The sequence below is a fragment of the Gopherus evgoodei genome, chromosome 3 (genome assembly GCF_007399415.2).
Source record: "Gopherus evgoodei ecotype Sinaloan lineage chromosome 3, rGopEvg1_v1.p, whole genome shotgun sequence".
NCBI lineage: Eukaryota > Metazoa > Chordata > Testudines > Testudinidae > Gopherus > Gopherus evgoodei.
In genome coordinates this window covers 183204641-183276729 of record NC_044324.1, presented here as the reverse complement: position 1 = coordinate 183276729, position 72089 = coordinate 183204641, and the positions used below count along the sequence as shown (strand labels likewise).

Here is a 72089-nt window from a genome sequence, read left to right as displayed (position 1 = left end):
ACACCTCCCAGCTGCTGAGTAGACATACCCCTTGTCACTTGGGCAAGCTACCTGGGCCAACATTTTCAAACCTGAGTGCCCAAAGTTAGGCACCTAAATCCATAATAAGTCATCTCAATGAGTGGTATGATTTAGGTTTGCAAATCAGATAAGGGATTTAGCCACACTACTCTCATCAATTTCACTCCTCTCTGTCCGCTTTGAAAAGCTCATCTTTTATTTTCAGAGGAGCTGAGCATCTGCAGCCACTACTGAAGTGAAAGAGGAAGTAGTGCTCAGCTCCTCTGAAAATCAGGCCACTTATTTACAGATTTAGGTGCCTAATTTTTAGTACTCATGTTTGAAAATTTTCCCCTAGAGCTCTTTGTACATCTGTAAAGTGTATATGGACTATATTCACCTAAGCACTTCACAGTCCTTGAAGAATGTCACTATGGGTATGTCTACACTACGGGATTATTCCGATTTTACAGAAACCATTTTTTAAAAACAGATTGTATAAAGTCGAGTGCACACGGCCACACTAAGCACATTAATTCGGCGGTGTGAGCCCACGTACTGAGGCTAGCGTTGATTTCCGGAGCTTTGCACTGTGGGTAGCTATTCCATAGTTCCCGCAGACTCCCCCGCCCATTGGAATTCTGGGTTGAGATCCCAATGCATGATGGGGCAAAAACAGTGTCGCGGGTGATTCTGGGTAAATGTCGTCACTCAATCCTTCCTCTGTGAAAGCAATGGCAGACAATCATTTAGTACCCTTTTTCCCTGGATTGCCCTGGCAGATGCCATAGCATGGCAACCATGGAGCCTGTTTAGCCTTTTGTCACTGTCACCGTATGTGTACTGGATGCTGCTGACAGACGCGGTACTGCAGTGCTACACAGCAGCATTCATTTGCCTTTGCAAGGTAGCGGAATGGGTTACCAGCCCTATTGCACCATCTGTGGCTTTGGAAATTGGCGATGATGGTTACCAGTCCTTTTGTACCATCTGCTGCTGTCATGGGTGCTTCTGGCTGGCCTCGCTGAGGTCAGCCGGAGGCACATGGACAGAAATGGGAATGACTCCCCAGGTCATTCCCTTCTTTGTTTTGTCTAAAAATAGTCAGTCCTGCCTAGAATATGGGGTAAGTCTATTAGAAAACCAGAGAACACAGCTGCTCTGGGTCAGAGCCCCAGCTATCCTGCAGAAATGATGAGCTGCGTGCCATTCTAGGGGGTGCCCCTGCAACAACCCCACCCGTTGCTTCCCTCCTCCCCCAGCCTTCCTGGGCTACCATGGCAGTGTCCCCCCATTTGTGTGATGAAGTAATAAAGAATGCAGGAATAAGAAACACTGACTTTTTCATGAGATAAAATGAAGGGGAGGCAGCCTCCAGCTGCTATGATAGTCCAGGCAGTACAGAATCTTCATTAAACATGAAGGTGGGGGGTGACAGGAGCTCAGCCTCCAGCTGCTATGATGAGGATGGTTACCAAGCCTATTACACCATCTGCCTCTCTAGGAGAAGCTTAAAGAAGGGAATGACCGAGAATCATTTCCATTTTTGCCCAGGCGCCCCCGGCTGACCTCACTGCTGCCAGCCAGGAGCACTCGCAGGATGATGAGAACAGTTTTCAAGCCTTTTGCACCTGGTCTGCCATCAGGAAAGGAAGGGGAGAGGATGCTGCTGTTCAGCGCCGCAGCACTGTGTCTATCAGCAGCATGCAGTAGACATACGGTGACATTGAAAAAAGGCAAGAAATGACTTTTTTCCCTTTTCTTTCACGGGGGAAGGGGGGTATATTGACGACATATACCCTGACCCACCCGGGACAATGTTTTTGACCCTTCAGGCACTGGGAGCTCAGCCAAGAATGCAAATGCTTTTCGGAGACTGCACGGACTGTGGGATAGCTGGAGTTCTCAGTCCCCCCTCCCTCCCTCCCTCCATGAGCATCCATTTGATTCTTTGGCTTTCTGTTACGCTTGTCACGCAGCACTGTGCTGAGTCCCTGCTGTGGCCTCTGTCTATTATAGCCTGGAGATTTTTTCAAATGCTTTAGCATTTCGTCTTCTGGAACGGAGCTCTGATAGAACAGATTTGTCTCCCCATAAAGCGATCAGATCCAGTATCTCCCATACAGTCCATACTGATCAGCGCTCCACGCTGGGCAAACAGGAAATGAAATTCAAAAGTTTGCGGGGCTTTTCCTGTCTACCTGACCAGTGCATCTGAGTTCAGACTGCTGTCCAGAGCGGTCACAATAGTGCACTGTGGGATAGCGCCCGGAGGCCAATACCATCGAATTGCGGCCACGCTAACCTTAATCAGACATGGCAATACCGATTTCAGCGCTACTCCCCTCGTCAGGGAGGAGTACAGATATCTGTATTAAGAGCCCTTTATATCGAAATAAAGGGCTTCATTGTGTGGATGAGTGCAGGGTTAATTCGGTTTAACGCTGCTAAATTTGGTAAAAATGCGTAGTGTAGACCAGGCCTATGACTCTGATCTAGCAAACCTGATCACATGCTTAAATTTAAGCACATGTGTAGTGCCATTGGCTTCATTTAGACTACTTATGTGTTTAAAGTTAAGCATGTGGATGGATCACTTGATGATTACCTGTTCTGTTCATTCCATCTAGGGCACCTGGCATTGGCCACTGTCAGAAGACAGGATACTGGGCTAGATGGACCTTTGATCTGACCCAATATGGCTGTTCTTATGTGCTTTGCTGAATCAAGGCCTATATAAATGCAAAGTGTTCTAGAATATTTTTAAATGTAGACACCTCACACCACTTCCCTCTGACTTTCCTTGCTATTTTTTTAACTTTAAAAAAAATTGATGACCTTTCTTGTTCAATTATTTTCCACCAGAATTCCTGCACGTAACCAGCTAGAAAAATTAGCCCACCAAACAGGAGTATTGTGAGGATTACAAGCCTGATCCAGCCCCTCCTGAGAGATTATGAAAATCCTTGACACCCGTTGATTTCACTAGGAGTTGACAGTGTTCAGTACCTCTTAGGAGGCACTTTGTACCCTATAGGATTGGGCTCTAATAAATTAATGTTGGTAGAACATCTTGAGATGCTTAGCTTTAAAAGCAATGATTCTCAACCAGAGGTATGTGTACACCTGTGGGTTTGCAGAGGTCTTCCAGGGGATACATCAACTCATCTAGACATTTGCCTAGTTTTACAACAGGGTACATTAAAAAAACCCTAGCGACATCAATACAAAATAAAATTTCATGCAATGATTTGTTTATATTGTTCTATATTCGGTACACTGCAATGTAAGTACAATATTTCTATTCCAATTGATTTATTTTATAATTATATGGTTAAAATGATACAGTCAGCAATTTTTCAGTAATAGTGTGCTGTGACACTTGTATTTTTATGTCTGATTTGTAATCAAGTAGTTTTTAAGTGAGGTGAAACTTGGGGAACACAAGACAAATCAGACTCCTGAAAGGGGTACAGTAGTCTGGAAAAAGTACCTGGATTAAAGGTGTTATATAAATATAACATACTATTTTTCTTGATAATAATAATTGCAGGTAATTGGCTGTATTCTATTAGTCCAAGCAATTAATAGTCAACACCAGAGGTATATGTTATCCACACAAGTTTCCTAGTTCATTCAAAATAAAGTCACTTCTGCCACTGCTTTAACTGAAAATATTTAATTATCCAATATTTTTTACAAAAACCCCAATTAGTACATTTACAGCAACATATTATTTGCAAAGCATTGCCCTGGGAAATTTGTCCAAAAGTGAATTTGCCTATGTGTTTCTTAAGAGCACTACTCCAATGTTTATCCCTGATAAATAGCAGTAGATGCTGCCAAATAATGGAGGAACTGCCTGAAAAATTCATCACGGTGAAACACAATGTAGAAATACTTGAGCATGTTTTGTCCAATTAAAAGGAAACAAGACCATCTTGCAGTGGGAGTAGGGGCATGAAAAGAAGTTAATCGCATGAGCACTAATCTCTTTGGCTGTTCAGTGTGCCACACTTGGGCTTTGTTTGCCTTTACTTATCTGGCTTTCTTATCCCAGTTTGTGTGATCATGTAGGTGGTAGAAGTCCTCCTTGAGTGTGCACAAGTTCAGCTACTGGAAAAGTGCAATGAAACGTGAAGAAGGAGAGGTGGAATCATACAGAAGCAATCTCTGCAGCCACCTCTCTAGACAGAAGTGTTCAGTCAAGCGACACAAACAGAAATTAAGTGAAATGATTTATTAAAATACACAACTGAATGTAAAGGACAAATTTCCTCTTCTGTACTACAGAAATGCTAATTTGAAAAAGAAAAAAGGAAGGTGGTGAATTTTCCCACTACTTTGAATGATCAAACATTGATCCTGATTGATTAGGGGGAAAACATGGTATTAGGGTGACCATCTCAGAATCGAATTTAGATTGTGTTTTCTCAGTTAAATCAAAACTGCTTGTTATTAGTAGCTAAACTTCCAGGCTCTCAGATAGTAATGGGAAATCATTAACATTACAATAACCAATTCCAGGTACATTCATTTTTGAACTCCAAATTTATTGTTTGTGGAATCTTGATTGCAGACAAAACATACCCAGCATGTGTATCTAGTCACTGTTTACAATGAATTGTGACTTGCATAAGAACAGAAAAGTATATTATGGGGTTTCTCAATAGTCCTTACAAAGAACCTTCTGTTTCTAACAAACAGTTTATGCAAATATATTCTCTGACCTGCTTCCGCAGCGTACCTTGAAACAGCATTTCACAATCGGGAAAAAATGAACATTCAGTGCAGTGTTTCACTCCTCTGAGCAAGTGAGTTAATGGACAAAATGTGCCCTGTACCATAGTCATTTTCCACTTTTGAAATTTCAGCGGACAAGCTTCAGCTGCAGATGGCAAAGGCAAACCATCGCCTTTCAGCTCTTCAGCCATTGTTGCCCGGAGTGGAATGTGGGATTTCAAATTGCAGACTAGACATCAATTTTCAGTTTCGGTGAGCTACATTGAATGGCTGTTTTACAGAGGGGCAGTATAGAGGAAAAAACTGAAGTTAGTTATATTGCTAGATGTTGGAAGGGAAAGGAGTTGAATGGTTTCATTCACAAAGCCTCCTAAAGATATTTATTTGTGGCGGTGATAATGCAGAGAACAGGTGGGCAGTTTGGTGTTTTGGGGCCTGATTCTGCGGTCTTCACTCAGACCAGCAGTCACACTGAAGTGAATGGGACTCTTTGTGTGGGTGAGAGAAGGGTGAGTAAGAGATGCAGGATTGAGCTGTCATCTTAAGGTCAAATTCAAAGTGACGGGTAAGGTGGTGTAAGTTTGACCCCTTTCAGTTAACTTCAGTGCCTTTACATTCACCCAGGCGCCTCTAAATCTACCAACATCTGCTCTACTGATGTGTAGGAGAATCTGAGTGTAACTTATACAGCAAGGAATAGAAAGAAGGAGTAAGAAGGGGAAGTTGAAGTAGCCTTTAGGGCTTTCAAAGTCACTTGTTTGGCTGTCATGCACTGAGGACTGATAGCAATAAGACTTATGTGCAGAATCCAATGAGCAGATGTAATAGTTCACAGATATGGCAAGTACTCTCTTTCTCTAGAAGGGACAGCTGGAGATGCACTCTAAAGACTCCAGTTCTGGTTGGTCATAGGTAAGATATATGATGGGTGATGTGCCACCATGGATTGTGATCTCATCACGTCCCACAAATTTAGGAGTCAGATGACAGGCACTAAAACAATTGTGCAGACCTGCAGTACCTTGTGTGGCCTGCAGACGGAGCCATCACAATTGTACTTCCTGCACTGAGGGCAGAATGGTGCCTTCAAGGAGGCAGAGATAGGCATGGAGGTGATGAGGCTATGACACTGTCTTTCCTCTCTCCTCTGACCCGTAGCTCAGGCCAGCTGCACCAGGGGAATTGGGCTGCATGACTTCAAAGAACAGTGCAACCTATGAAGTTGCCTGGCACACCTGGTTGCTCACAGGGAGGTTATGACTCTTTGAGGCACTATTCCTCCCTGAATTCCTAATGGAACCGCATAGCTCGGCACCCATTCCTTATCTCAGCCAGTGGCTAAATGGCCCAATTTGGCCTAAGCAGGGTTGGACCTGGTCTCTACTTGGATCGGAGACCTCCAGAGGAATTCTAGTTGCTAGGTGAAAATTAAACAGTGTGGATAAATGATCCTGTTTTGAACCAATGCCCCCAGCATAATGTGGAAAAGGGAACTGCACTGCTGCAGGTGCCACATTTTGAAAGAGATCTGAGGCCCTGGCCACTCACATTCCTGGTGATCAAATGATTCCCTGGCATTTGTCAGAATGAGAAAAGCGATAACACTTTACACACATGTAGCACCTTTCCTCTGAGGATCAGTAAGTGCTTTAAAATGCTGGAAACTGTGAGAGTGTTTGCCAATATCCTGGCAAATTCCAGCTTGGTTAAGTACATTCTTGCTTATATAAAATTTCCCCTGCAGTCTCTGTTTAGAAAGTTTATAGCAAGTGAAAAATAACCTATTGTGTAGCTTTGCTGGTACAGAAGGACTGCTTAGCCAGACCAAAGAATAGCTGAATTTCTATGGTGGACAAATGATCCTTATATGCTGTGTACAAGCTATAAAGGGCTTTGGGAATCCTTGTAGATGAAAAATCCTGTGTACATGTAAGCTATTTGTATGTATATCTGGGGTACAGGGTTGCCAACTGGCAGAGGGTGAAAGAGGTGCATAGAGTTTTACAGGCATTCCCTGATTTGATGTACACCTAATAGCTTTACCAAGAGCCAGTAGTCCACTAGTCATCATAATCACTTCAAAATGTATGTACTGATAATATTTAAGGAATTATGTATCTATACTGAAAATTATTCTTAATGTCTTGGAGTAAAGGAAGTTTTGAAAGTTTTTTTTTAAAGGAATAACCTTTTTATAACCATAAGGTACGTACTTGTTCCACATAGAGTTGCCAATTTCACGTGACACCTTATATTATAGAACTGGAAAAATACATGAACAAGGATTAATCTTTCCCTCTCCCTCCCATGTATATTTCCACTGGCAAATGGTACAGGTTAGAGTTTAAACATTGTATCACTGATTGTTCTTTACCATGTTCAGCCAACATATACAGTGGTGTCAGCAAGTGACGCTTCATTATACCCTATAGACCAAGAGTTGTAAGACCAATAGAAAAGAGAAACTTTTACTTCTCCACTTGCACTTTGTAGACGACCTTAGATAATGTCTCCAGTGCTTTGTATGGTCCTTCGCAGCTGTTTGATTGTGTACGGCAAATGTGGTCCAAAAAGCACATACTGGTGGTTCCTGGAAAACTCCTCCTTATTTGCATCAGTTAGTTCACATCAAAAGGCAGCTAAACAAACATCAAATACATTCCTACTTTAATTTTTTCATTAAAGCAATTGCTCTAATCACCACAGGAATAGTATGCAATTGTGAATAGGAGAGGGATGGTGGCCTGTGCTGTCATGAATGAGAGGAGAGGTGATTCTCAAGGTCACCCTTATATTATTAACATATGGTAAACTTTCCGAAAAAGTTTGAAACCACTTGATTTGGAGCAAAGTCCCTTCCACCAGTGAGATTAGACACCCACACTAACCCTGTCTTGAAAATCTCTCCCAACTAAACTCCTTTGACTGTGGGGTTTCCTAGTTCAGAGAGAAGTGCATTATGCACCAGCATTTAAAGCACTCAACATTTGAATGGAACTGCCTCCAGCCATTCATATTGTGAATGAAAAGCCCAGCAGCAAGACCACCAGACATGCTGCACCCCTCTAGAAGATCCTTAGTGCTAGAGAGGTGTCTATGATGGATACTCAGGAGTGAGTACGTGACCTTTTCGAAGTCACAGAGAATGGGGAAGGCACTAGTTAATTGAGGGAAGAGAGAAGTAGTTTCATCATTTAATGCATAATAAACATTGTACTCCTGTGTTTTATACAGCAAGTCAGACTAGAGGATCACAGTGGTCCTTCTGGCCTTGAAATCCATGAGTCTAGGAATATGAGAGGACGGCTGATCCAGAGGCTAGGGCCTTAACCTGGGACTTCTTGCTTTGTCTCAGACTTCCTATGTGTCCTTGGGCAAGTGACTTAATATCTCTGAAACTCAGTTCCTCATCTGTAAAGCAGGGATAACAGTACTGCCCTACCTCACACGCTGCTGTGAGGATAAATACATTAAAGATTACTAGGTGCCAAGATACTACAGTAGTGGGGGGACATATAAGTGCCTAAGATTTAGGGCAAGGGGCTGAAGTATGGGCCAAATTGAATTGTGGGGCAGCCTTTACATGACAGAGATGGAGTGAGCCCCATGGAACTTGGAGGTTATTCACAAACCGAGTACAGATGCTTGATCCCATATCTACATAATAATTTATATGGAAACAAATGTACTATTATTGATTTCTTTCTGATTGGTGAGTATTGATTTAAATATTTACTTCAAGAAACTTGTCCAAATACAGATTTTCAAAGGAAGGGTGACAGAAAATACCAGCCTGAATCTATCAGTGCCATCCACTGAAAGAAGTTTGACTTACTCTCCAATGAAAAAGCCCATCTGTCCTGGAGATGCCACTTTATTAAATGCATGTTTTTTACCATCCTGTATTGGGTCCGTGTGCTAATATGAAAGTTCTAAACTGAACACTGTTTCTAACTTCCCTTGGAATAGATTTCTGGCCAGCGAACAAACAAATATTGAAAGTACTTTGCATGGAAAAAAAATACTGGAAACACAAAAAGATGAGTTCCATTTGTAGATTTAATTAGGAGATCATGTCAATAGAGCATTGCACTGTCATAGGATAATGGTCTCCTGCTGCTATATAAATAGCGAGGCAAAGCTAAGGCATTTATTTTCAAAGCAGGGGACGCTGGTCCTGTGACCCCTTTGGAGTGAAGTGACTTTGATTCTCTTATACTTAGTGACTTATGTTGATTTAATAATTTCCCTGGTACAGTAGAGTGACAGGTTCTCTCTGTGGGCATGATTCCGATACCCTTCCTCGTGTTACTCCACAAGTGGCTCCTCTAAAGCCAGGTGCTACCCAGTGGGAGAAGAGGAACCAGACTCTGGCCCTGTATCACTATTGAACAGTTTCATGCTCACTGATTAGTAAAAGAGGCTTATTGTGTGCTGTAGCCAATCAGAGAACGGGCTTATCTATAAACATATGGTGGGGAGGGGGTTCGAAAGTGAAATGAACAGGTAAGCTAGTGTCTGTCTAAAATACATTCTTTCAGATCTTATCAGAGCATAACAATGATTCAGTTTTCTGACTGATTGATGCATTTTTGATCGGACAAAATAAAACCTATATTGGGCCAGATTCTCAACCCCTCTCTACTCCTCTTTGGGTCCTGGACTGGCACCAAAGGACCTGAAGCTCCCTGAATTGCCTTGCTGTGGATGCTCCGAGCATGAAGAAGTGCCCAGGAGGCCCAGAAATGGCAGAGCTGCCTGCCATGCTCTGTGTCATGGCGGGATAGGGGCTGGAAGTCAAGGTGAGGAGAGGTGGCTGGAGCATGATGCATTCTGGCATATGGTCCCTAGGGAATCACAGAAAGCCAACATGCTTCAGCTAATTCCCCCAGGCTGCTCTACCCCAGACCATGGGCCAGAGTCAATGCAAGAATCATGAGCTCCCTTTCCAACTGTGCAGCTGCACACACCCTAAGCTGGACACAGTGGAGAATACGACTGCATAAGTTTATTCTTTAAACAAATAAAGATTAGACCTTGGCTTGACATGCAAGGAGCTGTTTCCTTTTGAAAAAAAGTAATATCAATGTTTATTAAACAGCAAAAGGAAATCACTGGCCTGGCCAAATTATAGCATGTGAATTTACAGTTTAAAGGGAGTATTTTCATTTCCTCACGAACTGCTCTAATTATTTCAAGTAGAGTTAGATACGGCTCAAACCAGAACACAGTCTGTAGCAGTACCATTCACAAAGCATGCAACTTTAGGTGTAAAACTTATAGTAAATCATCTTTCTGACAATGAGCATAATGAGAACCGAAAATGAGTGAAAATTCAACCAGAATCACGGCAAAGTGCATAACAAAAATGAGCACACATTCAAACGCTTATTATTACAACCTCAGAGTTCTGCTCAAGTTCCTCCTTGGATGCTCTGGTTGCCCTACTTAAGCAGACACTTATATAACAGCTTAGGCAAGACATTACATTGGGACTAAACTACTAAATTGCCATTAATTACTTTAATCAAATGTTCTGCAAAATGAGATATTTTACTTCAGCCCTAATATTTAACGTTCCATTTCAAATTTTTGGCTAGCATACTAGAGGCTTTTGAAGTCTACTCTGGAGCATGCCGTGATAGTGTCTGCTGAATCCATCAGTTCTTATTGACAAGTCTGGTTAAATTATCAGGTTGGATGTAATTTTATTTGAGTGTAGGAAAATGCATGTTACAGCCAGGAGCTTGGTGGGGTTTTTCTTTCCTGAGATGATGATTTATTCCTTTTGGCTTCAATCGTTCTGGTGTCAGGCATATTTTATATTTCTCCAACTCTGACACTTCAAACATTTGATTTCCCTTTGCAACTTCCAACCTAAAACATGTTTCCCATTATAGACATTCAAGGGACTGCCATGCACACACTGAGTCATGAGGCTGTTTTTTATTTTCACAAAATATATAACCCTATTTGAATAAAATACAGATGGTGTCCAATATAGAAAAAATAGCAATGTTGCTATTCCCTCCTCCATCCTCCACCGTCATACAGCCCCCAAATTTTCTGCTCCACAGTGATATGAAATCTTATCACTCTGAGTCTGAATAGCTCAGAGATGTAATGGCAACTGAACATTTTATAATATGTTTATATTTTGTCCATTACACTAAATATTAAGCAGAAAAAAAAAGTGTGAGGACCCAGTTAGGTCAGTGCATGGTAGCTGAAGCTTTATGAGGATGAGCATCTATGCTAATGTAGTCAGTCTTAACCATCAGTGATGTTTGAACCAGAGACATACAGCACTCAAAGCATGAGTTTCTACCTGTTGAGCTAAGCACTAAGCTTTTTAACTAGCTACTGTGGCACACTAAGTGACCTCTTATATTGACCAGCCACCAGAGGGGGGACAAAGACTTATACTGCTCAAATAGCTATGATTTATTCAGAAAAAAGTTAGCTTTGCTCAGAAGGCAGGGGACCCATGCTGGAATAGTGCCTGTCAAGGCTCCAGAAGCTAGGTTTAAATAAGAATCTGTCAATGGCATTAGCTGGTGATGCCAGGTAATCTTGCTTTGTGTTAAAGGATATGTAATTTTTACCATAGTTTATGGCTATTTTATTTGGGTTGTTAGTTGTATATGATTTGGAGTTTAGTTCTTTATCTCTCTAGCTGTTTAAAAGTTTATTCTAGCATACTTTGGGCATAAAGTGGGCAACTGAAGGGCATTTTTCTATGCAATTTTGGGATGAAACACAATCTGACCTGAGAAAGAAGACTTGAAAGATGACTGAGCAGTCAGTCAGAATCACTAACTGAGCATTGTCCTGTTTATATGCAAAAGGTATCAAACGGCTAGAGTTTGGGGCTCACTGGTAATCAGGAATTGGAAGACTCTAGCTCTAGGCAGTGAAGAGAACCAAGGAAATTCTTGAGAAGTTGACAGCTGGGAGGGAAGGCTAGAGGCTGTGTTGTGTTCTGATTTGGCTTCAGGGAATTAAGAGTTAATTCTTTCCGGATACTCAGAGTGGATTGGGTATTGTCATTGTACAGCCACAATCAGTTTGGCACATGGTGCAAGTATTTGCTATGCCAGCGCTCTCTCTGTTCAGGTCTGAGTCTGACCCATGTATTTCTTCTTATGCCTCCTTTTCTATGCCCCTGTTCTTTCTATATCTCCTTTTTGGAGCTTTGTCATCTTGTAGCAGTTGGGATTTCAGCACCCACATCCACCTTGTGAGTGAGTTTCATGTGACAAAAGTTAATTCTAGTAGGACAGTGCTCGCACACTGACTACAAGTGTTATATAGCATCAATACACAATACCTTGCAACTGGAGCTGCTGTTGAATTGCATCACTTATGGCTCTTGTAGCCACACTGGTTAGTAATTACGAACACATAGCAGCTTTTTGTTCACACATGACTCCAGGAATTGGGGCTTTAAGAAAAACCCAATATCAAAATCATGGGAGTTGGCAACATTAAGTATAATATCTTTCCACAGCTGACACAATGGTAACACTGTACTCCACAAGTAGTCCCCATGAAAACAATGAGATTACACTCAGAGTAAGGTACTACTCTAGAAATATAGGGTTGGAAAAGACCTAAAATCATTAGGTCCAGCCCCCTCCACTGTGGCAGGACTAAGTAAACCTAGACCCTGCATGACCAGTGTCTGTCTAACCTGCTTTTAAAAACTTCAAATGATGGGGATTCCGCAGCCTCCCTTGGAAGACTATTCCAGATCTTAACCGCCCTTGTGGTTAGACAGTTTTTCCTAATATCTAACCTAAATTTTCCTTTCTGCAATTTAAGCCCATTGCTGTTATCAGGGAGACCCTCACTCATCTTGTCTCAGGACTAAACACACCCAGTCTTTTTAACCTTTCCTCACAGGTCAGGTTATCTAAACCTTTTACCATTTTTGTTGCTGTCCTCTGGACTCTTTCCAGTTTGTCCACATCCTTCATGAAGTGCAGCACCCAGAACTGGACACAGTCCTCCAGCTGAGGCCATATCAGTGTCGCACAGAGCACTTACTCAATCTGAGTAAGGTGGGCAGAATCTGGCCACAAGTATACACCGCCTACTTTAATCTTGGATACCCCACCACAGCAACTGTTAATACATGTGTCATTACATTTTTTCCCAGATCTGGACCTTAGCATCCAAAATATGGGTGTTTTGCATGAAAACCTCCAAGCTTAGTTACCAGCTTGGACCTGGTAAAGCTGCCACCAGCCAGGAATTATACAGTGCCTAGCTCACTGTGGTCTCCCCAAAACCTTCCCTGGGGAACCCCCAGACTCAGATTCCTCGAGTCTCACAACAAAGGGAAATAACCCCCTCCCCTTGTTTCCTTGTTACTTTCTCCCACGCTCCCCTCCCTGGACGACCCTAGGAGATTCCCTGCTTCCAGTCCTGGAAACACAAGTACCGAGAGAGCTAATCTCTCCCCCCTCCCTCACCCAGAGGGTATGCAAAGTCAGGCTTAGTAAATCTAACACAAAGAGATTTTCCCCCTGACTTCTTCCTCCCACCAATTCCCTGGTGAGCTGCAGACTCAATTCCCTGGAGTCCCCACTAAAGAAAAACTCCAACGGGTCTTAAAAAGAAAGTTTTATATAAAAAAAGAAAGAAAAAGACATTAAACATAGTCTCTGTATTCAGGTGATAATATACAGGGTCAACTGCTTAAAAGAAAAATGAATAAACAGCCTTATCCAAAAAGAATACACTCCAGCAACTACACACATGTAAATACAAAAAAACAATATAAACCTATTTTCTTACTATCCTTGTACTTACAACCTGGAAACAGAAGATTAGAAAGCCTGGAGGTAGAAAAATCACTCTCAGAGCCGAGAGGGTCAGACCTAAGACAAAGAACAGAGAACTCACACCTAAAACTTCCCTCCACCCAGATTTGAAAAAGTCTTGTTTCCTGATTGGTCCTCTGGTCAGGTGTTTCAGGTTCCCTGTGTTAACCCTTTACAGGTAAAAGAACATTAACCCTTAGCTATCTGTTTATGACAACATGTTGCCTCTATTTCAGAACTTTCACTCCCAATCCCATCTAGGAATAGAAATCAGAAACACCCAAACAAAATTTGCTGAAATCTGTTTGATTCCCAAACAAGCTTTGGGTTAGATATTATTCACGTTTTGGACAAAGTGTCTGCATAGTAACACTAATGTTCTCAAGAGTGAGAGGAGATCTCCAGTCATTGAGGCGGAGATGAGGGTTTCTAACAGGTCATAACCCCTCAAAGCCAATGTCTTGTACAAAATGTTATGCACATGCACTTCTAAAATTGGCACTGGCCACCCAACTGTCTGATTAGCTGGCACACATTCCATTTGGTATATTTACAGAAAATCTGTATTTCATAAATGCCAATTAGTGCTATTATCTACATGTGTAGCAGGTTCTTTTAAATATTGAGAACTGGCAATTGTCATTAGAATGTACTTGAAATTAGTCAGCAGATGAATAACAGAGGAATTATATTTATTTGTTAAAAAAAAGTGAGGAAAAAAATACCTATCCCTTGCTTTCTTTACACAAAGCAAAGCAAAGTGGGAGACTTCTATTTTTTTCATAAACAGATTTGGCAAAGTCCAACTTAAAACCAAAAAGAAAGCTATCTTCATTAATGTGTTTTGTCAGTCAGTTGTTGAATCCCACAGGATCACCAAGAACTATGATGGAGAGACTCAATGCATTTTTGTCTCATTTACATGGTCAAAACATTTGCAGTCAAGAAAAAGATTTTATTTAGATCTTAAAATATGGCCACTCTGAACTCTAAGAGCATGATTCTGATCTGTTACACAGATGTAAAATCAGGAATCAATGGAGTTACACCAATAAACCCAGATAGATAAAATCAGATTCAGGCGCTAACATCTCAAGTGGTAAATTGAAATTTTCTTCTTCCCTGGTAGCCTCACAGCCAGTTGCTAAACATGCCTATTTGTTTACAGAATATAGCTTCCATTAAATAAGTTATTTCCCCTGTGGCTTTAAATCAAAGGTAATTTCAAAACAAGGGTGATGTCTTTTTAATTTAGTTACTTTCCCCTTTGGTAACAGCGCAGCTACTGACCCAGAGCAACTGCTAATACAATGAAGGGACAATGGGATTGGGGTTTTTTTCCCCCGACACTCTGTCACACGCATCTCCTAAAAGATTGAAAATCAATTAGATGAAAATAAAAATACAGGACTTGAAAGGCTACAAAAGATAGACCTGAAAACAGAGATTTCAAGTTCTATGTCTGTCTAAGGGAGGGCGGAGCACCTAACCACACAGTGAAAGCTATAAGTGGCACTGGACCCTATGCTGCAATTACAAAAATGGAAATTGGCTCATGCCTACCGAATCACTATTGCTGTCGCTTAGAAGATGTGAAAATAAAAACAAACAAACAAACAAAACACATTCTTGATACATTCCAATTACCAAAGAGTCCACTAAGTTTGCATATACATTCATTTTTAACAGTATTTCATAATGTTCTGTTTTTTATTAATCCGGGGTTCTCTGGCTTTTCCAGAGACACTTTGCGATACACTTTGTAAGAGAGAGCCCCTTTCCTGGATTCCCCCTCCCCTTCCCAATCCCCCTCTGCTTGTTTCCACAGATGTTTGACACGGTATAAAGTATTTTATCAAACTTTTATTTAAAAAAAAACACCTCAGTTTTCTCATTAGAATTTCAAATTTTGGCCAAAAAAAATGACCATTTTCCAAGAAAATATTCATGAAGATTTTTCCCCAATTTTTGACCAGTTTTACTTATTTCTTCATTGTACAAGACACAAGGAAGGAGTCTCTGGACTCAAATGTGAGTACCTCTGTATCTACTGCTGGTTCTCATGCTTTGTATTGCAATTTTCATTATATTTGGTGTTTTTTCTTAGCTGACTCAAGGAGCTGTGGATTTATGTAAGAACTTCAATGTTCATTTTTAGAAAAGGTAATTTCTGTTCCTTCTGGTAGTGGAGAAAAGCTTGGTAATATGACCCAAGGGCTCCCTCAGAAGCCAGCCAGCAAAGAAAAATGAGAATTTTTTTTTAAATCTCATAATTTTTGTAGGATTGACTAGTGATTTTTCTCTGTCTCAGGGCTTCCTCTAGTCTTTTTGTCACTGGATTCCCCTAGTGTATCCCCTTTTTTTTTTCCTCCCTGGGTAATAACAGTATTTCACCAACTGCTTATTCAGGTTCATTCAGATAGGCTTCTACTCCATCCCTTTTAATGCCTGTCAATCAGTGTCTGACAGGAGTAAAGCTAGCTGCTAAGTAATCGCTTCTAGCCTGTAGTTTCCTGTGTTAGCTCCTGTAGCAAAGGGACCATGGGCAGATCTTAACAGACCCCTAAACTTTCAAGCCTTTCCAAGAGTCATCAGGCCTTCCTTACGCCTTGTCAGTTTTATACAAATGATCAGATAGAGCCTTTTGTGAGCAATGCTCACTATTTGATAGATCTCACTTCCCCCAGGCCCATTCAGTACATTGTTGGCAGTTCATTTCATATGCAGTCTGTTGGATTTGCACTGAGTAAATCTCTATTCAGATCTCAGGATTTATTTCTTTTTTAATACCGAGGATCAACCACGTAGAGCCTAGTTGGTGTCATCTTTCCTTTTCCTGCGTCTGAGCTGCAGGAAGCAGTTTGACGATGCCAAGGAAATGTAAGAAACAGTCCAACCTTTCAAAGAAAATATAAAAATACCTTTTTCCACAAAGAAATTGTATAAGATGGCTGCTCCAAGTCTAGAAGTGTCTGATTGGATCAAACCTGCCAAATTGCTTTTGTGAGTCTTCTTCTACTGTGGGTTTCCATGCCACAACTATCCACTACATTATAGTCAGCCCTCACATTGCCCACTGTGGGTAAGTTTAACAGGTGAGGGATTTAAGGTAGGGGACGCATGGTGAGCTTCATGGTCCACAGAGAAAGTGATACAAAATTATCTTGTTTCAGACCCTACCCATCGTCTACCTGAGTTTGATTTACGGCAAAGGCAATGCAGTCTTCTGAACCAGTTTCGTACCGGACATAATTTGCGCTGCAGCAGAATTTCAGTGGCATTCTAGGGACAGTTAGTGTCAATGTGGGCAGCCACAAACCATGACACAGGATTGAGGACTGCAAAATGACTCCACTTCCTGGAGGTCTTCATGCCTTGAACATCGTGGCTTGGCTCGACTGAACTGCATACATCAAATAAATAATAAATGCCACAAGAACCAGTCTGAGCATTTGCTGAATCAGATCTTAAACTGCCAAAGACACATTGCCCTAGATAGTAAATATACTTCTGTTACTAGTGGTTATTCCAGCTATTAGAACTATTTACTGTACTAAAGTTCTCCTGTTGTTAAGATTCTATCAGCATTTCCATAGGAAACCCTTATTTTCAAAGAGTTATCAAATGGTCCATATAAAATGATCACTGAAATTTGTCATCCAGTCTTTTGGCTCAAAGCTATGTTTCTTTCTTTTTGCAACTTCCGGTGAGAATTGTTTTGGCAGTTTTTCAGTTTCCACAGGGCAGTATGATTTTTGGTTTTCAGTTTCAGATGTTTTTAGGAAAACTTGAAAGGGTAAAATGAAATTATCCTGGTCATTAGCCTTTGAATATCTTTTTTTCCCCATGAAATTTAAAAAACTGTTCGATATTTTTTTATCTAGTAAAATGGCTAATTAAACAACCATTTATAAAAAGACATTACTTTTTTTAAAATGCCAAGTATTTTATATAATGTTTAATATGAAGGCACACAACCAGGGTTAAAGGCTTTCAAAGTATGTCCTGATACCTCAATGCCAATAAGGTGTATCACTTCAATGATCTGTACACTGAAGTACAGTATGTGTTGGTGTGATGTGTAATGAATTTTAAAGGATTCCTTACTGTGTTTATCACCATTAAATGAATGAGGGACTCCAAATTATACAATCAGTTATTGCAGCAGCTAAAATGCTAATCAGTGAATTATAGCATGTCATTTTAGTGATTTGTGAGACATTATTACAGTATCAGTGATCTCTGAGAAACTGCAGTGAAGTAAGGACTGTTGCTGAATGTGCTGCCCCAAGAACATCCTCTCCTGCATAGTCAGAAAGCTGAGAGAACTGCTTCGCTGATGCAGCTCCCTTCCTCCCTCTCCCACACTGCCCTGAGCAGAGCCCAGTGAGGAAAAACAGAATTTAGTCCTATGATTAATTACTTCAGATTCTATTCTAATCCGTAGTTAATTCAAAATGTTTGAACACCCGTGAGCTATATTTACATGACTGAAGTCACAAAGAAAGAGAAGCTACTGAAACATGGTCTCTCAACCTAAAGGTCACTTATTTCAGCATAGACAAACACAAATACAGGGCCAAACTTTGCTCTTGGATATACACACCAGATTCCCACTGAAGTCAGTAGGGAGTCATGTATATCCTAAGGCATAATTGGGTTCTCTTAGATCCCAGTTCTGCAAAGATTTGTGCACACGACTTACAATATTCTACGTTAAGAACTTACATATATCTTCACAGGGTTCAGGCCTTAGGGTGAAGCACAGAAAAAAATTGACAAATTTTAAATTTTATTTTTTTTACAAAAATAAACAATTTAAGGAACAAAAGTACAAAATTTTCTGAATGTACAAACTACAAAACAGTATGACATTGGTCACTTTTAGCATTTAGTTTATTGCTTTCACTGAAAGCAAATTCTCTAGACACATTATGCCTGTAAAATGCATCTATTTATATAGAATTTAAGGCTAATGTTCATTTTTCATTTCATTTGTTCTAAGAACTAGTAAGAAGCACCTTAGATAACTAAGGATTTGAGGATACTACAAATGAAAAGTTTTCCATAGCAAGATTTTCACCAAAAAGTTATGTTGTTCAGACTGCTGGATTGCTTTGCTGATCTGTCAGTGAAACACCTTAGGGAAAATTTTGGACAGTGATTAAGGCCTTGATTCAGCAAAACACTTAAATATATACTTAAAGCTATCCCTATTCAGCAAAGCACTTAAGCATGGACTTAAATCCTCCTGGCTTCAGTGGGACTACTCATGCTTAAAGTTGGCATATGAGTAAGTGCTTTGCTGGATCAGGGCCTAAACAACTGAAATATGGCTCTCTTAAAATTAAAGATAAATGTTTTCATTTATCTTTATTTTAATTAAATTAAAATGTTTTCAGACAAAATGAAAATTGGCTACATTTTTGAAATTATAAATATGGCTGAGTTCCATTGATGACAGGCCCATAGTATTTCTACAAATGTTTTTAGTCTTGCATATCTGATAACACTGACACAAATGTTGATTGTCTTCTATGACATTTGATATTTAGCTTTGTAACTGATAAGCTTCATTAACTCTGTAGTGATTGTACTTGTCTAAATAAATATTATGGCAGAGGACCCAGACTTCCTATGGAAATTATGAACTTCCAACTCTGTGCAAATATGTACAGACTATTAACCTTGGTTAGAAAGGCTAGAGTTACCTACTGCTTTAAAACCCAATTTATATTCCAACAGTGTATCACATTTTGTATTTTTTGTTTTGTTTTAAAAATCACATTTTGAAAATGTTGTTGTATTGCACATTCATCCTGGTCATGCAGGTCAGTTCTTTAAAGTTTTGCTTAGCACTCTAGATTAGAATGAGTAATAGTGCAATTATCTCTCCCTCCCGCAGACATCTTGTACATAACAGCTGTCTATATTTATACACAAACAGCTCCTGTCATTTACAAGTCAGACTAAGCCACTTAAGCTGTCAGCCTGTCACTTTCACATATGTTATCTTGTCAGGATCAGGCACGATATGATTTGAGCCCATCTTGAAGAAGACAAGCTGCCGACCTAAACAGAACATGAAAGAAGAATCTAATTAGAAGTGATTACCAACATTTTGGTCTATTCCAAACATTGAAATCTCATATCCTGATTCTTTCTCTGCATTCTTTAAACTACACTGGAGGCCAAATTCTTCTCTCTTTCAAGCTGGTATAAATCTGGAGTCTTTCTGTTGAAGTCACAAGGGCCAAACTGCACTCTGTTACACCAACACTACATTAAGAGCAGAATTTGGCCTAGTATAGATACTCCAGGTATATGCTAGGATAAGTGTGATCAAGATTTGGTTCTGTGGGGTTGTCCAGGTGTAACTAAGAGAAGCATTTGAAGATGAAAAATCGTATTAATCTGATTTATTTATATAGAGTTGAAGGAGCTTCTGTAAGTCATCCCATTGATTTTAATGGGCTCTGGATAACAGCTTAAATGAAGGGCATTCACTAGATCATGCAAGAATATCTTCTTGGCCTGCTTGAACCATCACCAAAAATATATGTATATATGCACCAAATTTGGCCTAGTCTGAAACACAGATGCTAAATAAGTCATCTCCTATTGTTCACCAGCTCAGATTTTTAAGTCAACTGTAGCAGATTTTCCACTCTCACCAACAAACTAGTACAACAAAAAACACTGAGTGATGGGCAGCCTGTACAGTTTCCATTACATAATTAATCCTTTAAGCCAGAGTTCATTTAAGGCTCTCCTTCAGTAAGGGGTTGGTTGTTGGTATTTGCTGGTGCCTAGCTAGCCCTTTCTGCTCTCATCATGCTTGTCGAACTAGGATCTTTCTTTCATCCCCTCTAGCTGGATGTGGTCCTAGCATACTGAAATCCCTTGGGCACCCACTGTAATTGATAAAGGAGAGTCACTGGAATATACGCTACTGTGTCTTTAGGCAGTTATTCAACCTTCCCTTACCATCTGCCTCAAGGTAATATAGCCAAATGATATTCCCCTAATTCCTGCCTCTTCAGCTGGATAACATTTCCCTAAAAAAAGTATCACATGCTGATCTGGATGCCAACAAATATGGTTTTAAATAATCAATAACTCCTCAGAATGCCTGAGAATCAAGTGATAATGTAGCAGGAATTAAAGTATTATTTTAAAGAATTATTTTGACGGTGCTATTCAATTAAGGGAGCTGTTCCTTTTTTCCTACAAATCTCAGCAGAGCTCAAGAAGGTGTTTTTAGTGGTATATTTGGTAAATCTGATTGTCATGTGATGGACAGTATGGTATGATCAGCCAGAAAGTGTTGGCTCCTCCGGATAAAGCTTGCATAAGCCTGTGATATATATTCTTTGTTCTAGGTAGGCTCTGTTCATGTGTTCCGGGTGCACAATGGATGTGAAGACCCACAGCTGCATACTACAACTTACAGCTAATACCATCCTATGGACACCTTTTTTTAAAAAGGTGTCTGTTGTGGGTGCCTCCAGGGTTGGGGTACCTGAGTGAGATAAAGAGCCAGATTCTGACCTGGTCTAAATTAACATAGGTCCACTGAAGTCAAAGCTACATTGATTTACACTAGCTGAGAATCAGATTTAGGGTGTCTCTAGCTGGACACCAGAAACTAAGCTACCAAACTAAGGGCTTGTCTACATCAGAAAGTTGCAGCGCTGGTGAGGGAGTTACAGCGCTGCAACTTTGAAGGTGTACACATCTGCAGGGCACCACCAGCGCTGCAACTCCCTGTTTGCAGCGCTGGCCGTACTCCCGTTTTGTCTCGGGTGTAGAGGATCCAGCGCTGGTGATCCAGCGCTGGTAATCCAATGTAGACAGTTACCAGCGCTTTTCTTGACCTCCGTGGAAGGAGGAAGCCTCTGGTAATCAAGCTGGTTTCCTTTCCCGGTTTGCTCTCTCGGTCCCGGAGCCACCCAGCAAACCGCAGGGAAGGAGACCTGCTTGCTCGGGGTTCCGGGACCGAGAGAGCAAACCGGGAAAGGAGACCAGCTTCGCCGCGGTTTGCTCTCGCGTTCCCGGAGCCACCCAGCAAACCGCAGGGAAGGAGACCTGCTTGCTCGGGGTTCCGGGACCGAGAGAGCAAACCGGGAACGCCGCGGTTTGCTCTCTCGGTCCCGGAGCCACCCAGCAAACCGCAGGGAAGGAGACCTGCTTGCTCGGGGTTCCGGGACTGAGAGAGCAAACCGGGAAAGGAGACCAGCTTCGCCGCGGTTTGCTCTCTCGGTCCCGGAACCCCGAGCAAGCAGGTCTCCTTCCCTGCGGTTTGCTGGGTGGCTCCGGGACCGAGAGAGCAAACCGCGGCGTTCCCGGTTTGCTCTCTCGGTCCGGATCCCCGAGCAAGCAGGTCTCCTTCCCTGCGGTTTGCTGGCTGGCTCCGGGACCGAGAGAGCAAACCGCGGCGTTCCCGGTTTGCTCTCTCGGTCCCGGAACCCCGAGCAAGCAGGTCTCCTTCCCTGCGGTTTGCTGGCTGGCTCCGGGACAGAGAGAGCAAACCGCGGCGTTCCCGGTTTGCTCTCTCGGTCCCGGAACCCCGAGCAAGCAGGTCTCCTTCCCTGCGGTTTGCTGGGTGGCTCCGGGACCGAGAGAGCAAACCGCGGCGAAGCTGGTTTCCTTTCCCGGTTTGCTCTCTCGTCCCGGAACCCCCCTTGAAGCCGCCCAACAGCGCTGCAGTGTGGCCACATCTAACACCACTTGCAGCGCTGGTTGCTGTAAGTGTGGCCACTCTGCAGCGCTGGCCCTATACAGCTGTACTAATACAGCTGTAACAACCAGCGCTGCAAAATTTTAGATGTAGACATGGCCTAAGTGGCCACTTCTAAATATGTAGGCCTGCATCTTTGCTATCTACCCACAATGGGGCACAATGCATGAGCAGTTAAAGTAGCACCATGTTTTGTCCAGGTAGCCAGGGCCGGTGCTACCATTTAGGGGACCTAGGCAATGGCCTAGGGTGCCAGAATTTTTTGGGGGGTGCTATTTTGCCCGAGGGGAGGGCGGCAGGCGGGTCCGGTGGACCTACCGCAGTCATGCCGGCGGACAGTCTGCGGCTGGAAAGGCTCCGGTGGAGCTGCCGCAGTCATTTCGGCGGACAGTGCGCTGATCTAAAGGCTCCGGCGGACCTACTGCAGTCATGCCTGCAGCAGGTCCACCGGAGCCTTTCCAGCAGCGGACCGTCCACCAGCATGACTGCGGTAGGTCCACTGGGGCCGCGGGGGGCGGCAAAATGGCTGTTCGCCTAGGGCGTCAGAAACCCTGGCGCCACTCCTGCAGGTAGCGTTCTTATTTTTACATTTCTGCCTTAACTGTTTTACTCCCTTTCTGGTGATTTGTGTCACTGTTGTACCATCATTTACATATAGATCTTAGTACACAATGACTTTGAAGATTAGAGCTGACTTTCCCAGAGCAGTGCACTACTATGCAGAGAAGCTGAAGGAGATTTTTATTATGTAGTCAAATTGCTTCTTTAAACTAGGGGTTTACAATCTCAAGTATTTGTATGGCTCCCATTACCACCGTATCTGAGCCCCTCACAATACTCCTCTGAGGTAAAGAAGGAGTATCACGCCCTCAGATGGGAACTGAGACATAGAGGGTATATCCAGACTGCTTTTTAAACCTGCAGCAGCAAATTTGAGTTACCAGGGCTACCGACAGGCTCACACCAGCTGTGTACGTACTGCAGCTCAGGCACCAAAACTCACCCCCCACCGAGCTTCAGAGCCCAAGCTCAGATATCTCCACAGCTGTTTTTAGCGATGTAACACAAGTCTAAAATTCACTGCCACAGGTCTTCACACAGTGTAGATATTTCTTCAGAAGCGAAGTGACTTACTCAAGCTCAGCCAGGAAGTCTATGGCAGAGCAGAGATTTAACCCCAGCTCTCCCAAATCCTAGGATGGTGCCCTAGCAACTGAACTATCCTTTGTCTAGAAAGTTGTGCCAGCTCTCCTTACCAGCAAACAGCATGTAAACCAGAACACCAGCTGAAAACAGCACAGTATTTCTGTCAGGATCAGGACCCTCTTCTGTCTGCCAGAGGGTCATAGCTGAGTGATGGAAGGAGAGATGAGAGAACTTGTTTGGCCTAATATCAAACCAGATCATATGGACTTGAATGTTTCTTTCTAATTCAAATGTTGGGCCAAATCTTGCCTATCTTACTTATGTGACAACTCCCAGGGAGGTCAAGTCTCTGTGATCTCTGTCCAGCTGCCCCCAATTGATCCCTTCATGCCAGACTATTCTGAATCAGTGCACAGACCCCCTCTGTGGAGCACAAGGAAAGTACAGCCTAACCCACCTCCTCTGCTCAGCCGCAACTGAGGGTTAAGGGACATCATCTCATTTCTAGCAACTATGCTCCTCCCATGAGCCTACTCCAGTGTAACTCAATCACCAGATGGTTTCAAAACCATATATATTTATATGGGCCAGTAGCTTGTTTTGGATTATTAGCACCAGCTGCTGCATTTGTTCAATAGCACCGGTTACCTGTCCACGTTGTCTGGTTGGTCAGGACAAAAGCTTTGCACTGGGAGTGATTCTCACAGACCTCGATGGCTTCGCCGACATCGAACACAGAGAGGAGGCAGCCCTTGTGATGGTAGGAAGGCCAGCACCTGTAGTTCTCATCGGGGATAGCAGCTTCAGGTATCTGCTGGTACTCTGCAAAAATCAGAGCTAAACAATCAGTTGGAAAGCTCTTCCGAAAGGGGTTGTCAAAGTGCCATGAGGGGTGGGAGAGAGAAGGCATATGAAGGGACATCTCTCATAATCTATCACATAAGATCTTCATCACCTCTATTTGCTAAAACCTCTTTGGTGCTCTCATTTATTTTTAGAAAAGGATCTGTCTGTAAAACTGCGTACGGCAAGCACGATATATTTTATGTGGGGTTTCACTAGGAGAATGTCCCATTCAGTAAACAGCATCTACTTGAATGAACTGATTCCCTGTCCTCGTTCTTAACACTGAATGGGCTTGTCAGGGTGAGACCTGATCAGGCACTCCTGCCCCTCCCTCTCAGCCAGGAGAGCATGTTATTTCACTTTAGCTTCTTTAGAACATGAAGAAAAGACAGGCTTTTAATTAAGCAAACTTTTTTCCTTGCTCAGATTAACACAAAAGGGGAGTTGCTTTATGGGTGTCGGGAGGGAGGGAGGGGGAAGGAGAGACAAAAAGAGCCCATGAAGCATGTCAGCTTGGTTCTTGCCCAGCTCCTCTGCATTGCCTTGTGGATTACTTGGCTCCCTTGGCTGCCGTTCAGTCTCTCTTGCCTTTATGAGCTCCCTCTTGTTCTGTGTTCACAGCTCCTCTCAGTCTCTCAGCTGCTCTTGGGCTTCTCTGATGAACGCATCAGCAAAATTAAACTAATCATTCAGAAATATTTCTACTTAGCTTCCAGGACAGAGAAATAAAAAATAATTCGATAGTTATTCTAATTGCATCTATTACAGAAATTGTAGCTGCGTGCCCTCCTTCTTTTGTCACTTTAATTCAAGGATCTTTTGCTTGAAACTGCAAAGTTTCAGCCTGCTAATATCTCAGAGGGAGCTTTGTAAGGATGCTTCCAGTCCAACAGACAGTGTTTACTATAGACTTAACAGCCAACAGTTTGATTCATAAAACAATTACTCACCATGTAGGCTACATTCCATACTATTTATATGGAAAGTGTGTGAAATATTCAATATGCTCTTATGAGCCTGGTCAAAACAAAAATAAGACATACACCAACAGGAAACACAATAAGAATCCAATCATGTCCCATTTAAGTCAGTGGCAAAATTCCCATTAACTACAGTAGATGCAGGATCAGACCCCAGAATGAATTTAAAAAATGGGAAATAATTACCCAAAAAATGTCTGCTTAAAAAGCTGCTGCATGAATAAGAACGGTCACTAGTCAGACGTATGTCATTAGTATTAAATGTAATGGAATTATTTGACCAGAGCTACAGCAGAGAGACTGATTTGAGTTGGTTTGTGTGTTCACTCTAAGGTCAATGAGACTATCCATGTAAGGCAAACAATGGGTCCAGTCTACCATTGCCCTGTTCCTTATGTAGTCAATTATACCAGTGCCAACCGAATGCAAAGTGGATTGAAATGCCCACCTTGCACTGGTGTGACTACAAAAGGTGCTAGGCAAAGGTGAAGCAGTACACCTAAATGGACATCTGCAAGCTGGACATACTTTTTAAGTAACAGAGGAAAATGAACATCTACTCTAGTGCTGGAATGCCGGTAGGGCTCAAGCCTTGGGCCCTTACAGGGAATTCTCCTCAGAGCTTGCCAAGCTCCTGATGACAGCATCTAAGGCCCAGCTCTAGCACGCCTTGGCAGGAAGTCTGCATAGCAATCCCAACATCATGTGATATATCTTCACTATACAAACAGAAATCTGTCTCCGAGTAACCCACCTATTAAACGGCAATTTATTTTTTTTAAAACTCTCCTACAGGCAAATATGTTTTAGAAGTCCACTACATATTACATTGTTTCATTTCTAACGTGTTACTATATATTCAATGTTTCTCTCAACAGTTTTCCCCACTCCCTACCCTACCTACCATTACAATTCTTAACCACAGTGGGCCAGAGCAGCTGAAGCTCTAGTTCCTTTATTCATACCTCTATTAAAAAACAGTTTTCATTCACTTTCAAAAGTGACTGAGGGCTTGCTTTGACTGAGGAGTATGAATTATAGGTTGTGCTAATGTCTTGTGATCTAACTAACCCATGTAGACCCTGCTGGCACAAATTCAAAAAGGTATATAGTTCGTGTTCAGATAAACAGAGTGAAGATAGTCTTTCTACTTGGAGCAGCTCTGAGGTGTGCAACAGTGACCTTGTGGAACCAGTCAACTTGTGGAACTCCCTGCCTGAGGTGGTTGTGAAGGCTAGGACTATAACAGCATTTAAAAGAGAACTGGATAAATTCATGGAGGTTAAGTCCATTAATGGCTATTAGCCAGGATGGGTAAGGAATGGTGTCCCTAGCCTCTGTTTGTCAGAGGGTGGAGATGGATGGCAGGAGAGAGATCACTTGATCATTACCGTGTTAGGTTCACTCCCTCTGGGGCACCTGACATTGGCCACTGTCAGTAGACAGGATAGACAGGATACTGGGCTAGATGGACCTTTGGTTTGACCCAGTACGGCCATTCTTATGTTATGTTCTTATGATCTTATGACGTCTTTGTCCAGTTCCTAGAGCAGGGAAGCCACAATGGTCTGCAAAAGTCTCTGAGCTCTGTATTAATGTAAATAGTGTCACAGTGTATTTAGTAAATGATAATCCAAACCACAAAAATATACACAGAGGAAGACTGATATATTACCTGGCTGAGAAGTTACTAAGCTTCCTTGCACAGTCCTGACAGAGGGGCAGAGGTAGAGACATAGGAGGCCAATGGGAAGTGTGGAGGAACAGGGCCTTCATGTGGATAGCTCTGGCAGAACCCCAAGACTGGCATATTTCTCAAAATACCCACAGATTCTTGGGTTTTCCAGCAGGGGTTCTGGAACAATTTTTATAGTGGGGGGCGGGGGTGTGCTGAGAGCCATTGTAAACCTTATTTATAATGGAAATTACTTCAAGCCAGGGGGTGCAGCAGCATCCCCAGTCCCAGCACCTATGTTTTCCAGTGTGGTGAGAGTGTAGGGGGGGAGGAGAAATGTGAGGGGATTGTCATGGGGTTCCCTTTCCATTGTGTGGGTTTTCCTGTGAAAAGGCTGATGTCCTGAGCATGATGCATTTCAGCAAGCACAATGTGAAGAGATGAGCAGTTTACTTTTTAAAAGCATTAAATTTTACTGACAGAAAGCCTGATCCAATATCTACAACTGGACTTTGCATGAAACTTAGATCATTATGGATCCTCTCCTGCTTCCACTGAAGTCAATAGAAAATCTCTCATTGGCTTCAGGGGCACCATGCTCGGGTTCCTGACATATGAGTACAGAAACTGCCAACCAGCCTTGCTATCAAAGAGAGGACCATATGGCAACCCCGAGAGCCACATCAAGACACTCTTCAGCTTCCTTCTCCATACACCACTTTTCCCCTTACCACTAATGTAATAACCTTCACTACATTTTCCCTTTCATCATTTTTTTCATGTCTATTTTTAAAATAGATGTGAGGGGGCGAGCTGCTCCCTAAAGACCAGCTGTGCCTCTGCCGTAAGTGGCCATGCAGAGGAGGAACAGGAAAGGAGGCTTTGCCGCTACTTGTGTGGCCTACAACAGGAAAGCCTAAATCACAGCCCTGAATGAAGGGGCTGCTGTCAAGAGGCTTTGGTCCCCTGGCAGCATCTCACCTGAAAGAGGGCAGCAAGGATGAAGAGTAGACTGAAATGTAGCTCCCTCCCCTCTCTCTCTCTCCCTCACTCTCGCTAGCCAGCAGAGCTTTCCAGCCTTGCAGGGGAACAAGTTTGCTGTACCCCTTTAAACTAGTGCCACAAATTATTCCTCCTCCTCAATTAAGGAGCTCCAGGAGACATCCTCCCACCCAGGGCAGTCAGGCCCATGTGGTTTTTTGGGTTATAGAAAATATCTTCAAACTGCTTGTACCTAAACCTAGAAAAAACTCTAACCCATGACAACAACCACTGAATACTGGTCTGAGAAGTGAATCCTTTTCCAAAGATTCACCTTGTCTCAGAACATGATGATCTAGTATCTTTGTAATTTGCACAATGAAGAAAGATCTCATGCAAATCTCACATGTATATCACTTCAAATCAAGGGTCCGATCTACAGCCTTTACTTGTGTGAGTAATCCCATTGTGCTGCGAGTATTTGAAACCAAGACACTTTACTCACTTAAGTAGGGATAGCAGGATAAGGAGCCCTTACTTGAAGGCAACTGGAGAGTCACTTAATTAACAGGAGTTCTGACAACACTAATTGGTATGTCCAACTAAAAGGTAAGCTATGTATTTTAGATATGCCCAAATGTAACCACTCAAATACATAATGAATCAAAATACTGATAAACATGGTACTAATTCAATGGTTCAGAGAGCATTCTTCTCCTATTCAAAACTTGCTCAACCTGAGATAAACTATCAAGATGAAAAATAAACCCACTAAGTGGTAACTTTCCAGTCACATACTTTCTATCCATTTGTTTTTATGTTCATGTCACTCACCTAGCTCTTTGTGGTTCACTATGTAGAATATAGCAAGATTAAAATGTTACATAGTTCACATGTACTTTGATACATATAACAAAGAGAAGTTTGAATGAGATTTGTAACCACATCAGGACTGTTTACCTGCTGTGTGAAATGGCTTAAGAAATCTAAGTTGCGTTTCTCAAACAACTACTTGAAATGTTCATCCTGGCCACAATAGTTCAATATACTTGTTCTATTTAGAAACACCCGACTGATTTAAAGACAGCTTTAGCTCAGGTTTTTGCCTTCCCAAACCTGAAACTTACTTAAATGGAGTCCATGGAATTTGAAGGCTCACAGCAGTAAATCACATCATAAAAAGGTCAAAGTTCTGGTCGATTTCCAGACTAATGGTGTTTAAAACCAATAAATACTTGCCTAATACTATAAATGCAGCAATAAATTTACACTTTCACATACATATACACAATTTGACATAACATATTTAAAGTCTATCACTGTAAAGTCAAGGAATAGATCAAAGAATTACTCTGTGTTCATAAATAACTCCTTACCAATGCCCTAACCAAAAATATTCCTTTTCACTTGTACATATTTTTGTAAATGTTGAAGCAAATAAACTTTAACTACACTAGGCCTGATTCTGTTATCACTTATACCATTTTTCATACCAGTTTAACCTCTAGGACCAAATTCTCTATTCACACTGATGTAAGTAACGCCAGACAGGAAACAATTTTCCCATCCTACAAAAATTTGAGATTTCAAAACATTTTCCCAGCCCAAATCATAAGCTGAAATCTAAAAATTGTTCATGAACCAAAAATCCAAGATTTTTTTTTAAATCACTCATATTTCGTTTTGGTTTTTTAATTATCTATAAATTAACCTGAATTTTGAAGTAAAAAGTCATTTCGAATAAAAAACAGAATGTTTCATTTCAGAACTTTTTCTTTCTTAATGGGAAATTAGTTGAAACAGACCCATTCCCATGAAATTTGCTTTGTTTAACTGGCATTTTCCAACAAAAAAATGTTTAGCTGAAAAATTCCCAACCAGCTCTAGATGTACGGTAAGTAACTCCAGCAAAACTGGGGCAGTTACACTGGGAGAAAATAAGTGTAAACCAAGATCAGACTCAAGCCCATTCATTTATGTTACACTGCTGTAAATCGACAAGTAACTTAGATCAGGTCCTAAAGGCTCTGGCCCATCCCACCCAGAAAAGACATCTTGACAATGTACCATTTCACAGGATAAAGTGAGATATTTAAAAACTGAATTCAGTTCATGGCAAACTAACAAATCACTGACCAAATACTATAATTAAAAACAAAATAGCAAAGCTTAAAAGGCACTAACATCCCAAAATTACCTGTGTTGTCCCAGTGCTGACTCTAATATATAAACACGCCCATTTTCACAGTACCAGATTCAATCATATAAATAACTCCAGGACTACATTATAAACAGGCTGTGGTTCCCCCTTTTAAATTGCTTTAATCACCTTAAATCTGACTTTAATCAGTCCTAATGACCATTTATTTCAGCCACAGCAGCTAGAGTGCATTTTTACTACCAGCTACAGCTTCCAGGTGGAAAATTGCCCAGTCGTCTTTTCTAGTTATCACCTACCAATGCACCATGGGTCAATGACACAGCTGCATCCTTGACAAAGTAATCCTGTTACTCCCTATTTCACCCCCACTTCCATTGTAATGATAAAATAATGAAATCTGCTTCTGGATTTCTTTTCCCCCTACCGCCAATTGCCCTTGCTTGTAGTTAAACATAAAAGGCCTGATTCTACCAATCTCAGTAATACTTTGCTATACAAATAGTCCCACTGATTTCCCAAGGAGTACGGACGGCAGAATCAGACTCTAAATAACAGAAAAATATACTTACTGCTTCACACATACGTTCAGATTAAAAAACAAAGTGAGAATTTTGTTATTACAAATGTTTGCCCTCTTGATATTACATTTGTTTGCTTAACTTTCAGTAGGTCTCATTTTACATTTTTCGTTTGTCCATGTTTTCATATGCTATATTAATTCATTCAAAAAGAATGCCCCATAAATACAGCTCTTAGGCCAAGTTAATGTGATTTTGCATTACACAAATGCTTTTGGGGGGGGGGCGGGGGGCACACTATATGCCCATGCCAGCATCAAAACAGTAGTATAGCAGGGGAAATTACTCTCCACTTCCAATCACACCTGCCCTCCTCCACTAAGGCCATGGCCACACTGGCGCTTTATAGCGCTGCAACTTTCGTGCTCAGGGATGTGAAAAAAACACCCCCCTGAGCACTGCAAGATACAGCGCTGTAAAGTTTCAGTGTGAACAGTGCCGCAGCGCTGCAAGCTACACCCGTAGAGGATGTGGAGTACGTACATCACTGAGCGAGCTCTCTCCCAGCACTGGCGCTCCGACCACACTCACACTTCAAAGCGCTGCCGCGGAAGTGCTTTGAAGTGCAAGTGTAGCCATACCAAAGGCATCTGGATAGGACACTAACCTGCTGCATGACCTTGGGTAAGACATTTCCCTTCTGTTTCCGCTCCATCTTTTGTCTGTCCTGTCTATTTAGACTGTCAGCTCTTTGGAGCAGGGACGGTCTCTTACTATGCATCTGTACAGTGCCTAGCACAATGAAGCCCTTGTCTTGATTGGAGCTTGCTGCAGTACAAATATTTGCATTTTGTCCTCCTGTCAACTTTGCACCATGAGAGGAGAAAAAGTTGGATTTTTTTTTTGGCTCATGCATTGACAATAGAACTGTTAACCAAGTTCCAACTACAGGGGCAGATTCCACCTGCAGTTATGTCTCTGCAGTGCAACCGCAGTGAAGGTAGCTGTACCAGAGACTGGAGTTACACAGATGTGACTGAGAGAGAATTTGGCCAGCAAAATCTTTATTGGTGTATGAAAAACTGTATTAAAATTGTAGAGCTATCATTTTAAATGCTCGGGGGATTCCCAGGTCTTGCTTGCAGGCAAGCAGCTTTGTGGGAAAGTGTGTGAGCAATAGCCTCTCAGTAGACAAGCAGACTAAGGTGAAGTGAGGTAACCTGTGCCTCTCTGTCTTAGGGAGCAGCCTGCTTGGTCTCTCTATTTGGGTTCTTGTGTATTATTCTAAATTCTCAAAAAAAATCAAGTATTGTTACAATGCTACCTTCCTGAAAAAGTATTGTATGGTTTTATCTAACTTCTCTGTTCCTATGCTGTGAACATACCAAATGGTTGTGATACTGCACAGGCCAGAAAATGTATAGGGTCAGATTTTTAAACATATTTAAAAGCTGCTAAAGATGCAGCTAGACAGTGTAATTTTCAGAAGTTCCTAGGTACATAGTGCCCAATTGGAGTTAGGCACCTTGTAAGTGAGATTTTCAACAGGGCTTAACTGCCATTGGGAGTTAGGCACCTCAGCACTTTTGGAAATTCCACTAGGTGCCTATCTGCATCTTTAGCAGCCTAAATAAAATCTGGCCCCTAACACATCTGAAGGTCCAGCCCAGCAGTTAGAAAAAACATTTTATTACTAAGCTGGTCAAATCTGATCTAGAGCAACGAAAAGATAATATGAAACTCCATGATGCCATTTTTAGAGTCATTTTTCAGAGCAGAGAGGAAAGGAGTACCTTGACAGCACAAGGGTGGAGATGTATATCCTACTGTCTACACATGAGGGAAAGGAATACTGTAACTCCTTATTTTCTCAGGGCTAGGTCATTATATTTATGCTACAGCCCTGTGAAAGTGAGTCAGAGCTACACCCTATGGAGTCAGCTGCTGCCTCCCTTGGGCTGCTGCACGCTGATGGTAGAGGTGGGCATGCTGTTCCGTAACTACGCACTCCTAGTGGATTGGCCCCACTCCATGGGCCAATAAAGGTGGAGGTCAGACCATGCCTTTCCCCTTCTCATTTTAAGTCTCCTAAAGTGGAGGGAGCACACAGACTGCTAGCAGAGGAGGCCCTTGCATGGCCAATGGGGAGGCTTCCTCCATGCCCTCTATCCCTATGCGACTCAGGGCATGTCTACACTTACCTTCAGAGCGATCGATCCAGCAGAGGTTGATTTCTCACGTCTAGCGAAGATGCGATAAATCGACCGCCAAGCACTCTTCCATAGACTCCTGTACTCCACCGGAGCGAGAAGCGTAGGTGGAGTCAATGGGGGAGTGGTAGCAGTCGACCTACCACAGTGAAGACACCGCCATAAGTAGATCTAAGTACGTTGACTTCAGCTATGTTATTCACATAGCTGAAGTTGCATAACTTAGATTGATCCCCCCCAGTGTAGACCAGGCCTCAGTAAAGGCCTCATACAATCTGGACCTACATGGTCGTGCAAAAGGACACAACAGGGGCACAGTCCTGGCCAAAACTAATTTATTTTAGAATCTGTGAGACTATTTGTAGGGAATTGTTTGTAATGTAATCCCATCTATAGCATGTGCATCTTTAAGTATCTTCAAGAAAGTGCTTATTGTCTTTTGTAGCTCAACCTAATATGGCACATAAAAACTGCCTGAATATAATCTGTTCCCACCCTCCAATGTTTCTCTTTCTCTCTCTCTCTCTCACACACACACACACACCCCCTCATTAAAATTTCTTGAGCAGATTTATAATTTCTCAAGCAGGTTGCTATAGTATTTTAAAAAAAAACATTATTGCACTGTAAATATTTATATACAGCGCAACCCTGCCAAAATGTCAAAGGACAAAGGAACACAGGGAATGTCTTTTACCTTACTCCCTGGCATTCTGTCTCGAGTCCTGTAAATGTACTTGGTTCAACAACTGCTTTTATTTCTGCTAATTATGCCTTTCTTTTGGCTAACCCACTTCTCAAGACTTAATAATGGGTCACCTATTTTCTTTAATGAATAACAAAGCTACAGGATTTACTAGCTGTAGTGCCTCTCATACATTTCTGTGTAACTCCTGAATTCACTGAAAGGTTGGGGAGGTTAGACTAAAACTCCAGAGCCAGATCTTCAGTTGGGTGAAATTCCTTCCTCCCTGAAATCTACAGCAAAATTCCCATTGACTTCAAGAGCGATGCTGATTTACACCATGAAATCCAGGGTTTGTATAGTATAGTATTCTTGCAGTTATGGCAATGCTACTATCATTTTAGAAAAAAAATCTTCACAAGGAAATGTATGCTCCGCATTGTTCAATGTTCTCAGAAGAAGCGACTAATACCCCATTACAGATAAAAGCATTTGAACACAGTGTCATTCCAAACAATGTAGCACTTGTGTAACAATTTTGTGTTATTTACAATTACAAAAAACTTACATGGCTACTGAAGGACTTCTTCCCCGACCCCTTCTCTACTTTGCTTCAATAATTTAGAAGCAAAGTCCAGAGTACAATAGTTTACAACACTGTAAAATGTTTACAGCTGAAACACAGTGAAAGCTTAAGTCCTTCTGTGACATGACCATGGTTTATGTTGTTAAATTTAATTTATGGGCAGGCTCAGATTGACAAGAACTTTCCTAGTGTCACTTTCCTTCTGATGGTCAATATCACCTTTCCTACTGATGATCAGTATCACCGTTCTCACTTAGAAAGGGTGTCCTTGCAAAAACATAGGCTCAGATAGAGAAATCTGTTTCATGAAAGGTCAGATTTCAGCTTTTTCATAAGTCCCTTTTCAGAAATCACCATCGCTTCTTGTAAGGATTTACAACTCTCTATTAAAGACAATGGATAACTCCAAGTTTCTAGATCTAAATCAAATTATGAAGCACCATGAGTTGAACCTTCCAATGTTCCTTTTTCAAAAAAAGAAAGAGATATCGCTTGCAGTTCCTGGATCTGAACCTATTATTGTGGCTTTGGTTTCAGTATAAATTCTGTACCAGAACAGGCTTATTTTCTAGGTCTCTTTCAGATGCAGCAGGAATCTGTTGGTAACAGTTATTTGGTGAGACTGCAGCCCAAAATGGAGGTAACATCATATGAGCAGTTAATTTCTTGAGATTTCCATTATTCAGGATGGTGGAAATCTTGTGAGACCAGGTCACCTGATGAGATTTCCACCATTTAGATTGAAATCTAATGAGAACAACCTTGTAAGCTTTTGCCTCATTTTAACCTGAAACCAAAGCCTAGTTCCAATTCAGCCTCGAACCCAAACCACAATCCCTAGCCCAAACCTAAATCAGCTCAGCATCTGACAAATAGCCTCCCCCCAGCTCACTATATTATAGAGCACGACAGAAAAAGAACAAACAAGCCACAGCTTAAAAAAATATTTTTCCCTTGCCTTGGGAGAGAGTTATACAGTGTCCTATGAAAGTGCTGCTGGTTTCTCTGTCTTTTCATGGACAACATTTTCAGTGGTGTTTTAAGGTGAAATTTGTCTCACTCACATAAAATGCAAGGGATTAGGGAGGTGAAATCCCCCTTCCCTGGCCCAGGCAGGGCCAGAACATGGGAGTGTAACTGCTTTTGTGACTGCTACTGCCTCTATGGCTGCTGAACTGATGGGTTGGAACAGTATCCATGCCCCCCACCACCACCACTTGCAAGAGTTATTACATGGCCCAATGGCCAAAACTACTTAGTCTGTGGCCCCAGCATGGCTTGGCAGTAGTGTTGCCTTGTGTGCTGGACCAGCATTTGGCTGTTCTCCTGAGCACCCAATCCTCCCCTACCATCACACCCTGCCTTGCAGCTCCACTGCGCCATCAGGAGAATTTCACCATTGGTAAATCATCTTTGGATTGAGAGTTTTAAAAAAGTGAGTCGTCATGTGCTAAAAGTGAAATCTTGAGCGAGAGGAGCCTATGTGGAGAAGTAAGGATATAAGTGGAGACATGGGACCTGAAGTATCAGAGGGGTAGCCATGTTAGCCTGGATCTGTAAAAGCAGCAAAGAATCCTGTGGCACCTTATAGACTAACAGACGTTTTGGAGCACGAGCTTTCGTGGGTGAATACCCACTTCGTCGGATGCATCCAACCAAGTGGGTATTCACCCACGAAAGCTCATGCTCCAAAACGTCTGTTAGTCTATAAGGTGCCACAGGACTCTTTGCTGCTTTAACATGGGACCTGATTACACTCATCTGCACTGAGGCCTCTGGGAGGATAAAGTAAGGTTACCCAACGTCCCAATATTAGGGGCTTTTTCTTGTATATGCAACTATACTCCTCCTACCCCCAAAAAAGAGTCCTAATTTTTCATGCTTGCTATCTGGTCACCATAGGATAAAGGGGCCTTAAAATATGAATACATTATATATACACACACCCACTTTAAAGTCCTTGTATATGACTCTAGTGGTGTAAAATGGCCTTAGTGCAAATGAGAAACAGGCCCATGCATTCTGAAGATATGGTATCCAAGAATGAAAGTTTACCCATAAGTCAACAAGGTCTTGCTTCAGTGTAACTTCTGTGAGGATATTTGATTTCTCTTGATTGCCATTGGCTGAATCCTCACATAAAATAATTTAAAGAACCTCAATGTTACATTAAATTAGAATTTTATTAGAATTGCATAAAACTGTACTCACATGTTCTACGTGCAGTTACAAAGGGCAATTTCTATAGCCTTTACTCATGTTGAGTAGCACTTTGCTCCCTGAGCAGTTTTGGAAAAATTAATGGGACTCTTGCAAACAAAGGCACTAGCCAACTTGAGTAAGGGTAGCAGAATCTGACCACAGTTATTCAGGATTATACGTAATTAAACCACACATGAAATACAGAAGCCTAATGTGAGTGCACGTCTGCTCCATATCAATGAAGCCTTGCGCTGTTATATCTAGCATCACTGTCTTGGGTTTTCTCCTGGCAATTCTTTATAGGCAGGATAACCTTTAAAATTCAAAACCTCATATTGTCCTGACACGGCAGCTAAATCTGGAATCAGCCAGCATCACAGAAAAACCTCAACCTTCCTGGCACTTCCTCAACAAAGGATGTGTTTGTACTGTTGATTGTGCTGCTGAGAATGATTTGACTGTGTTGACAGGTATCACTCAGCAAAGACTGAGATGAAAATCTGAACATTAGAAAGTTAAATGAACACCTGTAACAATTTTCTTGCCAATTTTACAACAAAATAAATACTGAATTATTTGTGATTAGTAGGCCAAATTCATCCCTGGGGTCAGAGTCCACTAAAGTCAGCAGAGTTACACCAGGAAAAAATTTGACTCATGAGTCTATCACAAGGGAAATGCTTTACTGAACTTCTCAAATCCTTTACCCTAAACCCATCTTCATTTATCACCCATCTCTTTCTCTCTACTATGCATGTGCCGCAAAACCATCATATTTTCCTATCAACCTCCTGCAGCTCAAAGTCTGACATGGATATTGAACCTACAAAAGGAAAAATTCTGCACAGCATCTTTTCTTGGTGGTGTGGCTAAACAAGAACATTTACCTATTACCTTCTTTCAAATGTTACAATCTGTAATGTCTTCTTCTAGGTAGAATATTTATCCCTCTCTACAGTGTATGTTTGAAAAGCACTATATATATTTATGGTGCTATACAAGAGATTTTTGTTAAGACGTAAACTTTATGCTATTTCTTTGTCAATCTATGCAGTTTTGTTATCCTATCACTGCAGCAAGATGAAGGCTGCAGGGATATTCCCCTGCAGAGCAGGTAGGAAGGTTAATGCTTCTAGCCTGCAGCAGCTGCAATACAGAATCTGCAAGGAAATCCCATGAATCTTAGGATATCCATGCAGAGCTAGGATATTAGCATGGAGATAAATTGGATCCCTCTTCCAGAGCTCCCCCAAACTCCCACCTCAGGGAGGTTCCAAAATGCATATTGGGAGATAAGTGTTTGAGCACAATGCACCTTTCAGCATGAATTTATACTGCAGATTTCCCACAAGTTTGACATGGTTGATGGCTGCTCTCCATGGCACCAACAACCCGCCTCAGTACCTTCTGTGGTACCCATGGAACTCTATCTGGAAGCCCAGCTGTGGACTTCAATTTCCATGACTTCAGAGGCCTTTTTGGTCTCTTCTCCTTATTTCTGCTCCCCTCCACAAGTCACAGTGTAGATTGAGCCAATAGCTTTACATTTGTCAAAGGAATACTTTACCAGCTTTCGGCATCCGTGTAGTGTTCTGTAGGTATGTGCCACTCTTGTATAAATGCAAAACTTTTTCTAGCTGTGCCACTGTTTCATCTATTCCCCAATGGAGTTCTCCTTTAAAAGTACAGAAAAACAATGATTTAGACAAAGAACTTGGGATTAATAGGGATTATACCTGAGTAAGGTCCAAAGGATCAAGATTCAGTTGTGCCAAACTGTGTGATGTTTTTGTGATGTGGACTTAAGGCATTACAAAATGACTGCCAAATTGATGTTCATATATGCGATGAGTCAAGTCCTAACCCTATGTCTCCAAAGCTGAGCAACTAGTGTACTGAGACAGCCAGCTTCCTGTCTGAATATGATAGGATGGGTTACCCACAAGAGATGAAAACTCCTTTCCAGTGAATTCCCTTTGAAATTATTTATAGCCTGGCACATTATACCTCCCCATAAAATGTACTGAAGACCAGGCAGAGGAAAAAACCCTCTGGCGTGAAATCAAAAGTACAGTTAAGACACACTCAAGCTCCTCTTGTCTGAATGTCATTTTATGGTAAAGATAATTTGATGTTCTACTCTGGATTCTGAAGCATAAAATAATCTCTAGTGTCATCTGGGAGATGTATGCAACAAATTGTCTCTGTGGTTCTAATTCCTCTCAGTAGAGATGGCCCATTCAAGGTCCTCCGCACCAATGAATTCCTTAACATGGGACTAACATTTTGCAGAGGGCTGTGCCTGAGCCCTTTGGTCAGGATGAATTTCACTCTATGGATTGGTTTATTCCTCCTGAGATCTGAATGCAGAGGAGACCAAATTCTGAGTCAAATACTGCTTTGGTCAAACTGCCATTGACTTGCAGTGGGAACTGCACCTATGTAAGGGTGGAATTCCTCACTGTGCTGGGGCCCAGGACAAGGCACATACTACTTAAATACTACTTAAAACCTCAAAATAGAGAGTTAAATGGTATATAGGCCTCATCTTAGCTCCTCTGATCAGGAGTGATTTTAATTCTAAGGGCACATCTACACTTCACCTGGAGGTGTCATTCCCAGATCAGGTAGACATGCATGTGCTAGCTCTGCCCAAACTAGTAACTAAAAATAGCAGTGTAGCCAAAGCGGTATGAACAGCGACTCAGGCTAGCCACCCAAGTACAATCCCATCAGAGATACTAGGTAGATGCTTTGGTGGCTAGCCCATAGCAACACTGCAATTTTCAGCATGCTCACTCGATCAAAGCTAGCATGGGTACATCTCCCTAGGCTGGAACTTACACCTCCAGCTGCAGTGTAGACATGCCCTAAGTGAGAGCAGAATCTGGCATTAAAGCAATACATGTAAATGTAGCACCCTTCCCTCTACCCCCCGCCCAAACAAACACTCAAGTTTACAGAGATATGAAAAGGGGAGACATTTGGCAGTATCACATATTTACAGTGGAATTACCTGTAGCATTGACTATCATATCCAATAATGGTCTTAAGGAGGATGGAGCACTGTGTGGCAGAAGATATGTAAAAAAAAACCTGCAATGGAAAAGTAATCCATATTTTAAAATAAAGTTGGCAAGGGTCTAGTAACCACTGAACGACATAAACTATTAGAATTTTATTCCTTAAGTCCCTGGCCTATTCAGGAAATATAATCATATTCTATAATCAAATAAATATATAGCAGAGGCTAGTCACACAGCTGTCTGGCATACCTAGACTAAGCTGCTATACACAAGGCAGCCTTGTAACTACCTGTAAATGTTCCATTAACATAGAAATTTGCTGTGAAGCCCTATGGATTGTGACTATTTGCAAAGCTGTCTGTACTTGGACAAACTTTATTAAAGGGACACTGTCAAACTCTGAAGTCTTGTTTTTTTCCCTCAAAACCTTAAAAATACAGGTCAGACTTATGTTTATTTTATTTAACCAATTATTTCCTTTTCAGTTCTGCATTATTTTTAGGCTTTAAGATGAAGGTGGGGACAGGGGGGAACCATTTTACGTCACCAAAATTCAGGACATCTTCAATATTCCCATGGTGGGGTCATCATTAACATGCATTCGTGATGTTCCTGAATGGACTCCATGTTTGAATGCAAATTCTCTACTGAAAAAAACCTGCTAGGGATTCAGGTAGTTTGCGTTGCTTTTCCTAGGGAGGAAACTGCTGTAAAATTAAGGAAACAAAAAGTAAAGCGGGTTCTACAATTTCCGGCCCAATTTCTCACAAGCTTGAAACAAGCATCTGGTTGTGAAGGCTCTTGCCCGGTTCTCAGTGCCTGATGATACCGAAATGCGAACATTTAACTGGTAATGCAAGTTAAATAGCGATGGCTTCACAAAAACACATCAAGGATTTGGAAAAGCAGACACAGCAATAATTTTTTTGTAATTAAAGGTATGCTGATTTCACTTCTCTATTATTATTTAAAGATAGAAGTAATTTCACAGTGCCCCTTTAAATTTCTATTGCTAAACTGGTATTACTAACCTCTACAAACCCTGTTTCAGAGGGAACATTAGATAAAGATGGACAGTTCAGGATCTGGTAATATAAACAAAAGCATCAGACATAAATATTAGGTAATGAGCAGAATGGTAACACAAATAGGAAATTTTACTGAGAGAGTTGCCTTCTCTATCCTATAAAGTACAACTTCCCCACACGGCCAGAGAAACTGTAGTGAATCATATTCATTGGAGAGAATAAAGCAGGTTTCACATAAGCATAATTTAAAAAAAAAATCAAGTTATTGACTGGCAAATGTCAGCTACAGGAGCCAGTATTGTGGCCTATTCAGCTGACATACTTCTACTTTATACAATTAATAATTCCTGAAGATGTTAGCTTTTTTTAAAAAAGGGTAAAATTCATCTTTTCTAAAAAGGATACTTACAAAATCCCCAAATAAGATTATTATAAAAGATTTCTTAGTGTTTTATATAAAAAGCAGCACTCTAAATACATATAGTGTTTTAACGGTAAGCAAATCATTAGCAATGAAGAATTCATCTGGTAAATTTTCTGCACCTGGAAAATCCATAAGTGGATTGTGACTGATTACTAGCAGCTCTTTGAAAGTATTCGAAGGTCACAGTTTGCTTTTCAGACTGGGTTGGATAGTTACAATTGGACAGAAAAGTCACATAGTATTGTTTCTGATCCTCAACTAAATGAGGTGTGCAAACATTTTGATATGAAAACTCACGCATGTCCATCGGTACTCATACATGTGATTTTGAAAAGCATCAGCATCAGTGCCAGTGAACTCGAAGTGGCACTGATGCATCTGGTGAAGTAGGTTTTAGCCCACGAAAGCTTATACCCAAATACATTTGTTAGTCTCTAGGGTGCCAAAAGGACTCCTTATTGTTTTTTCAAACTGGAACATTCATGCAGAAGCACCTTTGGGCGGGGGGGGGGGGAGGGGATGCAGAGTCACATCCCCCCCCCCCGATTTCTGCCAGGGTTTATATGCCCTGCCCTAAGTCCCACTGTATAACACCAGAAGAACCTTCAAATTGTTCTCTCCCCCCACTACTAATAGTTACACGACATTGCTGCATTCATGATTTGTAGATTATAAAGGGACCACTGTGAGCTTCTAGCAGTCTGACCTCCTGCATTACACAGGCCACAGAACTTCTTTGAATATAATTCTTCTTTGAAATAGACCATCTCAGCTACAGAAAGATCCCATATTGTTTTTAAAATGTTCAGTAAATGAAGAATTCACCAAACCTATTGGTAAATTGTTCCAATGGTTCATTACCCTCACTATTTAAAATGTGCATCTTGAGGGTACACAAAAGGATGCATGTATGACTGAAGAAATCATTTAAACATCCAAGCCAATACTTGCCCAACAATTTTTTTGTAATATTTTCTCAGCTCTAATAATCCACCTTGAGAGGGAACCAGGGGACTGGCATAGGTGATGTTTCTCATGGGTGGCTTTAATAAATTCAGACACTACTGAAGATTTATACCATTGGTTAATGTGCTGCTGGCTGGGACTACCAAGTAGCACCAGATATAGACAAGAATCCCTTTTTCCAAGCTTCAAAAAGTAGTACTGCCAGTCACCTGCCATCACAGTGTCTCTATACATGTTTTCCAGTTCCCAGATCACCCTAGTCATCTATACCAAGTAGACTGTAGTTTTGTCCTTGCTGAGTGAGCATGTAGAGATTGTTGCAGATACATTCATAAGGGCGGCTGCAATCTACCATGGTGTAGGTCTGCTGTCATACAATGACCTATTATGTGAGCATAATAATAAGCAATAGTGGGTGCTAAAAGCACTAGGATTTTCAAAGTGTAAAAACAGATCTTTAGAAACTGATGAGCAGATGGAATAGTTCAGAGATTCTCAAAATTCACTGCACCGTGATCCACTTCTAACAAAAATTGTTACACAACCCCAGGCGAGGGGGGACCAAAGCCTGAGCCTACCCGAGCCCTGCCGCCCTGGGCAGGGGGCCAAAGCCCCCAGCAAGGCAAATGTCAGCCCTTGGCGAACCCATTAAAACGGGGTCGTGACCCACTTTGGGGTCCCAACCCACAGTTGGGGAACTGCTGGAATTGTTCAATAGCACTCTCACAAACATTAACCCCTGTGATAGAAAAAGACAGCTTTCTTCAGTGAGCGTATGACACTGTATGGCTGAAAATCACACTAAAATATTAGATTTTTTTCAGGCCAGACCAGCAAAATGGCCCTAATCAAAAACTAATTCACTAAGAAGGATCTTTAACCCAAGCAAATGGAAAATTTAGAACACACTAAAAATCGCACTGCACAAATGCACATGACAGTTATGTAGTGGAATACATTTCAGTGTGGTCAGATAATGTTACACATATGCTAGTAAGTGCATTGGGACAAAAGCAGAAGACTCTCCCTGGAGAAGACTCTTCTAGTTGTGGCCTGGCAGGGAATGAGTGATGTGATACTTGAAAGAGAAGCCTAAGAAAGGAGCACACCATTATGGCATTGCCTTGAGACTCTCTACTGTCTTATCTGGATCAGTCCACAGCACTCTCTCTCTCCAGCACACTTGAACATCAAGCCACAGCACAATTAGAAGCAGTGCATTAAGGATCAATTCTTGATGCTGTGAAAGCCAATAGTAAAGTTTCCGTGGGATCAGTGTTTGGTCCAAAGAGTGAGTTGAGTGATCAGAGTTAGTGAAGAGCCAAGACCACAAACATAAATCCCTCATGTAAAACACCTCAGTTGTAAATCTGAAGAGACCTTAAGAAACAAAATTCTAAGAAACACATTTCAGCGAGACACTTTCTTCAGTGTTCTGACTGGCCAGACATAATAACCCAATTACCTGTCATGTGCATGGCACGACCACAAATTATGGATGCAGACCTCAACGGGGAGGCACTGAAGGATGGATGGGTGTAGTGCAAGAAGCAGGCAAATCACTGCCTAGTCAAAGAACAGCAATTGGTTTGTTGGTGTGAGGAAGCCTGGGGTAAATTGTAAGGAGAGAACTACAAAGCAGTGATGGCTTTTAAAAAACATTAAGATTCATTATAACTCCTGGGAGATTATTCTCCAGAGATTGTCAGTGGTCTACGTTAAAGAAGTACAATGACATTACAGGTTTTTGACTATCAAACAACTGAACCAGCGAGTTTTATAATCAGCAGAAAAGCGGCCTGATCTAATGAGAGAGATATATGGATTAGTGGTCAGAGCACAGAACTAGAAGACAGAACTGTTTGAATTCTAATCCCAGCTCTGAAGTCATTTCACTTCTCAGCCTCAGTTGACTCATACTTAAAAGGGGATGATAACACTTATTAATCTACATCATAGAGATGTTGTGTGAATCATTTCATTAATAATGTAGTAATTGTGCTCAAATCACCATATGATTACCCCAGTTTTTCACTGCTATAAATCTTTACTGTGTAACTGACTTCAATAGAGTTATACCAATACAGACTTTAGTGGTGAAATCAGACCCAATGTTTGCAAAGTACTTCCAAGATATTAATCTTAGGTATTATTATTAATGAAATATTTACAACATAAATTAGTCATTGTTTTAGTTATTAGTATATAAGGGCCCGATCCAACATTTCCATTGATCTCAATGGCTATAAATGACTATACAGAATTCTTGTCAAATTTTATTCACTTTATCTACTTAGATAACTGGTCATCTACCTGTATGCATTATAAAGATTCCTCTTTTCATTCATATTTTGACATCGGCCCTCCACAGAGCAGGGAAGAGTGAAATTTCTTGCTGGAAACTCTATAAAACAGTCACGGTTACTGGTACAAGAGCTTTCTTCTATGCTGGCATCATCCAAATCTGTCACTTTCAGCTCTCCATCTACAATCACAAACTGTCGAGGGCGAAAATCCAACAGCGTCACAGAGCCAAGCGGAGAGTGAGCCAAATAATGCAAAAGCCGAACTAAGCTGAGACATATCTGAAATATAAAAGCACAGATACCTCGTGTTCCTTGTCTAGTATGGAGCATGTAAAAAAAATGCAGCTGCTTTAAATTAAGTCACACACATAATAATGACCAAAGATTGGCATTAAATTTATCATAAAAATCAAAGTTAATACATTCAAGATATTCTTCATAAAATTTAACATTCTTTCAATGTAAATTAGAATAATCTTTAGAAGCTTGAAACTAAAATGTGCTTCTTTACCAATTTTTCCCCTATGCAATTTTGATTCTGAGCTTCTGAGGCTTTCTTGTTCTGTTTTCATTATTTTAATAGAAATAAAAGTATTTTTTTAATAAAACATCACACATAGGCCCTGATCCTGCAATCTAAGTCTCTTATCTTCTGAAAGCTGACATGTACTTAACTTTTCACACTGAGAGTAGTTTGACTTCAGTGAAACATTTCACAGTGCATAAAGCAAAGTCCTTGTAGGATCAGGACCTATCCATGTAGACAGACCCTTATGTCCATACAGAATCCCATTCGAGTTAATGAAGCTCCGCACATGTGCATCAGACTGGGGTCATAGAGTGAAGAATTATCTGGGCTTTGCTAATAGATAGAAGAGAACAATATTTGGAACCTTCACATTTGGACCCAACCATATAGCGTTTACTACTGTTTGTAGTTCATTTATGTGATGCCTTGACAATATTTCTTTGTATGTATTGTATAACACACTAAAACAAAAATAATATTAATATGCATGCAGTTAAATATCTGCATGCTCATTCACTGTATTCAATTAATGACATGTCTTATACAGGCTAGAAAGCTTTTTATTATTTACATGTAAGCTTTGTTTTTTGTAGGGTGACCAGAAAACAAGTGTGAAAAATTGGGATGGGGTTGGGGGTAATAGGAGCCTATATAAAGAAAAAGCCCCAAATATTGAGACTGTCCCTATAAAATCGGGACATCTGGTCACCCTAGTTAAAACTGTTGTTAAGGTCATATGTATTAAAGTAGTCAAATCACAGTTCAGGCTCAGGACATAAATGATATACTCAGGGAAATACTTAAACGCAGACTTCAGAAGAAAATAGAGGTTGAATATGGCTTACATTATACTTCACAGACTTCACGTCTGTGAGATATTAGGACTATCGAACACTTCTGTAATTATTTCACCTGCCTTACCAGCCTAAAACATTTTTGTTCCACTTAAGCAATATCAAAAGTTTATGTAGAAATACTTGTAGGTATAAATTAATATAAGCATGGTTATGGGATGTCTGCACTGACTGCTTTTTTGTTCTTCTTGAAATTTACAGAAATCTTCTATACAGTGTCCCAGAGGATGCTATATATAAAAGGCATATCGTGTTGCTGAGGAAATAAAAGTAGACCAAATTGAAGCATTTAACATTCAGAATATCAAATCTGATTTTTTCCTTGGGTCAGGAGTACTGCACAAAACCTCAGCATAGGAGCTGAACACCGTGCTAAAATTGTTAACAGAAGCTTGAACAAAGTTATAATTAACACCTTTAACTGCTCAAAAGTAAATATGGGGGCGGGGGAAATCACTTTTCTTAAACTACTACGGAAAACTCTGCATAAAAGTACAAAAATTTTGTAAAAAACTAAAGACAGATTGTTGTTTGCAATCTGAAACCATTCCTCCTTCCTCAAACACTACCAAGGCCCTGATCCTGCAAACGGATCCACTGACACAGACCCTTGTGCCTGTACCGAGCCCTGTTGAAGTCCTTTATCTATGTGCCTGCCCTCAGTGTTGATATGGGCTGTGTGTGTATATCCTCAACAACAAGCTTAAAATACACATTTTAGGGCCCAATTCTGCACCACTGCTTTCCATTAATTTCAATAGGTTTGGGGAGATTTGGTCCTTGTCCTGTAAGCACAAAGACACCACTTAAGTTAAATAACCATGTTAATGTTTTCTTGACTGCGGCAGATACATAAACAATTTTCATGTATTAAGCTGAGAACTTGCATCCTTTTTCCTCTCCTCTATGACAGTTGCACACTAGATAAGGTAATAGTTATGACATTGCCTAAGGCTAGATTACAGCAGTTCCAGGAACATTCTATTTATAATTACATCTCTATGAATCAAACCAGCATTGCCAAGGTATTTCTCCTTCATCTCCTTCTAACTGCTCTGTAAGGGATACCCATTCTAAAGAGAATTTCCACCCACATCCTATGTAATATGGTCAAGCCAATAATCCACTGCCTCTTTTGCAATTTACATCAGAGTGCCATAATTTGCGGTTGCATGGGTGAGGTGTGAGGGAGACGGCAGTACACTTCATTGGCCATTACAAACTAAAAACTCTGACTGAGTCATCGTTAGGAGTTTGTTTCTTTTAGAACAACATAGTGGAAGTTCAATTCATGGGCCAAATGCAGTTCACAGAGCTCTAAATGAAGCCTGTAACTGCCCTAATTTTTAATAGTGAGGTACATCCCACTGAAACTACAGCTCAGCATACCCTATCATGATGAAAGTACCTCTACAATCTGGGTTCCGTTGCATATAAATTAAGTGTTTCTGTTAAATTGCCAATGTGGGCTTCACTGGGCAAACTCTGTTTTAGGATCTGTGTACATTGATAAACCTTGCTTTACCCTTTACTCTCCCCTAGTAAAAGGCAACATAACAGGAAAAAGTAGGAAACAATTATAAAATCAGCTTGTGATAATGATCAAGATAGAGATGTCACATCCTTCTATTGTTTGAATTCCAGTTGTACAAGCCAAAAATGCCAAGCTCTAAGTATGAAACCTTTGAAGATATAATGTGAACAACATAGAACATCCTATAATTAGATACCATCAACACACATAATAGCGCAGTGTCTTAAAAACTGAAAAACAGGAGTGTTATGTCTTGCAGACAAACTAAGACTTAACATTCCCAAGCAAAGCAGTTGTTTATTAAACGTGAACAAAGCTGTAAACTACGTAACTCTTTTTTTTTTTTTCTCTCACATGCTTGGAGCTGTGTGTTCACATCCTACTTAAAAGTCCTTTAGATACCCTGGTTGTTGTACTTACTCGAAATCTGTCCTCCCAAGAGGTCTGTAAAAGCTGAATCATCTCCAGTGGTGAGCCTAGCTCAGTGATGGCAGTCAGCGTGTCTGGGATGTCATTGCTATCCTGATAACAGTAGCCATAGAGCTGAAACAAGTACACGAAGGGAGAGAGATTAGTATAACACTACTTGGCATACTCTTCTTTTCTCCATGGATGTAGGAAACAGTCTCCTGCATCCTCCTTGGACCTTTGGATCCTGTATGTTTTAGGACACTGCCCTTAAGGCCCCATGTCGCAGCTTTGTATCCTTCCATCTGAAGAGAGGCCCTATTAAAGCCCATTATTGAAACTCTTAAGTTGCCCAGTGCAGACTCTGCAGGCCACACATGGGTGGCTGGGTATGCAGTATTTGCTTATCCTCCTGGGTAGGTTTTTATAATCAAGACCCTTATCAAGAAACTTATATGGAAAAATGTGTGTATGTGTAGATATGGAGACTTACCAGAGGGAATTCATTTTAGTATATGCGTTATCTGGCATAATCATAATAATTCTGTGCTTAAAAATAAGCATTAGAAAATCTCATTTAAAGTTCAAGATTTTTTTGCAGTACTATTGCTAGTGCACTGAGTGTCTATTTGTATTTAAATGCCACAGAGGGTTCAACTATCTCTTTATTATGAACTTTAAAAGCCATTGCAAATGTCAAAGCATATCCTCTCCAATGCAGAAAAATGCTTCTAATAGTACTTGTTGAAGTTACATGTGCAATAATGTTAGAGAGGAGTAAATACTGTGAAATATTTTAAAATGAATGCAGTTCAGCCATGTTCCAGGCCCTTTTGTGTTTGCTTCCCAAAAGTCCCTTGAGTGATCAGTTATTACTTGCACAGACACTTTCACAGTAACAACATTTTAAGCCTGTGCTTGAAGTGACTTATTTCAGATGGGATGGGGACTGTTTTACACAGCCAGGAGACAGACTTTTAGAAACTCCTTGCCAAAGCCTTGGCAGAGAGGCAGTTAAATGAGCTGAACAAAGATCTGATTACAGACTCTGCAGCAGGGACAATTTTACACTCTACCCCCAGCCAAATAAGTCTTATGGTAGAAGAGCTGGCATGATGTAAAAGGTTAAAAATCCCCTGATCCTACTCATCTCCTCCCCATCCCTAAAAGGCTCAAAAACACCATGGCTTCTTCAAACCCATTTGTCTCCTGATTATGGACATCATCCAAAACTCACTGAAGTCAATGGGAATCTTTGTATTGACATCAGTGTGCTTTGAATCAGATCCTATAAGAACTATGCTCAGCCATTCTGGGTTCAGAAACAATACCTTGTGTGTTATGTGATCGATCATGACTAAGCAACATTTGAATAGCCAGACCAATTAAATGATCTCAATCAACTAACAATGGAAAAAACATTGCAAACAAATTCACTCACTATGAATAGCAAGCAAATTTGTGCAATATGCTCACAAACATTTAACAAGCAGAAAAGGAGATTAAATTCAGTAAGCAAATTATTTGTGACGAATCATTCCCTTAGCTCTATCATTGTCCATGTTTAAAGGAAGAAAAAATATTCCAAAAATGTAAGTGAAGTAAGCAATTACTCCTTTCAGTGAAAGGATAGCACTGTACTTCAAAACAACTGGTAAAACATGTACATCAAACATAATGGAAACTAGAATAGTTTATTTTAAAAACATACAACAGATATTTTGGCATGAGAGATGTACTTGTGGCAGGTATTTCTGCACTAGAGACACATGGGATTGAAATAGGGATACACCATAATTTTAATAATACACATTAACCTAGGACTTCTTGGACCAGATATAGGGATTGTCCCTTAATATCTGTGACAATTTTTTATGGAAGCACGTTTCTGATATAGGTATAGTTTGTGTCATGCTAAGTTTTTACTACTATCTTAGAAGAACACATCAGCACAATTATTACCATTACAAACCAAAAAGAACACAAATATAAAAAGAATTAAAATATTTTATAGAATATGCATCTTTGATAGAATGCTACTGGACTTGCCTGTGAATTTTATATATGCCTGATCCCACAGTCCTCACATAGTTTAGCCTTTGCATGGATGGGGACTAACAGTGTAAAATTGGACTCATTATATTGAATATGTTAATTTCTGGTGTTAGAGCCTAATAAGAGAGTCTATATCCTTCTGTCATAAACAGATGGTTAAGGGTTAATGTCTCTTCTACGTGTAAAGAGTTAAGAAGCTCAGTGAACCTGGCTGACACCTGACCAGAGGACCAATCGGGGAACAAGATGCTTTCAAATCTCGGTGGAGGGAAGTCTTTGTTTGTGCTGTTTTTGTTGGTTGTTCACTCTTGGAGCTAAGAGGGGCCAAACGTGCAACCAGGTCTCTCTCCAATCTTTCTGAAACAGTCTCATGTTCAAAATAGTAAGTACTAGGTAGAAAAGGCAAATTAGTCTTATGGCTGTTTTCTTAACTTGTGAATGTGTATTTTGCTGGAAGAATTTTCACCTCTGTTTGCTGTAACTTGTATCTTAGGCTAAGGGGGAGGGAGTCCCTCTAGTCTATATAAGCTGAAGACCCTGTAAATATTTTCCATTCTGGTTTTACAGAGATAATTTTTACTTTTTCTTTCTTTAATTAAAAGCTTTCTTTTTTAAGAACCTGATTGATTTTTTCCCTTGTTTAAGACCCACGGGGATTGGGTCTAAACTCACCAGGGGATTGGTGGGCGGAAAGGAGGTGGGAGGAAGGTTAATTCTTCTCTGTTTTAAGATCCAAGGAGTTTGGATCAGCGTAGCCTGTCAGGGTAACCCAGGGAAGGGAAAGTCTGGGAGGGGAAAGAGGGGGAATAGTTTATTTCTCCTTGTTTTAAGACCCAAGAAGTTTGGGTCCTGGGTTTCCCCAGGGAAGGTTTTGGGGGGACAGGGAGTGTACCAGACACTGGAATTTCTGGTTGGTGGCAGCGCTATCAGATCCAAGCTAGGAATTAAGCTTAAAAGGGTACATGCAGATCCCCACTTTTTGGACGCTCAAGTTCAAAGTGGGAAAAATACCTTGACACCTTCTAAAGTCTAGTTCTATAGAATCACAGAGGAGATTTATAAAATTTTATTGTCCAGTGGAAAAAACTAATAAAACAGAAGTGAGATTTAGAAGACAAATTTAATGAAAAATGTCAATTCTACAATAAATGTCAATTTAGAGCAATAATGAATGACAAGGACATCAGTCTTCATTAGCCATTCAAGCCCTCTGAAAGAGTGCAATAAAAACAAAGTAATTCTAATTAAAACAAAGTATCTCTATAGAATATGTATATGCATATTAAAAGATTCTGGATTTATTTTAATCAAAATATATATTTAATAAGAATAAATTCAGAATACTTCTGTAAGTTTTAAATCTCAAAATACAGGTTCCAGTTGTCATAATAATCTAACAGGTTTGTTCTCTGGGGGTTGGGTGGCACTGCATTGAATCATCTCCATTTAGAATCCAATTGCACTCCTGCAAATATCATTGCTGACTGATGTTTATATTTAGTACAGACTCTGCTGTTCTGGTGCCTAATTAGTTGCTTCAAGTTGCTATGAAAGCTTAAAGGGCCAAATCCAATTTTCCTTCCACAAGAAACTCTCTCTTCAAATCACAATGGGAAATTTTCTTCCATAACTACATTTAATTTAATTAAGTCCATAGTTAAATACATTAAAAATTATTTGATATTTTTCTTCATCACACATAATTCTAACTAAAGAAATAGATCATTTGGCTTAAGCTCTTTATCACTATTATTTATGTAAAACATTTCTAGCTATGAATTGCTATTTTGTTATATAGAATCATTGGAGCATGGAAATCATAGATGGAAAGGAGATATTGGGCTACATTTCAATATATTTTAAATGAAGGCCTGAGGTCTAATACAAAAATGCAAATACAATACACGGCCACATTTGTGAGTACAATTGTAGGGACTGAAAATTTAAAAAGTAGCTATGTCCTAATGCAAACAAATAATTAGGTATCCAAAATGGCTATTTATATGTGCATGACCACACAGTATCCAAAATGGCTATTTATATGTGCATGACCACACAGAATATAGATGTATGTGTATTTTCCCTTAAAATGTAGCTCATTAGATCATCGCTTCTTCCTGTCAATGCAAGGTTGTTTCCCAAAGTATACTTTCTTGGTTTTTCTCCGATCTAATTTGTAAGGTCCCAAATAGGACAATGTCATTTTCACTACCAAATAATTAAGTCATTAATTTGCACACATACATATTTGGATCAACCACTTGCATTTGGAAAAATAACCACAGACAATTTGAATGAAACTGGAGACAAAAGATTATCCAAATGGGAAAGATGGAAAAGTAGAGCAAGTAGAGTGAATCAGGAACTTCAGCAAATAAAATTCTCTTCGTAGGGATAGCATTTTTTTCTATCATTTAGTTACATATTAGATTTTCCAAATATATTATTTTTTCATACCCTCATATGGCGTGGTTTCAGTTAAATGTATGGAAAGAAATATTATCCAATGAATATTGTCTGTTATGTCAAGTCATTACATTGAAATACTACAAATACATAAATTTTGTATAGAATCTATAAACAGTTACTAGCTTAGGATGCTTTTCTGTTTCCTTAGGAAAATATAAGCCAGATATGAAATTTTGAACTGTTGTCACACTGTGCACAATAATCCCTGTAGCGCAGGTGTGTTTACTGAGTTCTTCACTAACTGTTTAGATTTTCTCAATCAAAAAAAGACTGTATTCCTTATGCACCTAAATCGCCCACTGACTTCAGCAGGAGTTTTAGATGCCTAAAGAATACAGGGTCAGCCCTTGAGAAAGTTATATTCTTTTGTAAGATTTCATGTCTGTACTGCCAGTCAGTTCACATCCCTTTAGCACTGCCTTTTATTACAAATTATAGAGACAGAGGTGCCCCTTTCAGACAAGAAAGGAGGTGGTGGGAAGCAGAGGTCAGACTGCGCACAAAAGCTGACAAGCTTACTGAATAAAAACACAAAATAAAGGAGCTTATTAAGCTGTCATCAGTGGGTAAGTATATGCAAACAACAGGCCCTCACACATTAGTGTAGTCACCAAAGATGGATTAAAAAAAAAAAAAAAGTCAAGAGAAAGCCTTAGCAAAAGTGTTACTTTTCACGTATACAATTTGCTCAGACAGGAATGGTACAATTGAAAATCTTACAAAATAAAGCCAGATTATGTTCTATCGCTGGTGTAAGCCTAAAGCAAGATTGCTAGCCTGAAACATTGAAAGATCAGAAGTCTGGCCCCCAAAAACAGAATACTGGCCCAAAAATCATGAGATGTTTAAAAAATGATAAAATGTATTTGCATTCTAGTTTTTGAGCCCTGAGGATTCCCTTCATTAGCTTTCCTCTGTAACCAGGAGGGCCATAAATGTACTTGTTTTTTGTAAAGAAAGCTGAGATTGTTCATATAATCACATGACTCCAAGAGCTCAAGCTTTCTGGGAAAAAAGGAATAATCACCTTTGATGAAATTGTGAGAGTTGGTAACTGCTAAAGTAACAGCATTAGTTCTGATTCTCTTCTCACTCACACCTCAGCGATTTCACTGGAGTTACTGCAGATTTATTCCATTGTAAGAGCAGTTTGGCCAAGAACTGACAAAAATGTTCTTGTTCAGGTGCGCACTGGAGCTCGTGGGCACAGTGCGCACTGGAGCTCGTGGACACAGTGCGCACTGGATGGTATTTATTTTCAAAGGTACATATGCACACCTAGCCTGCATCAACGCTCATTGCACTCAATAGAAAGACACTCATTGACATTGCTGAACACTGGATCAAGCGCCTAGTGGAACCGAATGTGGAGTGCTTTGACATTCCAACGGCATCAGAACAAAGGAAGACAAAATTGGGGATAAACTTTTACATGCACCTGACACCTTGGCCATGCCCTCTGTTGCCATGGCAACAGGCCAGTCCCTCTTGGAGGGATATACAAGAACAGTCATGATGCATAGCTGTTACTTAGCAATAAATACTCTAGGATTTCCACTTTGGCCTAAAATCTGTTTTTTCCTCTCACATTTTAAATGTTCTAACTTTATGGAGTATATTATAAATATTTTTGCCACCCCTCCTCAATCCAAAAGCATCTGTAAACATGGTGAGTGCTTTTACATGGCAAATGACGCTTATTTAATTAATTTTAACCTTCCTAGGTAAATGTAATATACAGAGGAATTGCAGGGAGCAGAGGTCACTCAGCATCATTCAGGATGCATTCAGCATCTTGTAGGATTGGGACCAAAGCTGGCTGTCAAAGACAAGAGGCAAAATTTCTTCCTGTTGCCTCAGGCTAGAGATGGAAACTGTAAGCAAGCAGTGGATAATTTAAATATCAAACTAACTACTCACAACTATCTTTAGGAGGGTTTTTTATTAATAACTTTGCTATTAATAGTGCTGCACACTAGAAGAGCTAAAGGTTACACAAATGTCATCATAGCTGCCATCCATATTAATAGCTTCAAAAGAAAGCGGAACAAAAATGAAATTCACATGTCTAAGTATATATTATACTCACAAAACCTGAAAGGCACATAGTTTGGCAGTAAACATAAGGCTTACAAAAGTTCTCTTCCCTTTTCTCTCTCCTCATTTTCATTAAAATTACACTCCAAAATGAAATAGTTGTATTATAAAAAATTCTTTATAGCACTGTAAATTTACACTGCATTGCACAACCCTTAGGTCCAGCCCAGGAAAACACTTACTCAAGCAAGCTCTTGCCAATATCTCACTTAAAGTCAATGAGAGTACTAATCTAACCATGATCGCAATGGGAATGGACAGGTATAACTGAGGGCAGAATTTGAAGCCATACCTTAAATAATAGGGATGAATATCTACCCTGACTTCCACCTGTGAGGACTGCATCCCCTTCGGTAGGGTTGTGTGGAAGTTTGACTCTAAATTATGCAACTATTTAAATTACTAATCTCTGTATGTTTTCTGTTCCGAAGCAGCAAGCAAGACTATGCTGTTGAAATGTTCATGAGACCCGTCCATATTAAAACTGATTCCCTCCGTATAATTCTACTGAGTTAAGTGTCTCAGTCTTCTTCACTGCTGGGCTTACTTCCCTCAAGAGAGCTTTGTTTAACTCAGAGTCGGTCTGCAGCTGCAAAGTCCCAAAATAAGCAGCTCTTCCTCTCATAGATCATTCTGAGTTTAGCCAGAAACAATATGAAGCCTTCCAGGCCTAGCTCCACAAATACTCCATGGGCAGTTCTTTTTGCCTAGCTTGAGTGGCCAGGCTGAGACTGGAGAAAAGACAACAGTTTGCTCCTTTATTATTATTGATTAGTTGTATTGCCATAGTGTGTAGGAATGCCAGTCATGGACCAGGACCCCATTGCGCTACACACTGTACACAGTCCCTATTCCAAAAGCTTACAGTCGAAGTAAGTAAGAGACAACAGATGGATACAGATTGACAGATGGAGGCTGTGGTCTCAGCAGCCTAACCCCTGTCCCATTTTTTTTGTAGGCATCATGGAAGAGGAGAATTCAAATGAGAATTAGCAGGGCCGTCCTTAGGATTTATGGTGCCCTAGGCGGGATTATTAAACTGGTGCCCCTGAGCCTGTCTAGCTCTTAGCAACACAAACATAAGCTTACACTATTGGAAAACTTACCACATGCATATTACTAAAACCAGTTTAACTTAATGAAGCACACTGTAATGCTGATGGACTAGCACTAAAGAAGCAGTACTATAGAAAAAATTCTGATTTGACAAAATGATGCAAATAATATTTTTTTTTAATTTGTCAACATTTTATTGGAAATTTCTATGAAGAGGTATTTAAATAAGGATTGGTTTTTAATTAAAAGCAATCTTTCTGGCTTTTTTGGCTGCAAAATCAGGAATAACGTCATCGTATGACAAAGACAAAGTGATGTCTTGTTTGATTGCAAGAATAGCAAGACCAGTCAAGTGTTCCTGACTCCATGTAGAGCGAAGATAGTTTTTAATGAGTTTTAGTTTTGAGAAACTCCGTTCTCCTGATGCTACTGTTACAGAAATTGTCAGTAGAATACGAGTGACAATGTACACGTTAGGATATATGTCAACAAGTTTGCTGGTATGAATAAACTGTACAATGTCAATTATTGATTTTGCATGTGGCAACATTGAGGATAGTGTACTCAATTCTTCATACAGTTCAAGTCCATTTAAATCAAAACGATCGCCGTGCTTCAGGAGGCTCTCTAGGTCAGGGGTCCCCAACGCGGTGCCCGCAGGTGCCATGGCACCCGCAGGGGCCTCTCAGTGCACCTGTGTACTGGCCGGCGGACAAGCATCAGCTTAAATGCCACCAAAATTTGGTGGCATTTCGGCGGCGACGCCTCTGGATGATGCCGCTTGCCACCGATAAGCAGCGTCATCCAGAGGCGTCACCGCTGAAATGCCGCCAAATTTCGGCGGCATTTTGGTGGATGCTCGTCCACTGTCACGGTCCTTCGTCTGGTGACCGCCAGATGAAAAAGGTTGGGGACCACTGATCTAGGTTCTTGCACTTTGTCATTGGTTGCTTTTGTTTTCCTATTCCATTTAATTTAGTCCTGCTCAGCCCACCTACCAGCTGAGTGAATGGAACTTCAGGCCGACAGTGGGGTGAGTGGCTCAGCCAGGGTATCAGCCGCCAGCCTGCTCAGCCTGCTGCCAGCCTGGGGTTCCTTGGATGTCCCCAGGCCAGCAGTGGATGCTGAGTGGGGCCGGTGGCCGGGACCCCGAGTGGCAATGGGGCAGCAACCAGAACCCCAGAGCAGTGGCGGGCTAAGCAGCTCAGCCCACTGCTGCAGGCCATCAAAAATCAGCTCGCGTGCCACCTTTGGCACATGTGCCATAGGTTGCTGACCCCTGCTCTATACATTAGTAAGGATATGAGCATATTACAATTGTTGGAGGACTCTATTTAGCAGTAACAGGGCTATAGGAAAGTCAGTCAACATTTTTTGTTTCTCTGATGAAAACTGGCCCACTCCCTTCCCCATACAAACTTGTCACAAATAATTGTCAACAACTTAATTTTCTGTTTTTGGCCAAGATATTGATTTTTTAAAAAAAATATTGAAATTGAATTCAGAATTGTTAGCAAACATTTTTGGCAAACAAATTTGTTAAATGACAATCTAAATGGCAACGCAGTACTGCTTTCATGCTTGGCTCCCCCTCAGCCTGCTGGTCCAACAGCTGCAGTAGAGGAGGAGATAGGTGGAAAACTGCAGGACCCCAAAATCCACCTCTTGGAGTGCAGAGTGGCAACAGCAGCAGCAGCAAACCCTCAGGTCTGATCACATGCCAACGGGCACCACCGCCAGCCCAACAGACCCTGGTGAAGTTAGCACAGCATCTGATCTCAGGGACGGGGCACCCATGGAGCCACAGCAGCTCATCCTGCCCTATGCAGCTCCCCCCGGATGAGATGGATCGCTGCCAGCCTGGGGGAAGAGACGCACTCCCTAGCTAGGGTGACCAGATCCAGATATCTTGGTTTTATAGGGCCAGTCCCAATATTTGGGGCTTTGTCTTATATAGGTACCAATTACCCCCACCTAGGGTGACCAGACAGCAAATGTGAAAAATCACGAATGGGGATGGGGGGGGGGGAGAATAGGAGCCTATATAAGAAAAAGATCCAAAAATAGCCTGATTTTATAGGGACAGTCCCTATCTGGTCACCCTGCAGGTGAGTTCCTTCCCCCACCCCTTCCCAGAGACCTCAGCAGCCAATCCCCTTCCTCAAACTGTGCTGCATTCACCTCTCTCTAGGACCCAGCAGCCCTGCTCTTACATGCTCCACTGCTTCCCATCTGTCCGAGCTCCCATCAGAGCGGTGCCCCCAGACCTAGTGGTGCCCTAGGCAGCTGCCTGTTCTGCCTATGGCTAAGGACGGCCCCGAGAATTAGGCACTGAGACACTTCACTAGAGGCCTATTTGCATCTTTAGGTACAAAAGTGCCTTTAACAATCTGGACCTAAGTGAAAATGTATTAAAAACATCACTGGTTGGTACATACAATGTACGAACAACACCTTGTCTCCTCAAATGCTCCTCAAGTGTGTGCCCCACAATAGTCTCTCCCCATTGTGGACAAGGCTGCCACATGGGTGGCAGCAACTGGTTTGGCTAATCCCCACGCCCTCCCTCAAAGTAGTAATGCAGAAATTACTCTAAAGCCACCCCCTCCCCTCAGCAGCAGTGGGTATTATGGGCTAGGCCCTACAAGCATCTTAGAACTACAGCTGTTACAATTACAGTGTGTGTGGTGTGCGTGGATGCACCAAAACAATTTCTGTCAAAATAGCACTTGTGGGTGGGTTAAGCCATTGCAAGGATGGGTGATGCTACAAACCATTTTGTGCAATCAAGTGCCATTGAAGCTAGGGAACTGAATTGTTTGTTTGCAACAGCTGTCAGGAAGTGTTCCTTCTGAACTGGTGCAGAAGAATTTTAATAATTGCTAGTGTAGGAGGGCCAAACCCTTTATAGAACCGTGACAGGAAGTATGAACGAGACAAGTTTTCCTCAACTTAATGTAGACACACCCACTGATCAAGGGCAGGATGCAGATCTAAAGAGACAACATGACTACATGGGACCTTAGAAGCCAGGAAATCCTGTGTCTAGCCCCAGCTGTGGCAGACTCGATGTGTGGCCTTGGACTATCTATGTGACCTCGCTCAGTCTTGCTATCTATCTAATAAAAGAAGTAGGACAATAGTACCTACCTACCTTACAAATTAGCCCAATTGGTAAGTAATAAGGCAGGTTTGCCCTTGGAATCCTCATTATACAAAATGTTATATTTTATTTAAACATAGTGTCCTGGGCAGGATACCCACCAACGTGAACCGCTTTATAAGCACAGTGTGTCTCTGAAAAGTTCAAGTAGCAAAGGTGATTTTTGCAAAAAGGTGAAATGGTGCCATTGGTCTCTGTTCAGTGCTGCACAGAAAGGAGACTGCCAGGATCCTAGGCAGGGAAAGCTGATGAGGTTGCAAATCATCAGCTCCCATAAAGGAACCAGAAATTCAAAACAGAGTCTTTTGGGGTAATTTACATGGCATATAACACAGAGGAACAATTAGAGAAATCATTCGACAAATTAATGGGATTAGTTTTATGAAGGATGTATTTGAAAGTGAGTAATGAGGGTGTAGCTCTTTAACTAATTCTATGGTTTATGCCTCGTGGAAATCCCTTCCTGCCAACAGCTATGTAAGTTGAATCTCCTCTACAGTCTCATGCAATTCAATGGGAGAAAATATTATTTGGACACTTTAGAGTTGAGGCATATGGCTTGTCTAATAATGACATGAATAGTTATGGCTGGTTTGCAATTGTATCAGCTCTGTGCTTCCAGCAGCACTGGAGTTCTTGTTAACAGATCCTTTCTTCACTCTTAGAAGTGCAGGATAACATCTGGGCCTGTTGGGAAGCACTCTTGCAATAAAGAAGTACTTTGTGTAATTCATCTTTCCTCGCCAAGCCGCATCTGTCTGCTCTCCCTGGCCTTCTCCATTCCCACCCTGAGCTCCCCAGGACTGTGGAGGCATACTGGAGCTGCAGCAAGCTGTCTCCATCAACAGGTGGCACTGTTTGTTTTTTTCCTCCTCACCCTACAGAGAGATCCAGTACTGTCACCCCACATTACACATAGGGTAGCATTTTCAAAAGTGCTTATGTCACTACATCTCCCTGTGGATCTAGAGCTAACTCCCACTTCAGGATCTTAAATACAAAATATAGGCACCAATGAGAGCCTGAAAACCCCCACTCAGACGCCACCTCACCCCTAAATTCCCTAATTTCCTCAATTGCTGTTGGTGAGCAGGTGCAAAACCACCTAAGTCTAACACCACCAAGCTGCTTGGTGCCCTAGTTCATGCTCCCCCCTGGTGGGAGTTTCCAACTTGGCATTCCTCCATCTGTTTTGCCTGCAGGGCCAAATCTGGTAGGTATTGTCAGAACATGCCTTACTTGCACAAAAGACAACCAGATTTAGATTTTTCTGACGTGGGCATGAATGTCCCAGAATACCTGACAGCCCAGTGTATAGATCTCTCATGCAGGCTATGGGAGACCTGTTTTCAAATCCACACTCTGCCTGATATGGAGCAGGGACTTAAACCCGGCTTTCCCAGAGAAGTGCCTTAACCATGTGGCTATTGGGTATTCTAGGGTGAGAGTGCTCTCAACCTGTCCTGCTGAAGCTGTTCCCCTGTGTATTAAATAAAATATATATTAACTGGGCTCAAGAGAGACTGACTTCATAGCCTAGTGGTTAGGGCACTTGCCTGGGATGTAGGTCCCGGCTCCAATAAATACTTCATTTATTATACAAAATGGAACAGCTTCACCAGAAGAGATTGAGAGCGCCCCACCTCAGCATGCCCAATAGCCTGATGGTCAGGGCAGAGATAGGAGAGACCTGTTCCAAACCAGGCAGAATAGGGGTTTGGAAACAGGTCTCCCACAGCCCAGGTGAGCACCCCCTAACCACCTGGCTATCATGTGATGGGTCTCTCTCTCTCTTTTTGAGAAGGAGCTGAGGTGGCTTACGAACCTCATTCCAGGAGAGGGTTCACTGCTCTGAATCCTGAGTGGAACTAGACAGGGGGCTCAGACCTCACCCCTCTCCTCAGTATTTCCTACTGGCTAGCATTGACAGAAGCCAGAAAACCAGAAACCAAGTCTCCCCATCTCAGGCATCTAACTTCCCCCACCCTTTGTACAGGGGAGCCTGGGCTCCTAACTTAGGGCTGTGAATTCCACTAGGCAGCTGGGTGCCTAGAAGTTAGGTGTTGCCATGCCTACATCCCTTTGTGGACTAATCCTTAGGAGCCAACCTGACACAGAAGGTCATTGGGACTTAGGCTTCTATGTTCCTGAATCACTTTTTGAGATTTAGGCTCCTAAGTCACTTAGATGCTTTTGAAAATGTTACCCTAAGTACCTGTCTACACTAGGAAAAATTTCTGAGCAGTTTTAAAACTTGCTCAGCTAAACTGATTTTAAAACCATCTAAGTCCTGGTGTGCACTTGGTTTCAGGCAGTTTAAAATGTCTTAAAAATGCTCTAATAAAAACAGGTTAAAAGCAGTTAGAAAATTTCCCAGTGTAGATAGGCCCCTGGAGCTATATTGTGCCCTTTATCTACGGATGCAGATCAAGCACATAATGAGATCCCATGCTCTCATTCCAGCAGGTTAATTCTCTCTAATTAGGGGCTCTGTTTTGAAGGTTCAATTCCAAGGGAAATTTCTACACTCCTTTCCCACTCCAAATTTCATAACGACAATTTCCCCATGTGATCAGCTACCATTTTGCCTTGGCTCTTCGTTGATGACACTACACCACAGTCTACTCAGAAGGTTGCTCAATTTTTCAATAAAAATAAAAAGCCCTTCAGTTCATCTCTGAGTATTCTCCACCACTACCAGCACAAAAGTGTTTCATGATTTGAGCTCAATAACAACAAAGGATTTCCTGAGCATCTGATCCTCCCCCCACAACTAGAGTTCACCCCTAGCCCCATATTGTATGCAAGTTTTATTAATTAAAGATTAGTATGGACTATAAATGAAGCAACATGATATAATGTGACCTGAAGATTCCATAGACGATTCATGTCAACTCATTTAAGCTATAAATGCAGTTTAGTTAATTTACCACTTGGAGAAATTATTTTCTTCCATATAAAAAGTTACCAGATTTTATATTAAGATCTCAACATTTTAATTCTCAAACTAAAAATAAGGGTCCTGCTTTTGACCTCACTAACTGGATTTGTCTATGATGAGGAAAAGCAGCATGTTAGAAAACATGTTAACTAACACATGGTAACATGATTTTACATCCTATTTAAAAGAGGAACAAGTAATGTTTAAAACTGTATTAGCTGGTTGTAATAGCCCATGCCAGGACCACCTAAAATGTTTTCAAACACCACTGGATTTGTCCATCCCAAAGGCAAAATCTTTTAATACCATGTTTTCTAACATGATACATCTTCAGAGTGTAATCAAGGCCACTTACACATATGTAAATCCAAAATAATTCCCCTAAAGACAACTGGATTACTCCAGATTTAAAACGGGATAATATCATAATCTGGACCATGATTTTCAAAGTGTATTTGCTTTAACACTAATCTGACAAACCAAAAAAGGGAGGTGGTCTTACTCAACAAGCCTCTGGTCTGCTATCAGCTGCTATTCAAGACTGTTCCTCCCCACCCCACCGTCACTGTTCTAAATGAACTCAGCATTACTTATTTTTTATTATTTTTTAAATAAAATAAAGATTTGTTTTGGTTGACGTGGTGACTTTTTCAGTAGAACACACTGAATTGCGCTATGAGTGATTATAAAGATACCTAAAAACCTACAAAGATACGTTTTGTGAAACCGCAAGATTACGTCAGTTTCAAACCTTCACTCCTTTCCATTCGTATTCAGCAACGTAAGGGGAGAACCCGTCAAAAGATTGTTTATACCCATGAATGGCAGCACCCTTAATTCAGATCTACAAGGTTGTAATTATATTATTACAGTAAATCAAACATTGCCAGGGTCTTTCCAATCGTATTCATTTTCTGAAATTAACAGCAAATGGTAGTTTGATTTGCTTTTCTGCCCTAGATACAGACAGACTGGAGGGAGGAATTAGAGCAAACCAACCCGGCTGCCTGGAAAAGCTGGATTCAGAAATAAATATTTTAACTTTCTAAGAAAAGAAACCACCGCGGAGAGGGAAAAGGAAGAGGAGACCCGCCACAGCACTTGATAGAGAGCGACTGCAAAGCAATTAGTAGGCTGCTAAATCCTGTGTTACAATAAATCAGTGACCCAAATCCCCCTCCTCCCCAATGCCCCTCATTATTAAATCAACTTTAATGAACTAGCCCCTTCTCTCCCTCTCCAAACCAAATACGGTTCCATTTTCATCTGCACCTGCCTATCACAATGGCTGGTGTGAGGCAGGAATGTGTATAGAAAGCGATCTAGAGCAGTGTGTGTGTGTGTAATTGACAAGTTCCCAGCCTTGCCCTTTGAGTCCGCGCCTCTGCCCAGATCCCGAGGCAATGCCCACTCGGGCAAACCACGCCTGACTCAGAGACGGTCAATACAAACACTTTAAAGCGACAGGCACCTCCTGTTTTCTTTGCATTAACACCAGCTAACCCCTGTATCTAACACTAACCCACACTCCCTTGTCCGGGTTCTCAGCATGTCGTTTGATAGCTGGATGTGGCACATCTGGCGCCTGGCCCGAACAGGCTCCATGCATGACGAACGTGTCAATATGTGGTGCGAGGACAAGGCTGCGAGCTGAGAAGGGGTCTTTTTTTTTTTTTTTTTTTTTTTTTTTTACTTCCACATACGTATATTGTGCCCTAATCAGGTATTCTAAAAGGATGCCTTAAAGGGGACGGGACCAAAGCTGGTTTTGACAAGAGACAGGCTAGACTGGGAACTGCAGAGACAGTCAAGAACAAGTCTGTTATCTTACAAAGGACACTTCAAGCTGTCAGCTGCGAGAGATTTACAGGAAAATCCCCTTTCCTGGGACTGAACCTCCGGGAAAGAAAAGCCGGGTTTCCCCCGAGAAAGACTCAAACATACTCACCCTAGATAGCCCCTCATACAGGCCTGAGTGGGGGCATGTGCTGCCGCGCCAGATCGCAAAGGGTACAGTGCAAGGAAAGCCACTTAACAGCAACAATATTGCCCACAGTCTTATGCATCTCTGTGGGTAGGAGGGCAGGGGGGGGGCTAGTTATCTGTCCGCGTTTGACTCCATGGAAGAGGAGGAGATCTCTCTTCTCCCTCGCCCCTTCTAAAAGCCCCACCTTACCGCCATCACCAGCTGCAGTTAGCGTGAGGGTGGCTTCTGTTTTCATACTAAAGTACCGCTATTTGAGGATGCTGTTTTAGAGGGCTGAGCGAGTCAACTGGATTTGAAGCAGCTCAGCACTGAGCAGCTCCAGCCCCGAGCCGTGCTAATAATTGGTCGCAGCTGGCTTAGGGGTGTTAAGTGTTCACTGTGTGCTGGGGGGATAATTGGAAGGGGAAGTTTGAGAAACAAAAGTGCAATATTTTATGGCTGGTTTACAGTGATGTCAAACTCCGTAGTAAACACATTGATATTGAAAACCCAGCGTGAGCCTATCTGAGCCGTCAGGAGCAGCTAATCCCTGGTCGCTAACCCAACCGCCGGGCTAAGCGTATTAGAATTTTTTTTTCAGCACATTTGATTTTTCCTATGTCTGAGATCGCTAAAAGTTCCTTACCCGAGAGGGACTGTAAACTACTGCTGGCGTGGGTGGCTGGGTAGTCATTTCAGCTGGTCTCCGCATCTCTTTCGACTAAGGGAGACTAATGATGAAGCTGGAAATTCTTTTTAAACTAAGCCCAGCAGCAGGCAGAAGGCTTGTATTTTGCTCAATTAAGAGCTACCGAAGTAGCACTGAGAAGAGGCAACGCAGTAATTAACTGTATGCAGCACTGTTGTTTTAGCCCTGTAGCTCCCGGGCTATTAGAGAGACAAGGTGGGTGTCAAAGCGTCTCTTTCTCACCAACAGAAACTGGTCCAGCAAAAGATATCGCCTCAGCCACCTTGTCTAACGCAGAACCGGACTGTTCATTTTGCTAGGGAAGTAACTCGGTGATTGATGGATACGCTGCATGCAGGCAGAAACTGAAAGGCTTTTGGGGAAAACTGAGGACTCTGAGTTGTGTTTCTACAGTGGATGAAGAACCCCGATGAAAATGAGCTAAGAAAAAGCTTTTCTTATTAGGACATACACAGCTGTGTTATAGTGAATTTGACATCAATTAAATGGTTTGGGTCTTTTACACTCTTTTCCTCCAATTAAAATTGACGCTTATATCAAAAACCAGAATAGATTGGCGAAAGTATGATGACTTTTGAGTTTCTTTCCTCTGTCTCCGGCAGAAATTTATAGGCCTAATCCTGCGTTCATTTTGTCACTGAGGTTAGCAGCTGCAGGATCATGCCCTATCGGGGATTTTAGAATAGACATAACAAAAACCAGCAGGCTGGCTTAGAAAACGCTCACTGTTCCCCGTGTATGTGCCCCGATGACCCCCAGTATGACATTACAGATCCTGGACCAAAGGTCTGCCAGCTGTGACTAGATAAAGTCTGTCGGGTTTTTATAGTAGCCTTGCAAGGTAAGGTCTTATCAAACACTAGTGTTCACTCACGGCAGTGACCTCGCCCCGCACTACACGCAATGAATGGAATAGAGTAAACAAAAAGTCAGCGATGTATGTGGCTTCGCAGCTCTCTTTTCTAGCGCATTTGCAATCTGATCAGAGCAGCCAAGTGAAAAGGAAATTCTGCTAGTGTCTGAGGAGACAGCGGGCAGCCAAAATAATAATAAAGAAAGAATCTGAGCCAAACGGAAAACATGTTTCTGATTTAAATTTAATCTATGTTGTAATTAGATGGCATGTCATTTATGAAAACATAATTAACACAAAGGATTTTTGCTCATTAGAACATTCGCCCAGCGCAGAGGCTGGGCGTGTATTTTCTAATTGGCGTTTTTAGAAGCGTCTATTCATGTGTTTGTTCTCGTTCAGTTTCTACATGACGTGACTGCTCACAAGGAAAATGTGACATGAAGAAGATTGACTTCATTTACCTATTGTAAGGTCCACCAGCCTTCAGCAAACAGGGGAATTAACTGACAGCGCTTCCTATAGTCTTTGGTAGAAAAAGCAATCACTGATCCTGAACAGATTTTTCAATGAAATGTTCCATAATGCCTATCCCAGTTTAAAGGAACTCTAGTGTCTACACATATGTAAACACCGAAGTCTGTTCTTGTTGCTCGTTGCATAGATAATGCAGGACAGAAGTTTGGTTTCCATTTTGTGAAGATGACTAATTATTTCCAAATTATGCTCTGCATACAATGAAAGTATCTATTCGAATAACATGTGAAAGGAATTCAGCACGATCATTAAAACCCACCGAGGAAACCAGAGAAACTGCAATTTTAACATGTTTAATATAAATCATCAGTTTTGCTAACTTGTAGAAACACTGGATTGCGTTCTACGGAATAAGAAAAAAATCTGGAAAACCAATGTTTAAAAATTGAGTTTATTTCCTACTGTCAAGCTATGATCGATATCCTAGTCTGCACTACAGTGATTAGTTTGAATTTCTTCCTATGAGGGTGTATTACATCATATGGAGTAACTGAAAACCTCTAACAGAAGTTGTAGTGTAGCGTTCGAGATGTTGTTTAACTTGTTTTCATTATGCGTTATACAGCAGTTATACCTGGCAGCAGGGACGCAATAATTAGCAAACGCTTTATTTAGTTGGTTGTTGATTTTTTATTCTAGAGCTACAAAAAATGTTTTCTCCAGTTTTATCCCAGGAAAGCAAGAAAGAAATTGACTTCCCAAACCCACTTTTCGCATGTACTCATTATTAAACTGGCATCTGGCCTTTCCTAGACTTCCAGTGTATGAAAATTGACCGTTCTGTTCATTTAGACCTTTAGTTCTTATGGGGAAATTGGTACCTTTTGCTACCGAAGAAATCAAAATCTGCCTATTTGATTTCTTTTTAAAAGTAGTTACGGGGAATGCACGTTCTAATACTGTTTTATTTTTCATCAACGCTCCACACACTGTGCGAAATTCAACAGGAATTTCAATCCAAATGGGCACGTTGAAATTAATGTGGACGTGTAACAGTCGCACGATGCAACATTTCTGGCAAGTGGAGTAATGTCAGTGTACAGTAAGAATAATACTGAGCCCTGTTACAGTTCATACTCCTAATCTTCCATTTGCCAGGATTCCGTGTATTTAAGATTCACACGATAAAATACACAATAACCCTCACAGTGCCAGGTGAGGAACAATCACATTTCCATTCCCATAATATTCGGGGGGAAGGGGAGTTGTCGTTTGTATTGACAGCATTTTAGTGTTCGTATTTTGAGGGAGTTTATATCTTCTTACGCTTCCTTCGCTTTCCAGTATCACAATTTTATTTTTTCTTAGGTGAAAGAACATTCAGAAAAGGCTACTAGGCCAGGCGCAGCTATAGCCTTCTCCCATAATGACATTACTTCTGCATCAATTAGCAGAATGAAAATGTATAATATTCCTAATCTTTCCTTACCTCTTTGGTATACAGGCCACGGTAAATCTGGCAGAACGAATCGCTTCAGAAAGAATGTCAATATCTTTAGTTGTACATGTATGTCTGTTGAGCGTGTTTGTGTATAAAGCTTTCCTGTCTTCTCAGTATTAAAAGTAAAGAGTTGTTAGAAAAGAGCAGAAACTATAGATCTGTATAGATGATATATCAGAAGGGATTTTGTGTATATAAAATTTGAATGGTGATGAACTAATATCTACAAATCTTTAGAAAACATTAACTGAAGTGACGTATTTGACTCGATAAACATTAGTCTAAAAAGGATGTTATAACTATACTTGTCCAAAGAATGTTACATTTGTATTTAGAGGGAGGCTTGTTATCGCAAGATGACATTTTTCGACCCATTGGGCTGACATTAGTGATAGTCACATACTATTTATTCGCTGTACTATAATCACTCGGGACGCAAGGTCAGGAACCGCAGTGTTATAGATATATCAAGATCAAAGCTTTCTAGTTCTTTCATACAGATCACAAATGCAATCAGCTCCACCCTATATACACTCCTTTGTGCGGTTACTACATACTTTTATTCCCTTGGTGTGAAGAGCGCCAACAGGTTGCCTGTGCTGAGAAATAAACCCTTGACACATTTTTCCACACTCTATCTGTACACGTCGGCTGGTTTTCACTCGCTGTTTGGTACAAGCCCAGGCAGTTTGAAAGAAACCCTACCTAAAGATGACCATTGTCTACAGTGCCACGTCCATCCGATCTGCAAAAGCTACCTGTAATTCCTTTCAAAGAGCCCAATCCTCCCCCACGGCACCAGCGCCAGAGCGCCCCAGCCCACTGGGCTTACCTGGAGGATGTTGGCGTGCTGCAGCTTTTGCAAGAGGATCATCTCCTTGACGATTTTGTAGGAGGCGAGCCGGTAGCAAGCTTCTAACGCCGCGTATTGCTTCACGCAGTTCTCGATGTCGTGCCCCCCAAAATCCACCGATTTCAGCGCCACGGCCAGCGTGCGGTTCAGGACGACCTTGTAGACAGCTTTGGTGTAGCCGGAGCCCAAGTAGTGCAGGCTGGTGACATTGTGGATGTCTCGACACCCCAGCAGAGGGGGGTTCAGAGCCAGGTCTACTTTGGCTTCGGGATAGGAGCCCGCGCGGCTGTCAGCCTGCGGCGCTTTCCCCTTCTCCAGCCGAAGGGTCTGCTCTGAGGAGGTCCGCTGCTGGGCAAGGTCCATCAGCCGGCGCTCCAGCGGTCTCACCAGCCGCCGGGCAGCAGTCGCGGGCGCCTGGTGCTTCTGATACCGGACCAGCTCCTCGTAGCGCTCCCTGATCTGCCGGGCTAACTCCAAGCGCTGGCTCTCGCGGTCCTCCCCCGGCCAGTACAAAGGCGAGCCCGCAAAAGCCGGGGTGACCCCGCGCCGCGGCTGCTGCTGCTGCTGCTGCTGCTGGTGGTGAGGATCAAAGCCCGGGATGAAGAACACGTTGAGCAAAGTGCCCAGGAAGAAGGAGAGGCAGCAGCCGGCGGCCACCGCGATCTTTCTGCGCCTCATCGCAGCGCCCCAGCCTCTCCCCTCTCCCCCAGGGCTCAGGTTTGGGCGGAAAAGGCTCCCCGGGACCGCAGCCTCTTCACGTGGCCCCGCCGGCCCTCGCCCCGCTCAGGCACATCAGCCTGACACTTGCCTCCCTGCTCATGAGCTTCTGGAGCGCGGATTATCAGAAGGACCCGGAGGCGGGGGGGAGGATAATAACCCTGAGCGCTCTCCGCTCGCTGACGTCCCCTGATTGACAGTCCGGCTCTGCCCGTGGACCGGCGGAGCAGCAGGGGGCCCTGGGAAACGTAGTCTCTCGGATGACGCTCCCCACCGCCGTGTGATAGCCGGGAAGTCAGGACTACAACTCCCAGGCTCAGCCGCAGCTCCCGTGCACGACCAGGCAATAGGCGGGGCCCACCGAGATGATAACGGTGTGCTCTGCGGAGTGGGGAGCGGGCTGGGCTGGCCGGCAGTGCCCGACGGGGACCGGAGTAGGGGTAGCATTAGTGAAGTCACTTTTCTGGCAGGAGCCTCGCAGCTAGAGGAGGCAGGTTTAGCTGAACCAGAACTGCCAGCGGCTACTTGCTTCTGTGGGAGGGAGGCGCCTTCATTTTGAGATTCATTAGTAAAATCTCCCCCTCTAGTGATGAAGGCTTATCTCACCTCCCACCCCCCAGTGTGTGTTTATGTTTGAACGAGACGTTTCAAATCTCACCCATCATGATTTGTTCAAGATCACTTGTTCCCATTCTCCCAGTTTGACAGCGCTAGCTGAACTGGCCTCACACCAGTCACATGCTGGAAAGCGTTTTACGAATGAGAAGCCAGTGCTGGAGAGCTCAGAAAGCAGCAAGCCCACGAACACAGAAGTGAGGATGAGCACACAAAGGGAAGATTTTGCCGATGAATTTTCCACATATTTTCTTGCAGTTGGTTACCTTACAAATAAAACAATCCGCTTAAGATAAATAACATCTAATTAATTATATTTGCGTGAGGTGGTGTATATATTTTCTCTCTCAACGCAATAAAATGGTACAATGTTACCCAGGAAGTAGTAATGGCCTTGTGTGCTCTGGCTGGGTCAAACTGTGGCTTATCATAAGTTTACTGATAACATAAGAAGAGCGGGCTGTGATTTCGAGATGGAAACTGAAAGCAACGAAGGAGATAGGTTAGCTGTGTTACTCTAGACTAGCTCTACAAATCATGGTCTCAACATGGGGTAGCCCCTGCCCTGCTGGAGATGTGAATTGCAGGGGTGAGTGCTAATGACATGGTTATCCATCAAGCCCACATTACGATGCTGTTAGCAACTAATTAACAAATACAATCGGCCCAAAAAACGTCACAAAGAAAAGCACATCAACAAAAGAAAAGCCATAAAGAGCTAGGGGGGAACTGCGAGCTAAAGTTCACCGGGACGCAAAAAGAAGAACCATTTCCAATAAAGAAAGGGGATCATTTAAAGCACGAGTCATTTAGGTAATACACATCGGCTACAAACATTCTGTTTACCCTCACAGGCGCGCGTGCCCGATGCTTGAAAGCATTTATTTTCGGTGACAGTAGAAAGTAAAGCTATATACTTTGGCTTGTAATTAATCAAAATCCAAAGCCTGATGTTTGTCCATTTTTGTTGCATGTCTTACACGTGACACTGAGTCTATGATTGCATGCTGACTCATAAAGAATACTATTTTCAAGAGACATGGTACATTAATAAGAGGCCTATATAGTCAAGATAATCGGGAGAGTTTAAAAGATTCAGTTTACGTTTACAATGTAATCTTTTCAATCACTGGTTTAACTAAGAACCGCCTGTCACTTGTAATAAAACTGTCCTGAGGGTGAATTACAAGTTTATGAGAAGCAGCTAGCAGATCAAATGGCTTTTAATGAGACCTAATTTTGGCATATTTCAATCGTGGCTGTACAGTCAGGCTTGAAACATAATACCAAGAGCAAATGGAAGAGTTAATGTCAAACATGATGAGAGCCTCAGAATGAGGACAATAAATTACCAGTAAAGAGACCTTGTCTGAAATAGGTGTGGTTCTAACAAGCCATTAAGCAGCCTGCAGCACATTTCCTGAACGCCTCGCGGTGTTCTCATGCCATACTGTCCCGTTAGCTTTGTGGCCATTGCAGCCTTTGTATGTGAGCAGAACCGAGCTGTGTAAGGAGACTGGGAGGAGATCGCATGCAAAAGCCAGAGAAAAATACTGTATCAGCTAAGCGCCACCTACTGTTCCTTGCAACTGAATGCTCAACCAGCAACACACCCTCAGTCGGCGGCAAGCTCATGGCCGGACAAAACAACGGGGTGAAGCTTTGTGTAGCTGGATGGCAAGTAACAAGACATAAAACACCCCAACGGTGCGTGATGCATCTTATTTCTTATTCTTTCCATTCTCATCTGATTGTCATCCCGGACAAAATTCTCTCCTTAATGATACCACAGCCTGCTCCCAGTCGTGTAAATGAGGGCAGAATTTGGCCCATGATAATGTCTGGCAACATAACTCTGATAATAACGATTTGGCCTATGTTCAAAGGCGCTGAACGCCTGCCGCTCCCGTTGATTTCAATGGGATGTGCGGGCGACTAGCACCTTCGGATCCATTCCTTTTTATTACATTACATTACAATACTAGGCATCTGAAACTCGCATACGACTAAATATATTGTACCTGGGTTAATGCAGAGCCTTCCCACTCCGATCTGTCAGCCACATCTGCCTCCGATGCTATATAACGCTCGATCTGGGGGCTAATTTATTGCAATGAATAATACAAACGACATTCGTGCGCGTACCTGGCCCTATCTACATTCCGGATCAGGTAACCACTGAGCAATCACCAATCAAAGATCTCTCACCACAATGTCAAGTCTCTGACCCACTCTACAGCAGAAATAAAAGACTCTCCCAGAGCTGTATGGGGAAATAATTCCCATTCGTCCAGAAATATTTTAAATATCTATTTTTATGCGGTTTTCTGATATGTTTGATTTTAATCAATGTTTCCCATTTATTCCAAAGACGTAAGTACATGGGTAAAGTTGGAGCGTTTATGAAACTGGAGAAAGAAAGAGCAGAAGGAAACCCTGTATATGCTAATTGTACCATCTCAGGTTTATTTGGGTTTATAATTTGCCCAGTAACATTCAAGGGCCTCGACAGACTCTGTCCGGTGAAAATAGTGAGATTTAAGAGGGCAGGGCTAAGAGGCCTTGTCTATACTACAAAGTTGCAGCGCTGGTGAGGGGGTCACAGCGCTGCAACTTAGGATGTGTACACACCTGCAGGGCATTACCAGCGCTGCAACTCCCTGTTTGCAGCGCTGGTCGTACACCCGGTGGTGCCTAGGATGTAGAGGATCCAGCGCTGGATCACCAGCGCTGGTCATCAGGTGTAGACACTCACCAGCGTTTTTGTTGACCTCCGTGGAATAAGCAGGTATCCCAGCATACCTGAGGAAGCCTCTCTGGTAATTAAGCAAACTCCACTGCCCTCCAAGCGGTCTCCTTCCCTGCGGTGTGCTCTGGCGTTCCCCGACCCCCCTCCAAGCAGGTCTCCTTCCCCGCGGTGTGCAACAGCGCTGCAGCGTGGCCACATCTAACACCACTTGCAGCCCTGGTTACTGTAAGTGTGGCCACTCTGCAGCGCTGGTCCTATACAGCTGTACTAATACAGCTGTAACAACCAGCGCTGCAAAATTGTAGACATACCCTCTTTTACAGGAGAAAACACTGAACTATTAAGGCCATGTCTACATCTAAAATTTTGCAGCGCTGGTTGTTACAGCTGTATTAGTACAGCTGTATAGGGCCAGCGCTGCAGAGTGGCCACACTTACAGCAACCAGTGCTGCAAGTGGTGTTAGATGTGGCCACACTGCAGCGCTGTTGGG

The 72089-nt window shown here is 41.8% G+C and overlaps 1 protein-coding gene across 1 annotated transcript; it reads right to left on the bottom strand.

Annotated features, from left to right (window-relative positions):
* Positions 1 to 18827: 18827 nt before the first annotated feature.
* Positions 18828 to 68377, bottom strand: PKDCC (protein kinase domain containing, cytoplasmic). The gene is made up of 7 exons (XM_030557638.1): positions 67496 to 68377; positions 47389 to 47511; positions 44059 to 44330; positions 39318 to 39397; positions 37869 to 37976; positions 24106 to 24279; positions 18828 to 19643 (listed from the first exon to the last, which is right to left on the bottom strand). The coding sequence occupies exons 1-7, from the start codon at positions 68192 to 68194 to the stop codon at positions 19558 to 19560; spliced, it is 1542 nt and encodes a 513-aa protein (XP_030413498.1). The 5' UTR covers positions 68195 to 68377; the 3' UTR covers positions 18828 to 19557.
* Between the last annotated feature and the right edge of the window lie 3712 nt (positions 68378 to 72089).

Excerpts from the sequence above, each read along its gene's own strand:
- PKDCC (XM_030557638.1), bottom strand. The coding sequence starts at position 68,194 with ATGAGGCGCAGAAAGATCGCGGTGGCCGCCGGCTGCTGCCTCTCCTTC. Across the intron at positions 47,512-67,495 it reads AGCACGCCAACATCCTCCAG|CTCTATGGCTACTGTTATCA; the intron begins GTAAGCCCAGTG and ends TACTTGTTTCAG. Across the intron at positions 19,644-24,105 it reads CAACCAGACAACGTGGACAG|GTCGGCAGCTTGTCTTCTTC; the intron begins GTAACCGGTGCT and ends TGTTCTGTTTAG.